At 43.0% G+C, this 72,089-nt stretch overlaps 2 protein-coding genes across 8 annotated transcripts in view; one reads left to right on the top strand and one right to left on the bottom strand.

The window, feature by feature from the left end:
* AVL9 (AVL9 cell migration associated) overlaps positions 1 to 18,224 on the top strand; it is a 139,280-nt gene extending 121,056 nt beyond the window's left edge. The window contains exon 16 of the mRNA XM_081971281.1: positions 15,074 to 18,224. Coding sequence (XP_081827407.1) covers positions 15,074 to 15,168 — 95 coding nt within the window. The 3' untranslated portion in view covers positions 15,169 to 18,224. The remainder of the gene's footprint in view (positions 1 to 15,073) is intronic.
* Positions 18,225 to 31,817: 13,593 nt separating this feature from the next.
* On the bottom strand, positions 31,818 to 53,101 carry KBTBD2 (kelch repeat and BTB domain containing 2). 7 transcript variants are annotated; one of them, XM_081932159.1, is made up of 6 exons: positions 52,993 to 53,101; positions 52,644 to 52,733; positions 43,444 to 43,522; positions 40,737 to 41,261; positions 36,353 to 36,518; positions 31,818 to 34,544 (listed from the first exon to the last, which is right to left on the bottom strand). In XM_081932159.1, the coding sequence occupies exons 4-6, from the start codon at positions 40,904 to 40,906 to the stop codon at positions 33,012 to 33,014; spliced, it is 1,869 nt and encodes a 622-aa protein (XP_081788285.1). In that variant the 5' UTR covers positions 40,907 to 41,261; positions 43,444 to 43,522; positions 52,644 to 52,733; positions 52,993 to 53,101; the 3' UTR covers positions 31,818 to 33,011. The 7 variants fall into 7 exon arrangements, with proteins under 7 accessions (XP_081788285.1, XP_081788283.1, XP_081788284.1 ...); XM_081932157.1 differs by lacking the exon at positions 43,444 to 43,522; XM_081932158.1 differs by lacking the exon at positions 52,993 to 53,101 and having other exon boundaries at positions 43,421 to 43,522; positions 52,644 to 52,959.
* Between the last annotated feature and the right edge of the window lie 18,988 nt (positions 53,102 to 72,089).

Genomic DNA, 72,089 nt, shown 5'->3' with positions numbered 1-72,089 from the left:
TACAATCAAGACAAAAAAAGATATAAAAGAATATGGAATATATACGGAATTGCAACAAATAGACAAAATCTTAACTGGCCCAGAAAACAAATTTATAACGAAAATGTATAAATATTTGTTAGAAATAAACTTAGAAGAAGAAATAGTTAAAGGATGTATGATAGCATGGGCCAAAAATTTTGGTTATAACATAGATCTAGCGGATTGGGAAAAAATTTGGAATATAAATTATAAATTAACGAGATCAGCGACACTGAAAGATAATATATATAAAATGTTTTATCGTTGGCACCTACCACCAACAAGATTAGCAAAAATGTACCCAACACTGAAATCGATATGCTGGAAATGTAAAAAAGAAGAAGGGACCTACTACCACATGTGGTGGACATGCCCGGAATCGCAAAAATACTGGAAAAGAATCTGGAAGTGGGCACAAGAAATTACGGGGGAACAAGTAAAGTATAAACCCGAAACCCTTTTATTAGGAATAATTAAAGGGAACTATACAAAAAAAAGTAAATATTTACTAACACATATATTAACTATAGCTAGAATTGCCTTCGCCCAATGCTGGAAGCAAAACAATACACCACCAGACGAATTAGTGATAAAAAAAACTTTGGAGTGCGCAGAGATGGACAAACTAACTCAAAAATTACAGGACAAAGAAGAATCGGAATACTACGAAATTTGGAATAAGTGGTATGAATGGTTGGATAATAAGAAAAACATTTAAGCCGAAAACAATATACATAAATAAACATAGAACTGTATATAAAAATAGGTAAATATGTTAAATATCATAAAAATGTATAGATAAAATGACATAAGGATTGTAATATATGGTAAAGAGAGGAAAACATACATAGATACGACGATGTAACATTGTACAAACTGTTGATATAAAGAGTGTAATATGTGATAAAAAGACAAAAACAATAAAAAATTATTCATAAAAAAAAAATGAGGGGGGCCTTGTTGGTAACAGACCTTGCATTGCAAAGCATCAGCTGCAGGCCCTGGCTCTGTAGCACCTGTCCACCTAGACTGCAGGGGTTGGTACAAACGACCGGGCGTAACCAGCAGCCACGGTCTCCCAACCGACCTTGGGATCTTATCCTGTCCTCGCATCCCCTCCTCCCCACGACCGTTGTAATAGGACAACCCTCTGCTCGAGTGACCTTTATTTTCCCCCCCTCCACCGCATCCCCGTGATTATAAAATATTTATGACAATTATGGCAGAAAGAATTAAAAATATATTAAACTGAATCATACACCCAGACCAAAACGGATTTTTACCCAACAGGCACATAAAAAACAATATACGAACAATAATGGCCATATTAGAATACTATGAAATACATCCAGGAAAACAAGCAGCATTGATATTTATTGACGCACAAAAAGCATTCGATAATCTGAATTGGATTTTCTAATAAATCAATTAGCAGTAATGAACTTTGGAGAAATTCATCGGGATGATCAGAGCAATATATTCGAGTCAAAGGGCAAAAATAATACTAAACGGGGAAGCAACAGAAGACTTCAGCATAACCAAAGGGGTAAGACAGGGATGCCCGCTATCCCCTTTGTTATTTATCCTCTCACTAGAGGCATTGATATCACAAATCAGGCAAAATAAGGACATAAAGGGACTGAAAATTAGAACACAGGAATATAAAGTGCAGGCCTTTGCAGGCGATCTTGCATTTATCATAGAGGAACCCCTAGAAACTGGACTAAAACTATTACAGGATATAAACCAATTCAGTAAAGTGGCAGGGCTTAAAATAAATAAAGAAAAAACTAAAATATTAACTAAGAATTTAACCAAAAGACAAAATGAAGAACTGGAGGAGAAACTGGGAATTTCGAGGGCCAAGAAAATTAAATATTTGGGAATATGGCTATCGGCAAAATGTATTACAATAAAAGAAGATAATTACAACAAACTGCTACAACAGATACAAAAAGATTTGGACAATTGGACTAAACTACAGATATCACTAATTGGCAGAATTTCAACCATCAAAATGAATATACTACCCAAATTACTCTATGTTTTTCAAAAAAATACCGATTAAATTAGAGATATTTTTTTTCGAACAACTAAATAAAATGGTATCCAAATTTATTTGGTCAGGGAAAAAAACGCATATCAAATACAAACTTCTACAAGATAATAGAAACAGAGGTGGTTTTGGACTTCCAGATTGGGAGCTATATTACCAGGCGGCAGCCCTAACATGGTTAAAAGACTGGATCCAATTAAAAAATAAAAGAATCCTTATCCTAGAAGGACACGATCTCCAACTAGGCTGGTACGGCTTCCTCTGGGAGGGAAGACTAAATCCCACTCCTACTTTCAGAGACATATAATAAGGGATGCTTTGTTTAGAGTCTGGGAAAAAATAAAAAAAGCCACTACCTGAAAATCCCAAGCTGGTTATCAACCATTGAGGCAATGACATATCCATTTACTATAGACCTTAGTAAAATGGTAAGATATGCAGACCTCTTAGATAAAAAAGGAGAACTAAAGTCAGTACAAGATCTGAATGTCAGGGGAAAATATTTCACCCTGAACTAGATGAGGCTTAGACCGTGGCTTTTTCCAAACAGCATATCTTCAAGGAGCGAAAAATAAAATAAAATCCCGGAAACATATTCTAATTAAAAAGCAAACTTTAATACAAAAATAATAAAATAGAAAATAAAACAAATCTATCTAATTGTTACATTTTGGCAAGAAAACAGTTTGTCTCCCAGCTTCCTGGCAGACGGACAAAGATCAAAAAGAAAGAAGTCTCTGGAATGTGTGATGAGTTTGCGGAATAAATCATTGCTGATAAGGGCTTATGACCTGCGCAGTAATTCATCAGTAATTATTCAGTTCAGTTTGACTAGCAAACATTTAACGCAGTGACACTGAAAGCACAGGGAATAAATATGGAATGGTGGCCCTACCTACAAATTAAAACAAGATCTAAAATAGATCGGGAACAATACGGAATATATGAGACACAAGTGGAATTAGATAAAGGGAGGAAAAATGATCACTAGATTATATAATTTTCTTTTAAAATATAAAATGGAGAAAGAGACGGTAAAGGAGACAATGATTAGCTGGGGAAGAAATTTTGGCCACAATATAGTTAGAAAAATGAGATAAACTGTGGGAAAGAAATTATAAATTTACGAAGGCAGCAGCTTACAAAGAAAATCTCTATAAAATGTTTTATAGATGGCATTTGCCTCCAGCAAGATTGGCCAAAATGTACCCAAATTTATCTCCTAATTGTTGGAGATGCAATCACAAGCCTGGAACATTTTATCACATGTGGTGGACGTGCCCCATCACAAGGAAGTACTGGTGCAAAATTCGAAAGTGGTTAGAAGAAATTACTGAGCAAAAGATAGAACTCAAACCAGAAGCATTCTTATTAGGACTACTGGATCAAAAAATGGACAAACAATCTAAATACATAATCATACATATACTCACTGCAGCCAGAATTGCCTTCACACAAAATTGGAAAATTAATACACCCTCAGAAGAAACTACAATCAGGAAAATACTTGAATGTGCAGAAATGGACAAAATGACAATAGAACTAAAAGAAAAAGAAGAATCGGACTTCTATAATGTATGGAATAAAATATACAAGTGGCTAGAAATCAGAAGCCAAAACAGGAAATAGAGAATACAAATAGATGGAGATACAAATAATGAATATTACTATAAGTGTTTATATTATGCTTGTTACATCATAGGACAAGGTCCTAGTAATAGGAAGGCAATGCTTATAAAAGCTAGGCAGGAAAGCCGATATTAAAAGCTGTAAAATTACTCTATATTGTTATGTATGTTCCATGTTTTGTTTTGTTTTATTGTGTTTTTTTCCTTGTGTCTTTTTTACTGTTTTTAAAGATTAAAACATTCACTAAAAATTAATTTTAAAAAAAGATGAAGAATCCTGAAGCACACATGCCTGAGGTATTGCAACACTTCGTTATAAGTTTACAATATGACATCATATTCAATTCTACAGGTAGTCCTCAATTTACTACCATAATTGAGCCCAACATTTATGTTGCTAAGTGAGACATTTGTTGAGTTTTCCCTCATTTTATGACTTTTCTTGCCACATTTGTTAAGTGAATCACTGCAGTTGTTAAATTAGTAGCATGGTTATTAAGTGAATCCAGCTGTCCTATTGACTTTCCTTGTCAGAAGGTTACAAAAGATGATACCGTGTTTCCCCGAAAATAAGACAGGGGCTTATTTTCTTTTGCCCCACGAAATATGGCCTTGGGTTTATTATAGGGGGAGGGCTTATTATTTTCTGGGGCAGGCGAGAAGCGAGGCGCGCCTTTTACCTTTCCAGCTCTGTCGCGTTCCTCGCCATTGTGCTCAGGGAAGCGGCTGGTTAAAAAAAAAAACCTTCTCCCGAGTTCAATCAAACTTCTTGAACTCGTGAGAGGTTTTTTGTTTTTTTTACCAAGGCTTCCCTGGACACAATGGCGAGGACTGCGACAGACCTGGAAAGATAAGAGGCGCACCTCGAGGCCCAACACCACCCACCTTGCCACAATGGTAAAGGTAGCCTGCCTGGTTCCCTTCCCTGCCGCCCCTTTAGGGTGGGGGGGCGGAGAAGCGAGGCGCGCCTCTTACCTCGCTGCATTCCTCGCCCATTCGTCCAGTGAAATCCCTTGTAAAAAAAAAAGAAACAGGAAAGGGAGAGAATGGGGGGGGAGGAAGGAAAAGGAAGGCAAAGGACAGAGAAAGAAACAGGAAAGGAAGAGAAGGGGGAGAGAAAGGAAGGGAAAGGACAGAGAAAGAAACAGGAAAGAAAAGAATGAGGGGAGGGAAAGGAAGGGAAAGGACAGAGAAAGAAACAGGAAAGGAAGTGAATGGGGGGAGGGAAAGGAAGGGAAAGGACAGAGAAAGAAACAGGAAAGGGAGAGAAGGGGGGAAGGAAGGGAAAGGAAGGCAAAGAACAGAGAAAGAAACAGGAAAGGAAGAGAATGAGGGGAGGGAAAGGAAGGGAAAGGACAGAGAAAGAAACAGGAAAGGAAAAGAATGAGGGGAGGGAATGGAAGGCAAAGGACAGAGAAAGAAACAGGAAAGGAAGAGAAGGGGGAGGGAAAGGAAGGGAAATGACAGAGAAAGAAACAGGAAAGGAAAAGAATGAGGGGAGGGAAAGGAAGGCAAAGGATAGAGAAAGAAACAGGAAAGGAAGTGAATGGGGGGAAGGAAAGTAAGGCAAAGGTCAGAGAAAGAAACAGGAAAGGAAGAGAATGAGGGGAGGGAAAGGAAGGGAAAGGACAGAGAAAGAAACAGGAAAGGAAGGGAGGGGAGGGAAAGAGACCCATTTGCCACACAGGGAAACCAGTCGCAAACCTTGATCCCAACCCACACAAAGGGAAACCACAATGTTCATGTATGGTACAACAATTTATTCAAACTCAACAATATTTTCAAACTCAACAGTATTTTCAAACTCAATAATATTTTCAAACTCAACTCAATAATTTATTCCAATATGGTAGTCATGTCATCTTCTTCTACAACATCATCATAACTGTCCAGAGCCTGAATTACATTCTGTGCTTCTTGTGACTCCAATTCTTTCATCACCATTGGTCCCAAGCGTTCATGTTTTACAATAGCAGTGTCCTTAAAGGAGTACCTTTTGTCCATATACCCTGCTCTTATGGTGTTCGCCACACATTCATCAGAAATTTGGTCCCACACATTCTTCACCCAATTTACCAATTCTGGCAGGCCAGGCTTCACAAAATTTCCTCTGTTGTTCCTTACCATTCGGTGTTCAATATAGTCATTTATTTGGACGTGCAGGTTGTCTTTAAATGGCTTATTAATACCTATATCTAATGTCTGTAGGTAGCCAGTCATACCTGCAGGGATCATTATTTGATCTATCCTGCGTTGTGCAAGAAATCTTTTCATTTCCTTGGCCCGGTGTGTGCTGGCTGCATCCCACACTACCATGCCTCTTTGTCCACCTCTTAGAACAAGTGGCAAAACTATCTCCACCCATTTTCTTATTGCAGCCTGGGTGCACCAGGCTTTCTCTGTTTCCAGAACATAAATCCCTCCAATCCTCTCTACTTTGTCCTTCTTTCCCTTGCTTATTAATAGGGGTACCACCTTGGTACCATCCATTCTGATGGCCAGATACATGTTACCCGGGTGCTTTCATACCCTGTGGCAGAAATATAGATGGACGTGGCACCCCTTTGGTCGATGGTGGTTTGAGCCCTTTGTCCCATGAACACTGCTGTTTCGTCCATTGCAATAATGTTCGATAACTGGTACTTGGCAAAGTCAATTCCATCAACAAATGACTTGAAAGCCACAGCCCGTTTCACCAGTTCACCATCTTCCAGCCTGAACAGTGAGGTGGATCTCCTCAGAGAGTTCATGTCGCTGAAAGAAGTTATCCAGCCAATGTTTAGAGGCTTTAAATTGTTCCTGTGGAATTTGTAACTGTGGTGCCATTTCAAGGGCAAATGCTTGAATATCAGCCCTGCGTACAACCAAAGCCTTTGCTCTCCTGTCAGCGATCCATTCAGAGATGATGTCTTCAAGTTCTGGAAATAATGGTTGCCAACCGGATCCACACTTGCGCTTCTTACCATTTTCCTCCTGCACCTGTTAGCTGAGGTTATCATACTTCACTCTCCATCTTCGGACCATAAAAAGATCCAACATTTTCTCCTTGCAGAAAGCTGCCAGATTCTTGCCCTGAGAATCCTCCACGATTCCTTTCTTAAATTCCAAAGAGTAGCTCTTTCGTTTTGAACTCATCTTGTCTGGGGGTCAAAATAAAAGTCATTTTAGATCATTAAAACCCTTAATGCAAAACCCTGGGGGTCTGGTGGTTCGGATTAGGGATTGTGATTTTGCTATGCGTGGGTTTAGGGTTTGCATGGGTTTCAGGGTTTGTGATTGTGGTTTCCCTTTGTGTGGGTTGGGTTCAGGGTTTGTGACTGTAGTTTCCCTGTGTGTGGCAAATTGGTGTCTTTCCCTCCCTCCCTTTCCTGTTGCTCTCTCTTTCCCCTGCCTTCCTTTCCCTTTCTTTCCCTCCCTCCATTCCCTTCCTCTCCTGTTTCTTTCTCTGTCCCTTCCCTTCCTTCTCCTTTCTTCCCCCCCCCATTCTCTCCCTTTCCTGTTGCTCTCTCTTTCCCCTGCCTTCCTTTCCCTTTCTTTCCCTCCCTCCATTCCCTTCCTTTCCTGTTTCTTTCTCTGTCCTCTGCCATCCTTTCCTTTCCCTCCCACCATTCTCTTCCTTTCCTCTTTCTCTGCCTTCCTTCCCCCCATTCTCTCCCTTTCCTGTTTCTTTCTCTGTCCTTTCCCTTCCATTCCCTCCCCTCATTCACTTCCTTTCCTGTTTCTTTCTCTGTCCTTTCCCTTCCTTTCCCTCCCCTCATTCTCTCCCTTTCCTGTTTCTTTCTCTGTCCTTTCCCTTCCTTTCCCTCCCTCCATTCCCTTCCTTTCCTGTTTCTTTCTCTGTCCTCTGCCATCCTTTCCTTTCCCTCCCACCATTCTCTTCCTTTCCTCTTTCTCTGCCTTCCTTCCCCCCATTCTCTCCCTTTCCTGTTTCTTTCTCTGTCCTTTCCCTTCCTTTCCCTCCCCTCATTCACTTCCTTTCCTGTTTCTTTCTCTGTTCTTTGCCTTCCTTTCCCTCCCCTCATTCTTTTCCTTTCATGTTTCTTTCTCTGCCCTTTCCCTTCCTTTCCCTCCCCTCATTCTCTCCCTTTCCTGTTTCTTTCTGTCCTTTCCCTTCCTTTCCCTCCCCCTTCTCTCCCTTTCCTGTTTCTTTCTCTGTCCTTTCCCTTCCTTTCCCTCCCCTCATTCACTTCCTTTCCTGTTTCTTTCTCTGTTCTTTGCCTTCCTTTCCCTCCCCTCATTCTTTTCCTTTCATGTTTCTTTCTCTGCCCTTTCCCTTCCTTTCCCTCCCCTCATTCTCTCCCTTTCCTGTTTCTTTCTGTCCTTTCCCTTCCTTTCCCTCCCCCTTCTCTCCCTTTCCTGTTTCTTTCTCTGTCCTTTCCCTTCCTTTCCCTCCCCTCATTCTCTCCCTTTCCTGTTTCTTTCTGTCCTTTCCCTTCCTTTCCCTCCCCCTTCTCTCCCTTTCCTGTTTCTTTCTCTGTCCTTTCCCTTCCTTTCCCTCCCCCCCATTCACTTCCTTTCCTGTTTCTTTCTCTGTCCTTTCCCTCCCCCTTCTCTCCCTTTCCTGTTTCTTTCTCTGTCCTTTCCCTTCCTTTCCCTCCCCCCCATTCACTTCCTTTCCTGTTTCTTTCTCTGTCCTTTCCCTTCCTTTCCCTCCCCCATTCTCTCCCTTTCCTGTTTCTTTCTCTATCCTTTCCCTTCCTTTCCCTCCCCTCATTCACTTCCTTTCCTGTTTCTTTCTCTGTCCTTTCCCTTCCTTCCCCCCCCCCATTCTCTCCCTTTCCTGTTTCTTTCTCTGTCCTTTCCCTCCCCCTTCTCTTCCTTTCCTTTTTCTTTCTCTGTTCTTTGCCTTCCTTTCCCTTCCTTCCCCTCCTTCTCTCCCTTTCCTGTTTCTTTCTCTGTCCTTTCCCTTCCTTTCCCTCCCCTCATTCTCCTTTCCTGTTTCTTTCTCTGTCCTTTCCCTTCCTTTCCCTCCCCATTCTCTCCCTTTCCTGTTTCTTTCTCTGTCCTTTCTCTTCCTTTCCCTTCCCTCATTCACTTCCTTTCCTGTTTCTTTCTCTGTCCTTTCCCTTCCTCCCCCCCATTCTCCCCCTTTCCTGTTTCTTTCTCTGTCCTTTCCCTTCCTTTCCCCCCCTTCTCTCCCTTTCCTGTTTCTTTCTCTGTCCTTTCCCTTCCTTTCCCTCCCCTCATTCACTTCCTTTCCTGTTTCTTTCTCTGTGCCTTCCTTTCCCTCCCCTCATTCTTTTCCTTTCCTGTTTCTCTGTCTTTTCCCTTCCTTTCCCTCCCCTCATTCTTTTCCTTTCCTGTTTCTTTCTCTGTCCTTTGCCTTCCTTCCCTCCCCCCTTCTCTTCCTTTCCTGTTTCTTTCTCTGTCCTTTGCCTTCCTTCCCTCCCCCCTTCTCTTCCTTTCCTGTTTCTTTCTCTGTCCTTTCCCTCCCCTCATTCTCTCCCTTTCCTGTTGCTCTCTCTTTCCCCTGCCTTCCTTTCCCTTCCTTCCCTCCCTCTTCTCTTCCTTTTCTGTTTCATTCTCTGTCCTCTGCCTTCGTTCCCCCCCCCCATTCTATCATTTGTTTGGAGTCTCATTTGTAGCAACGTTTACCAGTGTAGAGGGGGGGGGAGCCGCCAGGCGCGCGTCCTAGAGCTACCGGAGATTGACAGCTCTGCTGCGTTCTTTCGCCCATTGAAGCCCCTTGTTAAAAAAACCTCGCTAGTTGAACTCATGGGTTTTTTTTTTTTACATGGAGCTTCCCTGGACGAAACGGCAAGGAACGCAGCGGAGCTGTCAATCTCTGGTAGCACTAAGATACGTGTCTCACCCCCCCCCCCCCACTGCTACCCCCTCACTAAAGGGAGGTTGGGGAAGAGAAGCAGCCAGGCAGCCGTTATCATTGGGGCTTGGTGGGAGTTGTTCTTTTTGCTCGGGAGAGAATGGGGTGAGGGAGGGATCAGGTGGGGGAGGGGGTGATCGCATTGCTGGCCTCTTTTTGCGGCGGGCTCTTTTTTCATGGGACGGAATGGGGCGCGAAGCACTTTGCTTCGCCTCCCGCTCCTTTTGCGCTGGGCTCTTTGCAAGGGAGGGAACTGGGCGCGAAGCACTTTGCTTTGTTTGCTGCTCTTTTTGTAGCAGGCTCTTTTTGCATGGGAGGGAATGGGGTGCAAAGCGCGTTGGGCTCTTTTTGCATGGGAGGGAACGGGTTTTTTGAAGCGCATTGCTGCCGCGGGAGGGAACAGGGTGCGAAGCACGTTGGGCTCTTTTTGCATGGGGACAGAACAGGGGTTTTTTGAAGCGTATTGCTAGCCTACCGCTCTTTTTGCCCGGCAAACTGTACCCGTAGGTACAGCAAGGGCTGTGGGGTGCGTGGGGTATGTCCCCCCACTCTTCCCACTCCGGTTTCGCATGCTCACCTTGGTTGCTTGCATGTAAAGCAACCAGTGGTAATGGTGTGGTCCGGTTGCACATGCGCTTAAATAGTTGGGGGGGCTTATTTTGGGGGAGGGGCTTATTTTGGCGCGTGCTCTGAAAAACTCGATTGGGTTTATTAGCAGGGCTTGTCTTATTTTCGGGGAAACACGGTAACATGACCCCGGGACACTGCCACCATCATAAATGTGAGTCTGTTGTCAAGCATCCAATGTAAATCATGTGACTGTGGGGATGCTGCAATGGTCATAGGTACCCCTATACGGAATTCAAATAAAATGTACAAATTATAGAGCATACACAATACCTGAGAAGTATTTTGAATGTGGCTAAAAGGATCTCAGTTGCTGCAGTTAGAGTTACATTGGGAATGTATTTTCTAAAATAAGTGCACACAATTATTAAAACAATATCAATGCTAGCAGCTGGGGTGGCACAATGGTTAGAATGCTGTATTGCAGGCTAATTCTTCCATAGCCTGGAATTCGATCCTGACCGGCTAGAGGTTGATTCAGCTTTCCATCTTTCCTAGGTTAGTAAAACGAGGACGCAGATTGTTGGGGGCAATATCCTGACATTTGTAAACTGCTTAGAGCAGGGGTGTCAAACTCAATTTCATTGAGGCCTCATCAGGGCTGTGGTTGACTTGGGGGAGAGGTGACTGGGTGGGTGTGGCTGACTGGGTGTGCATGGCCAGCTTGATAGCACTCATGGGGTGGGGCCAACTGGGTGGGCGTGGCCAGCTTGATGCCATTCCCCAAACTGCTGGCATGTTTCCTCTTCACATTGGGTAGACCGAGCCAAAGCCACGCTGGCCTGATGTTTCCTCTTCGCATTGAGTAGATAGGGCCAAAGCCACATGGGCCAGCCCCTTACATTTTCCAGGAGAGCCCTATAGGCTGGATCCTACCACATGACAGGCCAGATCCAGCCCATGGGCCTTGTGTTTGACACCCCTGGCTTAGAGAGTACTGTATAGCACTAGGAAATGATATGTACCGTATTTTTCGGAGTATACCTTTTTCCCTCAAAAGAGGCTGAAAATCTGGGTGCATCTTATACACTGAATACAGCATTTTTTTGCCTCCTGACCCGCCCCTTCACCAAAATGGCCATGCATAGCTTATAGGAAGCTTTTAGAGAGCTCCTGGGTGCTGGGGAGGGCAGAAATGAGCAAAACACGGCCCGTTTTTTGCTCAATTTTATCCCCCCAGCCCCCAGGAATACTCTATAAGCTTCCTAAGGGCTATTCGGGCCCATTTTTGTGAAAAATGGGTCACTTTTTGCTCGTTTTTGTCCCTCCAGGAGCACTGTGCAAGCTCCCTAAAGGCTATTCATGCAAAAAACGGACCGTTTCTGGGAGGTTTGCAGAGTGCAAAACCTTTTTTTTACATTTTCCTCTTCAAAACCTTGCTGCGTCTTATACTCCGATGCATCTTATACTCCAAAAATACGGTAAGTTTAGGTGCATTGCTGTGGAAACTGACAGACTTTCAAAATTATGCCTGATCGTACAGATTGAATTTCAGCTAGAGAACTTTTTTTTTTTTAAATTTATTGGTTTTTTAAAAAATAAACAAGGAAAGGGGTGGTGGAATAGGTTACAAATTTTGGCAGTTACAGTATGCAGGAAGTGCCCCCCCCCCCGTTCTCATACTTTTCATTTATTAATACATTAGATTATTACTAGTTAGTGGTATTTTGTCAGCATATAAACTTTTATCTTCAAATAATTTCAATCATTTTACATCAAACAGATTTTCTTGTTCATTTTTGTGATCTGAGTTTTCTCGATGTTGCCCCTTCTCCCCCCTCCAGCAGAGCTCCGGCACCTCCCATGTCCTGTATGTCCTGTGCAGTGTCATCAGATTTATCTAAGAGGACTTTATTTTTTTCCATGAAGGCCTGAGCCTCTGTGGTTGTGTTGATTCTAATTCTCGTGTCCTCCCAGAATATTAGTATTCCTTCTGGCATCAGCCATCGAAACCACACCTCTTTCTGGTATAATTTCTTCGCTAATAGCGAATAATTTTTTCTTTTATCTCTCACTTTCTTAGGGATCTGTTTCAGAATAGCTATTTCTCTATCTTGGTATTTTAATACTTGCCCCCTTTGTGCACTCAGAATCTCATCTCTTGTGGTCTTTCTGGGAAATTTAATATGTACCTCCCTTGGAACATTGTGTGTTCTGGCATATGCTGAGTTTACTCTATAAACCAGGTCCATGTCCCACCCCATCTGTTGTTTGTCTTTTTTAATGTATTCAGCCAATAAGTTTGTCATAATGTCCCTTAGATCTTCATCATCAGCCTCAACCACATTTTGAAATCTAAGGAAAAAGGACATTCTTTCAAATTTCGTTTTTATCTGGTGGTTCTCAAGCTCTGGGTTCCCTTTCTGCACTCCCCTCACCTCCCCCTTCATCTCAGCCGTCCCCTCCTCCAAAAGATCCAGTCTCTGTGAGTTTTTAATCGCCCAGTCTTGGTTCTCTCTAAGCTGCTCATTCATCTCCTTTAGTTGTTTTTTTAAATCCTCCTGCCCCTTTAAGAGTTGTTGGAACATCTGCTGAAAGTCCACCTCAGAAGGCTTGGGCTGGAACAAAGAAGTTAAAGTCTGTTGTCCACTGGGGCTGGACGCTGAAGATGTTGGGGCGGAGACAGCAAATCCCGGCTTCCCCGGGGGTGGTCTTTTGGGTGGCGTTGTAATAAGCAAAGAGATAACAATGTCAGTACAGAGAGGAAACAATTAGGGAGGGAAACCGCCAAGAGAGGTTACAAGGCAGGGAGTCCAAGCAGATAGGAACCTTTTCTGGATTCAGCTCCTGGCAATAAAGCAATAAAGTCCTTTGTTCCAAGCAGAGTAAAATGTAGCAAGAGATTTATCTGAGTATCATGGAGACAAAGACAAGATGCCTTAAGCTTCTATGGGTGGAGTCAAGTTTCAGTGTCTATGAAGACGACGGAAGTGTGCCATCTTGCCCTGCCAGCTCTGGGATCAGAAGGCAAAGACCAAAAGTTTTCAAAGTAGCTAGAGAACTCTTGAATTGTTACCTAGCTTGGATAATGAAACATCTGCAAGAAAACAACCATCAAGGACCTCTCAACTGTTGAACTACATAAGTCTCAAACTATAGCAGACGTTGTGGTCCACCTATCTCTGGAAAACAAGAAGACTGCTGCCCAAATAATCTTGAATATATTGTAGAAGCTCAGAGAGATATAGTTACCTTCAGCTCATTGAAGACCCTCAGTTTCTATAAAGTCATAACAATTGCGGCAGTGGTGGGTTCTGAACCCATTGCAACTGGTATGGTTGCAACGGGGTCCGGCATCCTCCACATGAATGCGCGCAACACACACATGCGTCCTACCCTCCAGTGACACCTCCGCGAGCCTCCGCAACGCTCGTTACTTGGCGGAGCATCACGCAGGTGTATGCGCTGTGCATGTGCGCAGAAGTGCCAAAGAGTTTAAAGACAGGTAAGAATGACGGGCAGGCGGGTGGGCCCTCAAAGAGCACCGTACCAGAACGGTAACCGGTGCTCTCAGCAGGCACCGATACGCCTGTACCGGGGCGTACCGCCTGCAACCCACTACTGAGCTGCAGTGGCCTAAAGGTGGAGCTCTTGCCTCACAATCAGGAGATTGTGAGTTTGATCCTAGGTAGAGGCAGATGTAGGATCTCCTGCATGGGCAGGGAGTTGGACTAGATGACCTGCAAGGTCCCTTCCAACTCTGTTACTATCTTCCAACCTGCAAAATATGTAAATATAGAAATGCCCAAGCATCTTAGAGGGATATTTTTCCAGCAAGATTTCAGCAGCCAATGGGTTATGACTAGAACCTCTCCTTTGTTTCATAATTCCTTTGTCATACAGTACTTGGTAAAAATCCTTTAATATTTAATATTAATATCTCTGTCTTTATTATCCAATAAAATAATAATCCAAATCAATATTTTGGATAATAGATTTTAAAAATGGCTTATTGGTATCCATATATTAAAACAACTTATTTCATGTGTGGTAGGAACCCAAACACTATATATAATATGGTCCCTTATTCAACTACAACAGTAGAATTGAGAACTGCATATAAGATGTGATTGTGGTAAATTGTAAAGATGATGCAAAAATATGATTTATATTTCCTTTTAATTTTGCCTTTTATTTATTCATTCATTCCCGGCCTAAATTGGTACAGCTACTCAACTTAAATATGTAATGCTGAACATGCACACACAGTACATACAAAAACAATAAAACAAAATAAACACACAACAATCATTTAAAAGTACTGAAACAATAAATATGATTATTTAAAAAATTCCTGTAACCTGTGTGGAAGAGTGAACTTAGTTTCCTAACAATACTGCCATCTGGTAGGCTCCACGTCCATAACACTGGCTCTCCAGATCAAATGGCAAAGCCATGTTTTCAACCCTTTTGAAGGCCATCAAAATTAGGGGCAGTATGATCTCCAGGGGATTAATGTTATAGAGCAGGGGTCCCCAAATCCCTGGGCCACATCCAGGCCTTGAGCTATTTGGAACCGGGCTGCAGAAGTAATGGGCTTCCCTGCTGTTCATGCAAATGCAAATACAAAGTTGGAAAAGACTGAAAACTCTTTTATAGAAAAAGTTGTCTTCCTGGCTCCCAATAAATGTTCCTTTATGGACTAGACTGTGACATATCTTTCCTATCAGACTTGATGGGATAGGTTGATATGATTGGGGAGCAGCAGTCTTTCAAATAACCCAGCTCCATGCCATGCTTGCTTTTATTTCTTTACCTGTGGTCTTATTGTTCTATATTTTGTATTCTGATATGGCCTAATGGTTACCGTAATGAATAAAATATTGCTCAAGCAAAAGAGCTTCTGACATAATTCTTAATCTATTCTATTTAACTTTTTTATCCCCCCCACCCCTCTTATTTTGTTTCATAATGCAGGTCAGTCAGTTGGAGGAGCTCTCACCAGTGCGAAATCAGCAGTGTCTTCATGGCTTTCTACTTTCACCCAGTCCTCTCAAAGCCTTGGGGAATAATTATTCTGGGCTAAATTTTTGCATTTCTTTTAAGAAACCAAAAGGCTTCACTATAAAAGCATAGGCACTTGAATTCAACTGCATGAAGATGAGCTGCATCACAGTATATAATTTGGCAACTGCTTTTATACTTTTTTGCTTTATATTTGAACCTTGTTCCAGATTTATTTTTGTATTTTGGAGGATGTTAGTTTAACTGTATTTTAAGTTAAATTGTTTAGCATTGTTTTTAAGAGTTGAATTATATTTCAGTATGAAACATGATAGTGTATATGGAGGTAATATTTCAACATTTAATACATAAAAATATATTCACATTTGTACTTATATTTTCCCTTCTACAAATCCAACGTGCAGAATTGTTTGTTTCAATAGAATATATTTCAACAAATGTGTTACAAATGGAAGTAATTGTAAATGGGGTAATGTGAAATTAATGAGATTTAAATTAGCAGGCTTTAAATAGTCTTTAGAAAGGCTAAGATAGCATTTTCAAATTTTACACCATCTCACTATTTAGGTAAAAACTATTGCAGGATTAGTTAACTTTTCACACCAAATAGTTTTAGTACTGTTTTTTTTTTTGTTGTTAATGAGAATGTAGTGCAATTTCATGTTATATTTAAGTGCCTCAATCTAAATACTAGCAAATTATCTACCTCTCCTCAATTAGGCTCTTTTTTTCCATAACTGCTATAACATTTTTGAGTCAGCATGTGTTAACTAGTAATTTTTGCCCCATCTATATAAACATACATTATGTTTAACCTCATTTAATCATTTTGAAAGAAATAAGTAATCTCATTGATGCTATGACAACATAACATGGCCCAGTTTAAAACAATGACTTAACAAGATATTTATTTTGGACCATTTTCATTTTGAAATAATCCCATGGCCACAATTGCTGATTTTCCTTTTCAGAGTTGATGTACTGGTAGGAAGAATGCATAAGATTGTTAACACAAATTATGACAACTATACCTACATTATTGATTAGGTTTTTAAAATTAGTAGTACATTATTTCTTTCTTGGCTGAATTTGGTTTTGTTTACTATAATCAGAGATTCTTGTATTCTGAATTTAAGGGGAAAATATGATTGTATCAATTTTTGGACAGCATAAGTATCCATGTGCTATCTTTATAAAGATTAAATAGAATATTTTATAGGTACATTGCTGCATTGTGTGTTAAATGTTTAGAAAGGATAGCTAGTTCCATTGGAAAGAAGCTAATTGCTGTTTCCTAACATTTTGATAACTGAAATGTAACAAATATTGTGATTTGTCATACAACAGTGTTCTTTTAATAGTGCATTATGATTCAGTTCTGCACGTATAACTTACAGGGTTAGTTAACAGGGTTTACAAAGAAGCATTTTACCAAAAGAACTTGCTGTAAAGTTATCAACTCTGAATTGGATTTACAGATAGCTGGACATACTGTACTATTGACTAGAGTTTGAGCACAATGAAAGTACTTGTTCTAATAAATAATTAATTTTCTAATAAACAGAAAAGTGGAATAGAAATCAAATACACTGTAAAGTAGTTGTTTTTGAATGTTAAATTCTACCATGACATAGCTTTTGTTTTTATTTCCTTGTTGGGAGCTGTTATACACACTTTTTACATTCCGTAGAAGTAACCTCTGAACAAGTTGGGATAGGAACACCAGATTGCATTACTTTGTGGAAAGGTTTAAGGTAGTCCAAGATCTTTCCAACGTATCTTTTTTATGATGGCACTGATATTTCAAACCATGTTGCTTCAGTGATATATAAAAAATGCAATTCAAATTTAATATGAACAATGTATCTTTGTATTGCAGCCAATAACAACTTCTGTTCTGCAATTTGAGCTTTGGATACAATTCTTTAGTAGGAAGTTAAAATTCAAAACTATGTTTTACTTTAAAAAAAAACACCTGGATTTTATTTTAGTGTTTTTCTCACAGGGTCAACTTATCTATCTAGTATTTCTGTGGCATTGCCATTCATTGATAAGGACTACAGAGGTGGGTTGCTCCTGGTTCAGCCGAACTGGTAGTGGAATTCAGGCCTGCCACACCCCCGAACAAGTTCCCTTGCTGCTGCTGGGCCACAACCATTTTGATTTTTAGTGACTACGCATGCACAATTCACTGTAAATTGTCACAGAACCCAGGCCTGCCACACCCCCGAACAAGTTCCCTTGCTGCTGCTGGGCCACAACCATTTTGATTTTTAGTGACTACGCATGCACAATTCACTGTAAATTGTTCTGCATATGCGCGAAGAACAAATTACATTGAACAGCGCACACCCACACAATGTGCATCTGGCACATGCACAGGTTGCAAACCAGTAGTAAAACCAGCAGCAACCATCCCTGACCACAAAAATAAAGTTTATTATTTCAAGTCCATTTTTAATTCCTTATTTTGATGTTTTTACTATTATGCAGATAGATCTTACAACCAAAGTCTAATTTAGCTTTCATTGTCTTATGAAATCGTTTATACTACCACATAATCTTATTTTGTTGTGACATGGACTCTGTGTCAAACATATAATACTTACCTGTGAGTAAAATTAGACACTCATGCTTTATTCTAGATAGGAAAAATGTGAAAATAAAAGTTGCATGTAAAAGGAGTAACTCTGCAATCTGTATGCCATGAAATCTTCTGTTTCTGAATACATTATATGCATCCAATCTTTCTGTGTAAGCAATTGATCAAGAACAGATAATAGTATTTAATGGATATTTTGAACATCATGTTTTGTTTTGTTTTTTTAAAGAATTTTATTGGTTTTTTAAAATTTTGGGGGGAAAGGGTAGGTGGATATACAAAAAAAAAAAAATTGGTAGCTCCATCGTGCTAGAAGTAGGAATCTCTCCAATTCTCACAAATTTTTACAGAAAAAAAACCAAAAAATAAAAGATAAGCAGAAACAGCATCTTATTATACATTATATCAACCATGTGTTCAATCATCTCTTTTGCCACTTTCTAATATATCAACAATTAGAATGATATTCCAGATATATTTATTTTTGTGACCTGATTCTTTCCATTATTTTTCCCTCCCCCCTGTCCCCAGGCGCAGCCCCTCCCTCCTTCATGTCTTGTGTGTTGTCGCCTTTTTCACTACTTCTTATAGTTCCGTCCTCTAGGAGCACACTATGTTTTTTAATGAAGGCCTCTGCCTCCACAACTGTGTTAATTCTACTTCTGTTTCCCTCCCAGAAGATCAGCATTTCTTCTAGCAATAACCATCTAAACCAAATTCCCTTATTATATAATTTCTTAGATAAGGAGGAGTACTTCCTCCTCTTATCTCTTATTATTTTCGGAATTTGCTTAAGAATGGCAATTTCTTTATCTTTATATTTTAGTGCCCCCCCCCCTCTGAGCCCCTAGAATCTCATCCCTCGTGGTCTTCCTAAGAAATTTAACATGTACTTCCCTTGGAACATTATGTGTTCTGGCATATGCTGAATTAATCCTATAAACCAGATCCATATCCCACCACAACTGTTCTTTATCTCTTTTAATATATTCTGCTAAAATTGTACTCATAATATCCTTAAGATCTTCATCTTCTGTCTCCGGTAGGTTCTGGAATCTGAGAAAGAAGGACATTCTTTCAAGTTCTATCTTTGCCATAAAATTTTCCAATTCTATATTCCCCTTCTGGACTGCCTTAGCCTCCTCCCCCAGCCCAGCCACGCCCTCCTCCAGCACACCAATTCTCTGTTTATTTTCTGTTATTTCTGCTGCACACTTTTAAGCTCATCTCTAAAATCTGCTACCTCCTTTTTCAACTCATTTTGTCCCTGCATAATAGCTTGAAACATTTGAGTAACAGATAAATCTTTTGAACTCTCTCCAGTCTTTTCTTGTGAAAATGATGAATTTTTTTTAATTTTTTAATTTAATTTAATTTAATTAGCACTTCTAGACCGCCCCCTCTCCCAAAAGGGACTCGGGGCGGTGTACAGTCCACATCAAAAACATCACACATAATAACAATTAAAAATTATCAAATGGATAAATACATAAACAAGAGGAGGATAAAATAGACAGAACTGTAATTGCTAAATAAATAATTTAAAATATACAAAGTTTAAAACCCCAGTGTCTTATAAAATTAAGTCCCCTAAAAAACCAGTAGGAAATATATATCCCAGGAGGTAGACGTTAAGAATTATGCCAGACCAGCCAGTCGGAACAGGTGAGTCTTCAGTTTCTGCCAGAAGGAGCGGAAGTCAGTGGTGGTTCTAATGTCGGGGGGGAGGTCATTCCAGAGGGTTGGGCCCATCACAGAGAAGGCCCTACTCCTTGGTGTCGCCCGTTGGCATTGCCTAGTGGACGGCACCAGGAGAAGCCCCTCCCTGTGAGAGCGAATTGGCCGCAGGGATGTATGTGGGAGGATGCGATCCCGCAGGTAACTAGGCCCTATGCCATGGAGCACTTTAAAGATGGTGGTCAAAACCTTGAAACGCACCCGAAAGACCACAGGTAGCCAGTGCAGCTCGCGCAGGAGCAGTGTTACGTGGGAGTACCTAGTACTCCCCATGACTGCCCGCGCGGCTGCGTTGTGGACTAGCTGCAGTCTTCGTGCGCGTCCCAAGGGAAGCCCCATGTAGAGAGCATTACAGTAGTCCAGGCAAGACGTCACCAGTGCATGAGTGACCGTGCGTAGGGCATCCCGGTCCAGAAGGGGGCGCAATTGGCGCACCAGGCGAACCTGGTGGAACGCCCCCCTAGCCACGGCTGCCACATGGTCGTCCATTGACAGCCGGGCATCAAGGAGGACGCCCAAATTGCGCGCCCATTCCACAGGGGGCAGTTGTTCGCCCCCTATGGCCAGCGTTGGAGTCAGCTGACTGAACCGAGGTGCCGATAGCCACAGCCATTCAGTCTTGGAGGGGTTGAGTTTGAGTCTGTTGTCCCCCATCCAGACCCCGACGGCTTCCAAACACCGGGACATCACTTCGACAGCCTCGCTGGGGTGATTTGGGGTTGAAATGTACAGCTGAGTATCATCAGCGTACAGATGGTATTCAACCCCAAAACCACGGATGATCTCTCCCAGCGGCTTCACATATGTGTTGAACAGGAGGGGCGAGAGGACCGACCCCTGTGGCACCCCACAAGTGAGTGACCTCAGGGTCGACCTCTGCCCCCCCGTCAACACACATTGCGACCGGTCGGAGAGGTAGGAGCCGAACCACCGTAAAACGGTGCCTCCGACTCCCATCCCCTCCAGCCGGCGCAATAGGATACCATGGTCGATGGTATCAAAAGCCGCTGAGGTCTAATAGGACCAGGATAGAGGAACAACCTCTATCTCTGGCCCTCCAGAGATCATCAACCAGCGCGACCAAGGCTGTCTCTGTGCTGTGCCCGGGTCGGAAGCCGGACTGGCGTGGGTCTAGATATTCGGATTCGTCAAGGTGTCGTGGAAATTGCTGTGCCACCACATTCTCAACAACCTTCGCTAAAAAGGGAAGGTTGGAGACTGGACGATAATTAGCCAGCTCCATTGGGTCCAGTGAAGGCCTCTTGAGCAAGGGCCTCACCACCGCCTCTTTCAAGGCAGTTGGTAGGAAGCCCTCACCCAATGAGGCGTTCACCAGGCCCAGAAGCCAGCCTCGTGTCACCTCCCAGGATGCCAGTACCAGCCAGGAGGGACACGGGTCCATTGAACATGTGGTGGGTCGCAGCCGTCCACGCAACCTGTCCAAATCCTCGGGGGCAACAGAGTCAAACTCCTCCCAGAATGGTCTCACAAGACTCACTGTTGACGGCTCGTCCGGCCCACTGGAGGGGGCCCATCCGCTCCGGATCTGAGCAACTTTGTCCTGCAGATATTCCCCAAACTCCTCTGCTCTACCCTGCAAGGGTGCCCCCCGCGTCCCCTGTGACAGGAGAGAGCGGGTCACCCTAAACAGGGCAGCAGGGCGGTTATCCGCGGACGCAATAAGAGCGGCACAATGTCTACGTTTGGCCGCTCTCAATGCCACAAGGTAGGTCCGTAAATAGGCTCTTACCTGTGTTCGATCAGACTCGGAGCGTGAGGATCTCCACCTGCTCTCTAGATGTCTCCTATGGCGCTTCATCACCTTTAGCTCCTCGGTATACCAAGGAGCTCGGGTGGATCGCTGCCGCAGGAGAGGTCGCAAAGGCGCAACCCGGTCCAAGGCCCCAGCCACCGCTGTATTCCAGGCGGCCACTAGGTCCTCCGACCGAGCGCGGGTCAGGGCTACAGGTAGTGGCCCAAGTTCCGTCTGGAACCTATCCGGTTCCATCAGGTGCTTGGGGCGGTACCAGCTTGGAGAGGCTGGCTCCGCCTCCTCGCGGTGGGGGGTAGCGGAAGGGAAGTCGAGCCGGAGACATGAGTGATCTGACCATGACAGGGGAGTAATGACTAAGTCCCCTATTCCCAGATCACTCGCCCACTGTTCAGATACAAAAATAAGGTCCAGTGTGTGACCGCCCTCGTGTGTGGGGCCCTGAATTAATTGGGTCAGGCCCATGGCTGTCATGGAAGCCATGAACTCCCGAGCCACCTCAGATGCTGCTCCCGTCGACGGCAGGTTGAAGTCCCCCATGACCAAAAGCCTGGGGATCTCAACCGCCGTCTCTGAGATCAGCTCGAGGAGCTCGGGCAGGGCCGCTGATGTATAGCGAGGAGCCAAGTATACAATCAGCAGGCCCAACTGCCTCCCTGGGCCCCATTTCACACCTAGGGATTCACAACCGGGTATCTGAGGAACAGTGAACTCTCTCGGTTCCAGACCATCCCGTATAACTACCGCCACCCCACCACCCTTACCCAGGGCCCGAGGCTGATGGAATGCACGGAAACCCGGTGGGCACATTTCCACGAGGGGTAAACCACCCTCGTGGCCCAACCAGGTCTCCGTTATCCCTGCAAGGTCCAGCTCCCCCTCCGAGATCAACTCGCTAATGAGGGGGGCCTTGTTGGTTACGGACCTTGCATTGCAAAGCATCAGCCGCAGGCCCTGGCTCTGTAGTTCCTGACCACCTAGGCTGCGGGGGTTTGTACAAACGACCGGGCGTAGCCAACAGCCACGGTCTCCCAACCGACCTTGTGATCTTCTCTTGTCCTCGCATCCCCCCCTCCCCGCGACCAATGTAATAAAACAGCCCTCTGCCGGAATAATTTGTTCCCTCTCCCCCCCCACCCCGCTCACTTCCCTCCTGGACTCACCTGTTCAACTGGCGCTGGCTTCCCTCCCGGCCTGGTTAACCCACCCCCCCTCCCTGGAACCCCCTAAAAACAATGTAAAACATTTGACTAAAAATCCCCTCAGCTTCCGTTTCTTCCACCTCTCGGGGTTCACAAACCCGTCATCAAGGCAGGCCCTTGTAAGAGCCAAGGGCCATACCTGCGAGAGAGGGGCCTCCCGCAGGCGGAGCAGGTCTAACCTTGAATAAATTGATAGAATATTAAAGCCCAATTGGGTAAGGGTGCAGGTAGTAAAAGTCAATAGCCGGAGGGCTAAGATCTTAATGGGATACTAAAGCTGGAGGCTTTAGTATCCAGATAGTACTTGGAAAGAGGGCGGGGGGGAAATGTTCAAATATTCCCAAAGTGGAGCAAGGCAGAGATGTCATAAAAATGGGAAACAGTCTAAGGTGGTTGAGGATAGATATAATTACAGATGTGGGATCCTTAGTGGGTGGGGGGGCATTCTGAGCCCAGCTGTTTTTAATCTAGGCAATCAGTCAGGTCCATCCATAGCCCTGAAACGGGCCTCCAGTGGCCTCTGAAGTTCTAGGCCATCCCTAGCCGTTATTTTAGTTCCTCTCCTCACTTCTGGTTCCCCAACACATTCATCTTGGTCCCCATCCGGCGCCTCAGTGATCATTGCAATTTGGGTAAAGCTCTCAAAAATTATAGGAACATTCTCCAGGTTCTCCAGGTTCCCGGGAGCATGGGAGCAGCCAGGCTACAGCCAAATGTCATAGAGGAGTCCCTGGCTGCAGCTCTTTCCACACCTCCAACGCTGCAGCCATCTTTGTCTGTTGAATCGTTGGACTGGATGCAGTAGAAGTCTGTGCCGAGGCTATTTTGCCTGTAGGTGGTTTTCTGGGCCCCATTGTCTAAGTTCAGAAAGAGTATAAATCTTTTGCAAAAGAAATGGCGTCTGTGAAGCGTGCAGCCAAGCGAGTCCGAGAAGACAGACAAATCCAAAAGTGAAAATTAACCCTCTGTCACAGTTCCAAGCCAAGAAGTCACTAAAAAAAAAAAAAATCAAATAGTCCAAATCCAGAAAGACCATGTAACAGGGGAGGCTCCAAGAGTCCTTCAGGGGAGATAATATAAAGCCAGACTTTCTTCAAAGTTAGTTTCAAAAGGCAGACTTCATTTATAAGTGCGAAGAAGAAGAAGGAAGCAGGCCATCTTAGCTCCTCCTCGGGATCAGGAGCAGAACATTAAAAACTTCCATAAAGCTTTCAAAACAACTCAGCAATCAGCTCTTGTATTTATGATATAAATCTTTTCACATAGTTAGTTCAAGTGGCTAATACAATTTTTTGCTCTCTATCTCCATTCCGAGATTGAGAGACAGTCCAAATGCCGCTTTGCCTGAGAGGGGTAGAAGAAAAAAAGCAACCCCCCTCCAATCTTCCTACTTCAAACAGATTGAATCCACAACTTGTAAAAAAGCCGCTACTCGTCAGTTAAAAGCAATTAAGGAGATTGGAGCGAATTTCTCACCTCCAGCACTTCAGCCGCTGCATGTAGTTAACTCCTTCCCGAATCCATCCAGCGAAGGTGCTGTTATGCACCCCCCACGCTCCCCGGCTCCTAAGACGAAACTGGAGATCCCCCCCCATGGCTGCTGCCTATCCGGGGGGGTTCCAGCAAGCCACCCTACGGCAGGTGATCCCTCCAAGACTGCTTGTGCTCCTAAAAGGAGCCCACCAGAGAACAGCGGACCAACGTCCGTCGCCTTCGGAAACCGGAAGTGATCTCCATTTTGATGCTACATCTGTATGAACTGGTTATTTTTGTTTTAGACACTGGGACTTTACTGTAAAATTATATATTTGCATCATACACAATAGATAACTGACTTTAGTTTTTAAAACTTTTTTCAAGCATTTAGAAATATGTATCACATTACAAAATGAAATAAATTCTTAAACCTCTCATCTAATTTATAAGTTATTAAAATCACAAAATTAACTTCTGGACATACAAACATAATTGTGCAATCATGAGTTAACTGAAGTGAAACATAATAGTAAAAATTAGTTGAAAACAACATGTTTTCCTGTTATCGTAGAGACAGCAGCCAAACTGAATATGCTCCGTCCATTAACCAATCGGACTGAGTCTACACTTATGATGTCATTGGGCCCTTGTGGCTCCTCCCCAGTTTCAGACTCAGTCCAACCTGGACTGGCTGTGAGAATTGATCTCTCCTCCAAATTATTTAATTATATCTTTAATTGGTGAATTTTTCCAAAAAATTGCTGTTCCTTTAATTTGGGTCCTTAAATAATCCTTTATTCTACAAATTGGAGGGAAATTCGACACTGATTTCTAGCTGCTTTTCCTCAGTTGTCTGATTGCCTGTGGCCATGAGTTCACTCAGGAAGCCTGCCTTGCAATCAGATTGGCCAGCTCACGAGCTACGGCTCCACAGCTGTTTCCCCACGGCGCTCCTTGATTCTGAGCATTCGGAGGGATGCGTGACCGGATGTTTCATGCGCAGTGGTTCCAGGCGAGTCCGGTGGCCATTCTGCAGATCGCCTGGCCACACTTAGTATCGGCAGCCATTTTGCAGGTCAGAAAAGCCCACAAAGATGGCGGTGGCCATTTTGAGGCTCGGAAAAGCCTCAAAAAAAAGTCAGCTATTTTGGATGCTTTAAAAAAGGTGCGAACTCTACAGCAGCCATTTGGATTACCCAGCAATGCGGGATCACCCCAGGTGGACCAGATCAGGAGCGCCTGGCCAGCAAACTGGTGAGACCATTGCCTATCTCATTGGGGTGTTGATTTATGTTTGGGGAAATGGCTGATCCAGCTATGGATACAAATGCAGGACTAGAAGAGGCAGGGCCATCAGGGTCAAAGAGCAGCAGGAAGAGGCAAGCCAAAGAGGCCCCTTCCTCAGGAGTAAACCCCAAGGTCTGTAAAGCAACTACCAGGGTAGAAGAGTGCAGGCAGAAGGCCCTTGAGAAATAACTTCAGAGGGCCCCAAAACAACAACATATTCTAGCTGCCCAGCCCTCTCTCCCTCCCTCCGAGGATCACCAAGTGGCATCCCCAGCTCCACCTGTCTTGCCTCCCATGGGCCCTGACCCTCCCCCAGCCTATTCAGAAGAGGAATTGTCTTCTTCGGAGTCCTCGTCTTCGATGGAACCTGACAACAGGGGCAATTTCTTTGACATCCCTCTCAATAGGGAGCTTTGAACAGGCTTCCCTCCCGGTTACACATGGCTCTGGGTCCACCATGTACACCTCTCTTGCTGATATGGCAACCATCATTGCTGAAACCATTAAACAGGTCGTGGCTGCTGGCCTACAACAGCGACCCCAACCTGCTCCATCACATGGCCATAGGCATAAATCTTCTGCTGCGGCTCAGCAACCTGATCCCTCTGCCTCTACTTCTTAGGCCTCAATTGGCGGGGAGAGATCGTTGGCTTACCTGAACGGTCAATCTGTGGGCGCTGCGGGAGAGTCCAAGCATGGATTAAATACAGTCTAACTGCCCTAGGACTGAGTGAGTTTTTCTTGACCACGCCTCCCTTTGCCTCATCCAGATCAGTTTAAAAACGAAGACTTAGCCGTACAGGATGGCCATTCCTTAGATACTCAAGTCAATAGTCTCAAACACTTCTGAAGACCCTGGGCGGGTTTGGACTCTCCTGCAGCGCCCAGAGAATGACCGTTCAGGTAAGCCAATGGTCTTTCTCCTGTGCACTGCTTGGAGAGTCCAAGCAATGGGACATATCCAAGCTATTGTGTCCCAGGGCGGGGAGTGTTTAGGTTGTCCGGAGCCTCGATAACTTTTTGCAAAACTCTTCTTCCAAAGAAGGCTTCGGCTGAGGCAAAGGAGTCAATTTTATAATTTTTAATAAAGGCCATGGGTGACGCCCACGTGGCCGCTCTTCAAATGTCTATGATGGACACCTGGGTCGCCCATACTGCTGATGTAGCGGGACTCCTTGTTGAGTGCGCTGTCACGTGTCGCGGTGCAACCTTGCCCTGATGTTCGTAGGCTAGCTTAATACAGGCCCACAACCAACGTCCAATCGTGTGGGAAGACGCCTTGCGACCCAGCGACCCAGGATGGAATGAGATGAAAAATGATTCGGAGTGCCGAAAGTCCTTGGTTCTCTTGACATAAATGCAGACTGCCCGCTTTACATCCAACTTATGCCAGTCCCTTTCTTTAGGATGCACAGGATTGGGGCAAAGGTTGGAGAGGATCACCTCCTGGGATCTGTGAAATTGAGTGTTGATTTTAGGAGTGAATGTGGGGTCAAGCCTTAATACGACCCTGTCAAGATGTATAATGTATAGGTCTTCCCTGACGGAAAGAGCAGCCAGCTCTGATATTCTGCGAGTAGAAGTAATGGCTACTAGAAAGGCAGTCTTAATTGTCAAGTGATGGAGGTTCGCCTTTCGAATAGGTTCGAAGGGTGCTCCTCTAAGAGCTCCCGTTAAGGCTCTTAGAACAAACGGCAGGTTCCAAGATGGGTAACGATGAACCACCTGAGGGCAGATATTCACCGCGCCCCTCAGGAAGCTTTTAACTTGTGGGTGTTGACTCAAGGAATGAGAAGAGTTACAAGTAAGGACAGTGGACAGGACCACTACCTGCTGACGGAGCATGTTGGGTGCCAGGCCTCTGTCCAGTCCCTCCTGTAGAAAGTCAAGTAATTGTGGGATTGAAGCAGAAATGTCTCTTATACCACTCCTCTGGCACCATGTCGAAAAGGCGACCCATGTCATATATTCTAGTAGTAGAAGGCCTTCTGGACGCTTGTATGGTTTGGATGACCTTGTCAGAAAGCTTGTTTCCTCAGGAGCTCCTCCTCAAGTGCCAGATAGCTAGTTGTAGCCACTGGGGATGCGGATGACAGACCGCCCCCTGGCTGAGGGAGATTTGTTCCTGAGGAATTCTCCATGGTTTCTGAATGGAGAGGCTGACAAGGTCCACATACCAGGACCTCCTGGGCCAGTGAGGTGCTCAGGGTCAGAGGTCCCTCGAAGAGAGCCAAAACAACATAAATTGGCTAGAATTGCGGGCAGTTCGCCTCGCCCTCAGACACTTCCATCACAGAGTTCAAGCCCAACACATATCAGTCCTCACACAATAACAATAGCATGACCAAGGCACACTTAAACAGACAGGGGGAACTCGTTCCTGGTCCCTGACGCAGGAGTCCAACCTGTTGTGCCAATGGGCAGAATCTCACCTGTCATCTCTCAGGGCAGAACACATCTCAGGGTCTCCAATGTCCAAGCAGACTGGCTGAGCCGGACAACGATAGATCAGGCGGAGTGGAGCATCCATCTGAACGTCTTCCATCAACTGACACTATGGTTTGGCATCCAAGTCCTTGACCTGTTCGCGACGGCAGACAACAACCAGGTACCCAGGTATTACTTGAGGTTCATGGACCCCATGGCAGAAGGAGTAGACGCTCTCAGATGCCAGTGGCCCAGGGGTCTCCTGTACAGAGTCTACTGTACGCATTTCCTCCCCTTCCCCTCATTCAGAGGGTAATTCAAAAAATGCTGGAGCAGGAGGCAGAACTGCTGCTAGCGCCGAATTGGCCACATCGGCCTTGGTATGTTGACCTGGTGACTCTGTCAACCTCCACCCGATGGCACATCCCACGGTCTCTCCTGTCTCTACACCAAGGGTCAGTTTGTCATCCCAACCCCCAGTGGCTGCAATTAACCACATGGCGACTGAGCGGCAAGCCGTAACAGCTGATAACATCTCCCTCAACCTCATTGCTACCATTCAGGCATCACGCAGAAGCTCTACTAACCGCATTTATGATGCCACATGGCGTACTTTTGCTCTGTGGTGTTCCAACCAGACATAGGGCATCCATTCCGCAGATATTGGACTTTTTGCAGAGGGGGCTTGATCCCTAACATGCAATGCCGACAGGTGGCCGCTCTGGCCTCTATTCTGGACGGCCTGGCATCCAAACATCTACCTTCTCACCCCTTGATCCGGAGATTTCTCCATGGAGCATCCAACCTGAGTCCCCCTTCCATACATAGATATCCGACTTGGGACTTACCTCGTGTCCTAGAGGCTTTGACGTCTGCGCCCTTTGGACCTATGAGATCCACTTCTTCGAAACTGTTGTCCTTCAAAACACTGCTTTTGGTGGCTGTAACCTTAGCCAGACGTATTTCTGATTTGGGTGCTTTTTCAGTCAGGCATGACTTGTGCGTGTTCCATCCAGACCGAGTTGTCTTAAGACTGGACCCAACATTCATACCGAAGGTCAATAACTGTTTCCAGGTCAGGAGTTGACCTTACCTGATTTCTGTCCGTCTCCCCATCACGAGAGGGAGTGCAAGTTGGCACACTCTTCACGTACGTCATGCCCTCAAGATCTACATCAACCGCACTGCCTCATTCCACCACTCGGAAGCTCTCTTCATCTCCTTTCGCCAGGCCTCCTTGGGTACCAAGCCTTCGTCGTCTAGTCTGGGGCGCTGGATAAGAGCCTGTATTAAACTGTCTTATGAACATCAATCCATACAGGTCCGTGCAAACATTACAGCTCACTCTACACACAATGCTGCAACATCTGCAGCTTGGTCCACTCAAGCTACCTTGGAAGAAGTTTGCCAGGCAGCCACCTGGGCACCTCCCAGTCTTCATGCCTCATTACAAGTTGGACAAGTATGCGTCGGCTGACACAGCCTTTGGGCACAGGGTGCTGCAACAAGTGCTTGTGCCCTAACGGACCTTTTTTACAATTTCCCAACCTAGTGGACAGCCCAGTCTTTGGTACATCCCAGTCTGGCTGCTGTCTGTACGATAACAGGAAAATGGGTGTTAGTCCTTACCTGATATGCTCATTTTCTGGTAGAGACAGCAGCCATCTCCGCCCTGGTATGGGTCACGCGGGGGGATTCCTTGTGTGGAGGAGAGAGAGATAGTGACTATGGACTTTCACTTTTTGCTCACAATTCTCACTTAAGTCTACAGTTTTCCTTCATCTGAAACTGGGGCGGAGCCACAAGGGCCCGATGACATCATAAGTGTAGACTCCGTCCAATTGGTTGATGGAGCATACCCAGTCTGGCTGCTGTCTCTACCAGAAAATGAGGGTATCAGGTAAGGACCAACGCCCATTATCAGATCTAAAAGAACTGATGTATATTGAATGAACAAAGAATTTACTTGTGATCAAGAAAGTCTATTAATGTATATACTTATATTAGCCTAACAAAATAAAGTATTATTTTTATGGTATCTGAAAACATGTCATTTGGATAATATACTGTAACAAAATATGGTACATAGATTTCAGTAAAAACCTAGTTATTTTTGATATGTAGAAACATTAGGAGCAGATTTCATGAGAGGAATTATTAATAGCACTAAAAGCTTGTGACCTGATAAAGTTTGAAATTTGTGTTATGAAGATAACAAAAAATAGAAAAAAGTGAACAGCTGAAAATGCTTTAGGTAAAGGTTCCCCTCACACATATGTGCTAGTCATTCTTGTCTCCAAGGTTTCGTGGCTGGCATAACTAAACACCAAAGGCGCACGGAACGCTGTTACCTTCCTACCAAAGATGGTTCCTATTTTTTAATCTGAGGAACCTGGTGGGTTTAAAAAAAAAACTATAATCCCTGATCAAGAGCCAAAGTTCTAATGAAAGAAAATCAGCAGCATCCTTGTCATAGTAGTCTCTTACAAAATCCTATGAAGTTGTCATAGAGCTCTGTGGTTCTTTGTAAAACTTTCTGAAAGCCTTGCCCAAATATATTTTCTGACCTACCTTATTCAAGAATCTATTCTGATTTTGGTGGAAAAAAGTGATAATTTTAACAGCAAAAATGAAGTGTGGCTTAACAAACTCTTTTAAAAAGATTTTTTTACAAATTTTCTTTATGAAAATTGACAAACTATTACACAAACTGCAGTTTTTCTCAGAATATTAGATGTTATGTGTCTTCTTTTAAATTTAAGATTTTATATATATATAATGTGTGTGTGTGTGTGTGTGTGTGTGTGTGTATTTGTGTTACAACCCCTGGTATGACTAAATATGGGAGGAAGGTCACTACTCCCTCTTTCTGTCCTTCGGCTTATCACAAAGACCATGCAGGCAGAAAACCATATTTTTATTTTTACTGTTGCCTTTTTATATTTGTGTTGTAATTGTACTGATAAATAAATAAAGGGAGACTAGGATAGATCTATTTCGAGCTAATTAGCTCTCATCAGCTAGCCATACCCTTACTGGGATTTTCAAATCCCAGTAAGGGTATGGCTAGCTGAGACACACACACACACACACACACACACACAATGCCTTCTTGTGAATTTGAGTTCAGATTAGCCTCCCTTTCCACAAACAATGTTATATTTACATTTTTACAGGGACAAAAGGAGCCCAAATTAAAAAACAAAAAAAATCAGCAGCATTTTATATGTTAAATCAAATGTTTCTTAAAGGGAACTATTCTAATCCAACACCAACATGCTCAAGTATAAGATACCTACTTTATACACAAATTTCTGTGGCCATATATTGTAACTTCTGCCATTCCTCTTTTTAATCTAAATCTCTTTAGTTGGGTTTGTTTGGTTTTTATTTTTCAAGCAGATTGGCTTATCACAAACTGACATCTATTCAATGGTCATGAAAAAGTTTGCTAGTTAATTAGTGGTATATTTAATCATAAAACTCTGAAGGTTTTGCTACAACATTCTATCCTAACCAAAATGGATAATTTCAAAACTAGAAAGTTTTTAATAAACTCTTGAAGAGTAACTGACTCAGAAAAATAAGAAAGATAGGTTCTGAATGCTGCTTATTCCATTGTCAAAATTGGCTGGTAACAATCATATAATTTCTATGAGTTGGGCTGAATGTCAGTTTTCTAGTTTGTAGAGATTATTTTACCACAAAGTAAAAAAGATATATTCTGAAGATTAAGGAAAATATAGTTTTTGGTTAGAAAAAGCAAAAACCAGGTGTAAGAAATCCCAGAGGATAAAAATAAATGGCTGGAGGCAAACAGAAAGATTCAGTTTACTGCTTGAGTATATTTACATTAGTGTGACTTTGTGTAATAAGAAGACTGTGAATACTGTCTATGAAGAAGGCCTATGTGTTAAAAGACTGCATGGTCTTTAACATATACGACTTTTATCACATTTTATTTTTCTTCTGTTTTCAAACATTTGTTTACCTCCAAACAGAAAGAAATAATAGAAGTCACATGCTCATATCTTTTTCAGATTTTTCTGAACTCCTGAATCTACTACTGTAAGTATTTATATTTTAAACAGCAATTTTAAAAACTGTTGTTTTAATCATACTTCAATAACACCAGACAAATACAGACATGTGAGTGGGGGAAAGAACAAACTGATTCTTTTTAATAAATTAATATCATTCAAAATACAGTGCCAGAACATAATGCAGCTGAACATGCTGGTATGATCCATCATGAAGTATCTGGTCTCATGTGAGATTGGTGGTGCCTTACTTCTGCTAGTGGTTCCTGGGATTAATGCCAGAGCAGCATCAGACAATCACTCCTCTGCACAAAATATTCCTGAACAAAAGTTCTCTCCCCAACCCCACAGGAAAAAATAAGAGACAAACAATATAAGCTTATTTTACAAAGACATACTACAGTAATATAAATTAACAAAAATAAAGACGTGGTTAATTCACACTATACTTTTGTTTATACTGGGGTAGGGGAAAATAAGTAGCAGGAACTAATATTAATGAGCCAATGTTTCCAAAATACAGAACATAAGAGTTATTTACTGATCAAAAGCTCCAGAGACCCGCACTACGAAGGGCTAGCAATTCTTACTGCAAGCCCAGCAATGTCAGTTCACACCTGGTAAACTACCAGCTGCTCGGAAGACCTGTATTCTAAATAAACAGGTATGTTAGTGAAAATACATGCACCTAGTCATCAGCATCATCTAACTCGACTGAACCTGCAGTCATTTTGCCCTGCATATTACCATAAAATGGAAGATCTACCCTTCCTACCACAGGTAGATCCATGGGATTTTATTCTTTTACATGGTATTATTACACCAATACAGCTGTGTGTATTGAGTGCAGCACATTTCATTCAGCTACACAATTTATATAACTAGCCATACAGATATTTCCAGAACTCATTTAAATATAACAAAGGTATTTTGAGCAATTAATATAACATTCTAGAAATAGAAGCTGCTTTGTGAAAAGTTCCAGAACTCACTATTTCACAGGACTAAAAATTCAGACAATAAGCAGAGGATTTAAGCTTGAAATATATAGATAATACATCTAATCATGATACATATATGATCATACACACACACGTGTGTGTGTGTGAGAGAGAGAGAGAGAGAGGGAAGGAGGGAGGGAGAAGGAGAGAGAGAGATTTTCCATCAACTATCAGAGGGACTGAGATTATGAAAGCATATCTAGTAATAATTTTTGTTGATTTAAACTCAATGGCCACAAAAAAATTAGGGCATACATACAAGACAACTTTAATATTTCATTTTGCAGCTCTAGTCTCTCAAATACAATGTTCATTAGTTATAGGCATGCAGAATCTGAATAAGGGAGCTATACAGGTGGCAATGGAACATCCTCCTCTATTTCAAACTCATCATCTGTATAAGGAAAAACTAGGTATGATGGAGGTTTCCATGTGGACTCTTCAAGACAAGATGGATATAGTTTTCCCACAGTGCATCTGAAATCTTTTCCCAAATCCCAGAGTACCCGCTCAGATATATCCTGTTGCAAGAACCAACGATCAAGTTCTATGTCATATTGGTATGTAGCATATTTGGCTCTTTCATGCATATGCGTTTCTCGTACAAAGATACACAATGTGTTAGAAATCACAACAGCTCTGACACAGGGATCAGAATACCGCTTGGCAGGAATTTTGGCTGTCATTTGCCATTCATTTTTATTCACATCATAAACTTCCACTGCTAGGGAAGGTCCAGTTACACTCCGAGGACGTAATCCTATACCAAGATTGCCACCAACATGCAAGCCTCCAATATAAAATATTTTATCCCCAAAAGCAGCAGCTGAAGCAAAGCATCTATTAGTTTGTCTTGTAGCCATTTCAACCCAAGCATCTGATCTGGGGAAGTAACAATACATCAAGTTGTGTGCCATTACATAAATGCAATTATGAACAGCAACGGCTGTACTCCACTGCCAAGCACAGGGCAGAGGGCTTACCATGGTCCATTCATCTTTCTCAGTATCATATCTTTCTACAGTTCTTCTGTCAAGTTCTCCACCAACACTGTCTCCACCAATTGCATAGATAAGGCCTTCACAGAAAACAAGAGATGGCTTTATACGAACAAATAGCATTGGACTCTTTGGAAACCATGTATTTTGCTGGGCATCAAACCAGTAGAAACAATTCACAGTACGGAAGGCAAATTGAAATTTGCTAGTTTTACCGTAGTTGATTTTTGTACTTTTCAGTGGGATTTGCCCACCTGCTATATAAATATCATTATCAGGAGTTACAAGTGTCCCAACTTTATGGAGATCAGCAGGAGGACTGCAGAGTTTGTAAACTTTCTCGGCCTGTGGGCTGTAACATACTGAAGAGTAAAGATTACCAGGACTTTCAGCAGCAGCTTCAATGAAGATCATCATCTCCTCTTTAGTCATTCCAAGTCTTGGTTTAAAAAACTTCGGCATAGATTTATACAACCCTTGAACCACTACTGATTTATCATTTGGTGGTAAGCCTTGAAACCAAGCTCGTTGTGTAACTTCAGAAAGTGCATCAATTCTTATTTGGCTAAGAACTGATGACAAATACTGTGATCGGGATTCTGTATTATACTCCAGCCACAACATAGCAGCTTCACGAACTGTCTCTTCTTTTTCCACATTTAAATTATCACTGCTCAAAATATCTATCAACAGATCATGTGAGAGCTGCATAAAAGCCTCTTGATGGTATACAACTGTAAACTTGTGTTCTACCATTCTTTTAGCACTCTGTTTTAACTCCTCACAGCTAAAAAGATCAGCAAAACTCAAAAGCCGCACACAGTTTTCAGCATTAATTTTTTTAATTAAATATTCCCTACACTGATGTAACACGTCATCGACCTGCAATTAAAAAAATATATACATGAGAAGTGATCAAAACATTTTCATTATCTTCATACTTGTGGTTAATGATGAAAAAAATGGAAAGAAATCTTCCCTAATTTCTATTCTGATATATGCCAAAATATTGGATGTTACATATTAATCTAGGACTGTTGACTGCTAGCAGATTACGGAAAGAAGAGAAACTATCAAAATTTTCTTCTGAGACCAAATTGATTACTAAAAGTAATAATACTATTCAAAGTATGTAAAAGAAACTTCACAAAGTATATTGTGAAATACAAGCAAAACATCTTTTCTTGAACTGTTACAGGAGATCTGTGCTCATGTCTATATAATGATTTACCATATTTTTCAGACTATAAGACGCTCTGGACTATTAGATGCACCTAGCTTTTGGGGAGGAAAACAGGGTGCCTCCCAACAATTTGCCTCCTTGCAGCAAACAGCAAACAACCTGGTCAGCTTCAGCACAGTCTGATTTAGCACGAGTAGCTGATTGGCAGTTGGATTTGCCTCTCGGAATATCACTGATGAGCTTTTCCAGGCTGTGGGGATCGCTGCTGCCCATCGGCGCTGCTGCCACCTATTGCCACCTTCAAACCCTCCATTTTCAGCCTCTGTGCCTCCCATTTTCAGCCTCCCCCATCTCATGTTCAGCCTCCACGTGTCCTGTTTTCAGCCCGTTCCAGGTGGCGAGGATTGCCGCCATCGCCACCTATCCCCATCGCTTGGAACGGGCCAAATATGGGGAGCGTGGAGGCAGCAATAGGTAGCAGAGGTGATAGGTGCCAGTGGCGATGTGCGCCAGTGATCCCCACAGCCTGGAACAGATGATCGATGGTATTCCGGAGGCAAATCCAACTGCCAATCAGCTGCTTGTGCTAAATCAGGCTACGCTGAAACTGACCAGGCTGTTTGTTGCAAGGAGGCAAATTATTGGGAGGCAGAAGCCAGCGAGTGGGTGCCGGCAGGGGGTGGGGCTTCAGCAACATTTGCTCTATAAGATGCACACACATTTCCACCCACTTTTGGGGGGTGGTTCTTATAGTCCAAAAAATATGGTACTTCCAGTCCCACTGAACAACCAGAGGAAACCTTCAAAGAAACTATATTGAGATTACTGAAGAACATAGTTGTTTTTACACTTTGAGATGTGCTTCAATATATCCCAGTTGTGCTTTTTAAAGTCTGACTTCACTTCAGTGAATGCCTTCCACTGTTCTAGTGAATATGACTGTGCAGATGCTGCTCCTGATCTGCATACAGATATGTGCATGTTCACTTTGCTTTGATGGGAAAACAATGAAGCCTGGAAAACCACACAGCTGCTTTAAAAGAAAAAAATTTCATACAAATTTCTGCACATTCTAAAAATCTCTTTCGAAGAAAGTGAACTTTAGAGTTCTTATCTTTACTCAAACTATTGAAATTAATACAAAAATGTCTACTCTTTTATGAAATTTTAGCTGATCACAATGAATTTCTGTACCAACCAAGGTATTTTTCACTATGCATTTTTATTATTGAAAAGACTATTAACATCTCAGTAAGTAATATTTTTCTATTATCTCCATATGAACAGGAGAAAAGATGTCATGACATTTTACTGTGAGTCATGGGCATCTAAAACTGCACAATAATTATTTGTTTAAACAAAAGGTTAGTAGTTGGAATTTCAAGATGTTTCCATTTTTTCCTACTGATCTTTCAGGTTACTTTATTGTTAAGTACAGTATACAAAGTTATTAAAGATATAACTTAGGAAAACATGTCTTAGAAAAGTTAGTATAAAACAATCTTACCTGTAGGAAACATGCTGTTTCATAAAGCTGTTCAACTGTTGTGTCATTTATTGCTAAATTACCCGTATAAGCATATGTTATTATAATCTGAAAAGTGACTGCATCCACATTCCTCAGATGAATATGTGTCTGTTTGCTTTCACTCAACCCGCTCATAAACATTGCCCTGGATGATAAAAAAAAAAAATATTGTAACCATCACTAATTCCTATCTAATTGCTCCAAACAATTGCCTGATGGGGCTAGCATTCAACATAATGAATATCTTGCAGAATTCAAAATGTATATTCCAAGTTGTACTGTCTCATTAAAAGTAATCATACTTTAGAAAGTCACTATAATATCCATATACCACCCGTTTTCACTCTGGTTTAGAAATGTTAGCATTCAACACTACACACTATTTTCAGTGCTAAAATAGAAAAATGTTTCTATTGTTTTCCCTGGAATATCAAAAATTAATTACAGGTAGTCCTCAATTTATAACAGTTCATTTAGTGACTGTTCAAAGTTACAACAGCATTGAAAAAAAGTAACTCATGATCATTTTTCACACTTACGATCATTGCATCACAAAGTCATGTGATCAAAATTCAGAAGCTTGGAAACTGACTCATACTTATGATGGTTGCAGTTTCAAGATCACGTGATCACCTTTTTCGACCTTCTGAGGTCAATGAAAGTCAATGAGAAAGCCAGATTCACTTAATAACCATGCTATTAACTTAACTGCAGTGATTCACTTAACAATTTTGCCAAGAAAGGTAGTAAAATTAGGCAAAATTCACTTACCAAATTGCCTTACTTAGTAACAGAAATTTTGGGCTTCTTTGTATTCATACGTCAAAGACTACCTATATAAAGAGCTGTTCAATTCTGTTCATATTAGTTCATATATTTCTAGCTTTTGTTTAGAAAGCTGGTGTCTGCTGACTCCTTCCCAAGATGGCTGCTGAACAGTAACAGCTTTCTTTCTATTACTTATGATCTTCTGTGTTTGCTGCCAGAGCTGATTTTTTGGCAGTCTTGCCTCCTGGATTGGAATGTGGCCACTTAGGAATGATCGAAGATGATTTTTGAATGGATGTGGACCCATCCAGAAGGGATAATCTTGATGACTGCAGCTCCTTGAGGAAGAGCCGGAAAATCAATGGTCTTTTTTACATCTCATTATACCAGCATAATGTTTTCTTAAGCATGTCTGGGATTTTTAACTTCACATTTGTGAAAATCTTTGTTATCTTTAAAGGTTAATTGGTTGGCTGAATGCTGATTTATTTCAACCCCTGCTGGATTCCATCTGGGTTTGGTTTTTTTGGCTTTCTTTTTTTATTTGATCGCTGTTATCAATTTTTGCTTTTCCATAAAAAACATGGCACAGGTCTCTGGATTTGTATTTTATTAACCTGAAAAAGTTTTGGGACCAAAATAGGCAGAAAATATCTTTGCAATTTTCTTTGCTTGTTACCTGTTCTATATATCCACTCTATTGAGCAACAATTACAAAGAGAAGGAAGAGGCTGACACAGGGAAAGGGAGACAGAGACTGTAGTACATATAATCTTTAGCTGATCTTTTTTCTGAATGTTTTGATGAACTCATAAAGATTGTGGAAAGCATTCTGAAGAAACCGACCCTACTTTAAACCCACAAAAAGAACTTGTTTTAAAAGTAGCAGCCTTGGGGCAAGAAATAATAGACTCAGCAGCAACACAGACTATGGAAAACCTTTTCCAGCAGTAAACCGGTCAGGAAGAAATATAGACTTAGAAATAACAGTCGACTTCATACACCTTCCTGAACCTCAACACTGTTCTTTTATATAATAGCCCAGAACTCTCTGGGTGGCACGAGAGTGGCAAAAGGGTTTTTTAAAAGGAGTTTGAAGAAGAATGGGAAATTGATGTATTATATTTAATTGAGGAATAATCTTATCTGGGTTTCTTGGGGGGGGGGGGAGATACATTGGCTTTGGAGATTGGACTTACTGTATTCAATCAGAAAAAAGAGGGTATAAAGAAACACATGTGGATATTTGATCCGGGACCGATTAAAGTTATTATTTGAGACAATTTGAGATTAAAGGCATGGTAAATTTTCTACAAGTTGATTACAATAATAGTTTTTTAACAGAGGTTTTTGGAATTTCAATCCTGTTTTTCTTTTATTGTTAATAATTTTTATTAGGTTATAATTTTATAAAATAGATTGTTTTCCCTGTTAACCATTTTGTTATTAGTATAGTATACAGATGACTGGCTAACAATCTGACAATAGATTAGTAGTTTAACAGTTGAAAATTCTTTTGAATAGGGTGGGAAACTAACATTGATGTATTATATTAATCAGCACTCAACTAGGAAAAATACGTGTTAGTCTTTTCTTATTTTTAACATACTTTTGCTTTTCAGTGTTTTATTTATTGTGGTTTTTATTCTTTTAAATATTTCGGCAGTTTATATTTTAACGTTCTTTGAATAAACTAAAAATCTGTCTGGAAAAAAAAGGTACCAGAAATACTTTGCCTAGTTTCCACTACAAGGAAGCAAGCCATAGAAGAAAAACATTCTATCCCATATCTTGCAAATCAATGCAGAATATATGGACCAAACTTTAGCCTTTAGCCACTGCAGCTATTTCATAACAAAGTTTATCAAGTAACTTTACAGTTATCTTTTACAGTTCCCTATGAGTGGAAGGAGGGCCTATGTTGGTACAAAATATTATACAAAATTACTAAGCATGCAGCGGAGGAGGAGCTGAAGTCGCGACGAAACGACGTGCGATCTCAATAGAAATAGTAAATGAAATGCCAGTATGTGGTTATGTATTAAATCTTGGTATATTTTATGATGGACGTTTAAATTATAGTCAAATGAAAATGGAGGTATGATGATGGTAACATGTATAAATATCTGAGTTAAAATACTTGAGTTAATATGAATTATGTTTGTTGACTGTGGAAGAGATTCACGTAAGCCTTTTTGTAACCAACTGATAACACTTTCTACAGTATGTAAAGAAGGATGTATTGTGTTTGTTTTGGAATTTTTTTTTATAAAAAAACATTATTAGGCATGCAGGTGGATAAGCTTTAAGCACCATCTCCTAACTATATATTATATAATCTCAGGGTATGCAGAATGTCCTTTTAAATGGTGATGGGGTTAGAATGCAGTATTGCAGGCAAACTCTGCCCACAGCCTGGAGTTTGATCATGGTGGGAGACTCAAGGCTGGATCAATCTTCCATCCTTCTGAGGTCGGTAAAATCAGGACACAGATTGTTGGGGCAAAATGCAAATAATGTTTACATTGTAAACTGCCCAAAGAAAGCTATAAAGCACTATGGAGCAGTAGGCAAGACTAAATGATATTGCTATTGCTATTAATATACTTTGGAGAATACTAATCTTCACAATTCATGGATATAAATGTTTTACATTGTATTAATGGTATCCCATTCTAGTTCAAATAAGGGAATCTGTAGTCAAGTCTGTTTGTTTTCAACCTTAGAATTGGCTTGATAATTGTTTCTACTGATCAACTGTACTTCTAAAACATTTTATCCCTAGTCAATATAGATTTTCCACTTCAATTTGTCTATAGATTTAAGGTTTACCATTTTGAGATTTCTTTTAGTTAAACACTACTGCCTTCTTCATTTATAACACAAACAATGCCCTATAATTGTATGCCATCTCAAGAGATTCTAGAGAACTCCAAAACCTACTACTAAATTATAATTTTACATGACAAAGAAAAAGCATTATTAAATATGTTACTAGAGAATAGCAATAGCACTTAGACATATATCACTTCATAAAGCTTTACAGCTCTAAGCAGTTTACAGAGTCAGCATATTGGATCCTAGGTCCTTATTTTACCGACTTCGGAAGGATGGAAGGCTGAATCAAACTTGAGTCGGTGAGGATTGCTGTATTTATACACATTTCATTTGCCCAATAAAAAGAGTAAACTTGAGCTGGAAAGATAGGTAACATAATGGACAAATTTGAGAAATTGTTGGCTGCAATGTCACCAATTTTTTTCTGAGAGGATGTATAAGATGCTTTGAAATTCCAAGGATGCACAGGTATTCCAAAAATTTGCCTACTCCTCCCTCAGTATATGACTATGTTCAAATAAACCTCGTGTATTTGATGTCCATTTTTATCTTCCACGTTGTGAATAACCCTGAAACACTTTAACATGCATTATTAGTTCAATTCTCCATATTTATTAACTTGAATTTAAACTGTTTAATAATTTAATTCTTCATCTATTTCAAGTTAGTGGTAGAATGCACTTAATAAATTATATTATTCAGATATATATTGGATATATATTTCTTGGAAAAAAATAGCATTACTATCAATACGTACCTGAAGTAAGAGCTGCACGTAGCAAGAACCATCTTATGACATGGGAATTCAGTGCCCTCGACAATTAAAACAATGTCAGTTAGCAATTGCTGTTCATAGAATGATTTTAACTGTTCTAACAAAGCGACAGCATAGTCAGTGTTGATCTGTATTCCTTCATGGGTAGACATGACTGCATTCCATTTAATATCTCCAAGACAAGATTAGAGAAAGTCAGTTGATTTCAGAAGAGATCAAGCTACCTTTCCTGAATAATTAAGAATTCTAGAGAGTACTGTTTGAAGTGTTGTTAAGCTTTCTTAACACCCTTATGGGTAATAGACTGGCCTGCTGAATTGAGAATGCTTCATATTTTGGCCCATTCCTAGAGTGTAATACATCGACCTGACGTCCATATGTTCTCCTGAGACTTTCAAAAATAACTGACAAGTTCCTGTTGAGATCTCCAATGATGCAGCACATGGGCAAACAAACGGAATTTGTGAGGTAGATTTTCTTGAACCATCTCTTAACAATGACTTGCAACTAGAAAGGGGAAAAAAATCATGTCAGATATTTTTTTTCTAAGCCAATCAATTATGACTTTGCCTGAAATAGTGTCTGGTATACTACTTTCTACAATTATCTGTTTGTTTTATGACGAACAGGAGCAGAGGGAGGTCAATACTTTCTCAAGATCAATTCATTAGGAACATGGACAACTACAATTGAGATACTAAATAAGCAGTACATAGTATATAAAAGCAATCAGTATTTCCTTTAATTTCACTGGAAAAATATTTTTAAACACTGATTTAAGGTTATTTTTTAAAAAATGTAAATTGATCACAAACTTCAAAAGAGAGATCATTTAATTTAGAATCAAATATTAATCTAAAATCATAAAATGGAAAGCTGTCTAGTCTCACATTTAATATTCAAAAATTTTAACTGAGGAAGGACTACATTTCAGTGATTCAGAATCACATTAAAATATCATCATCAATATTCCTTGCAAAATATAATCTATCTATTGTAAAAAAAAGTGTATCATGCCTGCCTTCTCTAGAACCTGCTAGGATATATCTATGGTTTACAACATATAGGTACCATATTTTTTGGAGTATAAGACGCACCGGACTGTAAGACATAACAAAATTTTGAAGAGGCAAATTAAAAAAAAAGTTTTTGCACTCTGCAGACCTCCCCAAAATGGCCAGTTTTTCGCAAAAATATGCCTTTTTTTAAAAGGACATGAATAGCCTTTAGGAGGCTTGTAGAGTGCTCCTGGGAGGGGCAAAAACGAACAAAAAATGGGCCCATTTTTGGTTTAAAAAAAGGGTATGCATAGCCTTTAGGAGGCTTAGAGTGCTCCTGGGGGCTGGGAGGGGGGCGAAATTGAGCAAAAAAATGTCTGTTCTTTGCTCATTTTGCCCAGCCCTTAGGAACACTCTATAAGCCTCCTAAAGGCTCTGCAGGGCCATTTTGATGAAGGAGGCGGGGTTTCGAGTGGCAAAAAATGCTGTATTCAGTGTATAAAACGCACCCAGATTTTCAGCCTTTTTTGAGGGTAAAAGGTGGGTCTTATACTCCGAAAAATATGGTGTATCAAATACCAAATAAAATTTAGCCTGAATCGCTATTCTTTATTCTCAGTAAATAAAAGTAGATATTGAAAGGCATGTAGAACAAATAGGGCTGCTTTTGGCATCCCTTAAGTGTTTGCAAAGCAGAAATTTTCCAACAGTTTGAAGATATTTCAACATGATAATCCCATTTTTCTCTCTTCACCACAAATGATGCCATAAATTTTAGTGCCAAAATCAATTGAAATATTCATGAAAATTGACAACTACTCACAAGGACAGCCAAGCCAATTCAATTCAAAAACAAAATTTGAAGTTAGATTGAAATGGATCTAATTAGTGCATTTGAGTCAGTGTAAATAATTCATTTTTATTTCTCATTCATTTTCTCCAAGATACAAAATCTAATATTATATAATTAGCAAAATACACAGATATTGAAAATATTTTTCAAATTTGAATATGAAATTATTTCCTTGAGGGGCTCTCTTGCCAGTCATCCTTCATTTGAGTATCAAGTAAAAAAACAATCACAACCTGTCATGAAGATAGGCAATTATTTATGTAAAAATTACTTGCAAATCAATTATTTATGTAAAAATTACTTCCAAATCATAAGAGGTAAAATAAACCCATAGCATTTTGTTGAAAATGAATGAGAAAACTTTTGCAACATAATAGCACTTAGCAATAACATTTAGACATACACTTTACAGTGCTTTATAGCCCTCTCTAAGTGGCTTACAGAATCAGCATATTGCCCCAACAATTTGGATCCTCGTTTCACCCATCTTGGAAGGCTGGAAGGCTGAGTCAACCTTGAGCCTGGTGAGATTTGAACTGCCAAATTGCAGTCAGACGGCAGTCAGCAGAAGCACCTTGCAATACTGCACTCTAATCAATGGGTCACCATGGCTCATAATTGAAATTTTAAATCAAATATGAATATAAATTATTTTGTCAATCCTCAGTTATAAAAACCTATTGAATTACTTGGAAGTAATTTGGCCACCCTTATAAGTTACATGTTATGAGAAAAAAATGGAAGAGGAAGTGCTTATGTATAATTCTTTCAGCTAACAAAAATATTTTAAAAAATCAATAAATAAATGTACAGACTTCACCAACTGATTTTAGCAGACCTCCAAAATCTTTAACTTTGTTAGAGGACAGTGTAAAGAGAGCTTTCAGGTCACAGCAGGCAAATTGGGTTCAGCAACACTAAGAATAAAGTGATAGAAGAAAATTCAGAGCAAGAGAATCATGTGCTGGCAACTTGTTTTATTCATCACATTCTCTGATAGGCACTTGAACTTTCTCAAGATAGCATAGATTCTTTAAATGGCCTTATTTTTTAATACTTCAGTTAATCCCAATTTATTTAAATCCAATGTAGATTTGACAATCAAGCCCGAGTTTATTTTAATTCTACCCATTCTCCTTGCATATACAATAGGCTCAATGCATATACAATAGGCTCACTCAGAGGCAACCGTGGAAAATATTGTAATGAGGAGTCCTTGGTGCTCTGTAAGCTTGATTGTTTTCTTGTAGATGTTTCATTACCCAAACTAGCACTGATGTTACCTAGCTTAGGTAATGAAATGTTTGCAAGAAAACAACCAAGATCAGAGACCACCAAGGACTCCTCATGCCAACCATCAGGTACAAATATTTCCCTTTGTTGATAACACTATAAATTTGCAACAGCCTATGTCAGTGATTACAAACTTTTTTTAGCACCAAGGGCCCAAACTGGAACGCATACATGTACCATAGCACCGAAGCGCTGGAAACCCGAAGACCAGCTGGCTGGTGTGCATGTACATGCCAGCCAGGTGGTCTTCAGATTTCTGGCATGCACATGTGCACCGGCCAGCTGGTCTTCACGTGCGCCGGAGCCCTGGAAACCTGAAGACCAGCTGGTGCCATAGGTTCACCATCATGGCACTATGTAATCACGATTAACATTTATGACGCTCTGGGAAGGTGAAGCATTATTAAAATAATCAGCCCTACTACGTGGAGTCACTTTGAATAATAACTCCCCCCTCAATAATTACTTGTTGAAAAATTATATTGCCAAAATGATCAGTCCTTATTTTTCCATCTAGAGCCTGGGGTTATTTTGGCTGAGACACGCATTTATTTTTAATAAATGCATTTTACCATACATCCCCAAAATAGCCATTTTCAATCATCCTATTTGGCACAAGAAGGCAGGTTAAAACTTGTTTTGACACTGGGCAGCAAAGGCACTATGAGTATCAAGGTTGACTCAGCATGCTACACAAATGATTCAGAAAAATGATTCAGACTTTCTTTGCTCCTGAATAAAACAGCCACTTTGTTCAAGCCTGAAAAAAAGTTATGGTTTTAAGGATTACTTTCATGAAATGTAGCACTTTTTTCAGGACTGATGGAAGACTGAAAATTGCTGAGCTGCTTTTATAAAAGCAACAAAACTGAAGCTATGAGATTCTGAAAGGAAAAAGATCCTTTGGAGCACACTCAATTACAGAGCAACCCCTTAAACCAGTTACATCTTTTCCTAAGATCGTACAGCTGTAGTACACTGTGGAAAATTATCATTTGGTTTAAGGCACTGCTAATCATTGCTCTTTAAAAATTTTAAATGCTGCACAGTGAGGGTGGATTTGATTTAAATCCAGCCAATTTAAATCACTAGTAAAAAGGCTTGATTTAAATCAACTTGATTTAAATCATCATTTTTAAAGAGCAAATGTCATCTCTGTCCCGCAGCAACTCCTCCTCTGACCCTTTGTTGACACACTGACAGTCCCATTCACTTTAATGGGATGGGTGGTGATGCGGCAGCAACACAAGGTGAGGGACGTGGCGGGCAGCAGGTGAGTGGATGCTCACTAACAGGCGCTGCCATGATGGATCTGAAATGACAGGTGCTCTTTAAATGTAAGGACTCATTCTTGCTGGTAATTAGAATCCTTAATATTATTATTTGCAAACAAAACGAAGGTTTCCTATTTAGCTTGCAGAGCTTGGATTCATTTAATGAGTTTACCAAAAATGTAAATATTGCAGAATATACAGCTACATAACTTCCATTTCACGCTGAATAAACAAAATTATTGATGTTTAAGTAATGTAAGCCGGTAAGCCACATCCACGAAGCACTACAGTGGAGAGAAGCAGCCGGAGCCAACCCTAGCTTTGCCGTATATTGCAGCTAGGAATCTCAAATAGGGCGGAGAATGAATGTTTGTGTCAGGCCTCCAGCCATGTTCCTTTTGGATCTTTGGCCTGCCACACTTCTATGCTACTATGCTGTTTCTATAGTGAGGAAATGGGAGGGGGGATAGTACGGAGTAGAATGTTATGTTACCACAATAAAATTCCTTTCTAGATTGCCAAAGTCATCCTTTGTCTTGGTACCTCGGCACTTGACTGGAACTGGATGAGTGGAACTGCCAGCATGGCAGTGGAAGATTGGACCATGTGATGGACTTGTGGGTGTGGGGGCAAGATCATGAACTTTAACTTGGGGGGAAAACGGAAGAAGCTTCAGATTCAGGTTTTCCCACAGATGTGCCAGCATGGCTCTCTTAATAAATTGAAACTTTGAGCAGCACGTTGCCTTGGACTCTAATTTAATTTTGGATGCTATTTGGAACGCTGACATTAACCTGAATCTCCCTTAAAATACTTCACCAGCTACCACCGCTGTTGGGGTGCTGGGCGGGGTGCTGACTCCCATCACTGACCTAACCTGGGACAGTGCAAAATCTCAGCGAAGATGGAGAAAGAGAAGAAAGCCAGGGGGAAAGAAGCAGATGACAGATCGCATCTCTATGCTGAGACCATCTGCAGATATTCCAAAGCCGGGGGAGGGGGGGCTGCAGAGGGGAATCGCCAGCTAGGAGCAAGGCCTAAACCTCCCCCACAATTGGAACTGCCAGAGAAAGCCTATAGATTTATGGCATCTGGGAAATTGCTGTTGGAGCCGCAGGGGGTCAAGAGGGCAGCTTCGACACATGGCTGGAAGAGACTAAAGCAGGCACTGACTAGCCAACCCAATGATTGGAGCCTCCCAGACCAACCTGTGCAGCTGAACATGAGTGAATTCAACCCTCGCTTTAGCTCAAGACACCTAGTTGGACCCTGGCTCAGCCCACGTTCTCCTTCCCTAGCAGAGGCTCTACAACACACTGGAGTGGAAATCTTTACTCCTTCCACACAGCGACAAGTGAATTGGCCCATTATCCTGCAGCTGCAGCGAAGCCAACACCAGCGCAGATGAGTCCCCCACCAACATGGGGAAAACAATCCAGCCAGCAGAAAGGGATTTGAGCCACATCTCCCCCTCTCCAGCCACCGATGGTTAGGCTGCAGCCTGTGAATCAAGCACCACTGGGGTGGGCTTTCTTCCCAGGTCATGGATGGGAGAGATACCAATGGATGCCTGCCCTCCCTCAGCAGATGACACCATTTCAGATAACTAGGCAGGGCAACCCCAGGAATTGGACCTCCCACCGATTCCAGTCCCACCTGCAATGCCCCAACAGGATCTTGCCCCACCTTCTGATAGAGAATTAATCTCAACAATAGCAGAAGGGATGAGTGAGGGGGAAGCGGCAAGGTAGATAGCGGAGCTCCATGACGAGGTGGCTCCTGAGTTAAAAGATGCAACTGGGTTCCTTCCCTCGGGGGAGGGGGCAATAAACTGCTACCGTTGCAGTCAACTGGGCCACAGAGCATCAAAGTACCTGGCTCCAGCCCCAATCTCACATATGCATGCACCAACCACCAGCACGATAATGAGAATGCCCCGGAAGCCACCGGAAAAGAGTTATCTGGGCCAATAACCTAAGAAAGCTGATCCCCAACCTAAGGGGACAAAAAGTCCAACCAATGGGGAAACCCCTTTCACCTTGGAGAATAGCATAGACAACCCGATGGTGAGTGCACCTGTCCATCTCTTCTCCATCAAAGCCAAGCTCCAAGTACCTGAAACAGGGATGGAGAGGGACGTTGAAGCAGTCGTGGATACCGGTTGCATCCGATGCTTAATCAGCATGTTGATTGTAGAGCAACTAGGCATACACACAAGGCCTTTAGTCCATCCCATTCGGTTTGAGCAGGTAGATGCTCAAATTGGGGGACCCCCAGCCATGCTAATGACCGAATTGGTAAAGTTACAGATAGGCCGCCACTATGAGTTCCTCAGATTCATTGTGGCTCCAAAGATGCAGGAATTATCTTGGGACTTGCATGGCTGGACAAGTGGACACCTACAATAAAGTGGGAGAACAGTGTTCGGAAATTGACTATTGGCATGGGGCCGTTACCACCGGTGCAGGCAGAGGGCCACCCTGGGACAATGAAACCCACAGGGGTCGGTCCTCTCGCCACTCCTGTTCAACACATATATGAAGCCGCTGGGTGAGATCATCCGTGGTTTCGGGGTGGGATACCATCTGTACGCTGATGATACTCAGCTGTACTTTTCCACCCCGAACCACCCCAACGAGGCCATCGAAGTGATGTCCCGGTGTGTGGAAGCCGTACGGATCTGGATGGATGACAACCGACTCAAGCTCAACCCTTCCAAGACGGAGTGGCTGTGGGTACCAGCCCCCCGGTTCAGCCAATTAATTCCATCATTGGCCATTGGGGGCATCCATCTTGCCCCCGTGGAGCGGGCGCGCAATTTGGGCGTCCTCCTAGATGCCCGGCTGTCCATGGATGACCATGTGACAGCCGTGGCAAGGGGGGCGTTCCACCAGGTTCGCCTGGTGCGCCAATTGCGCCCCCTACTGGACCGGGATGCCTTGCGCACAGTCACTCATGCGCTGGTGACGTCTCGCTTGGACTACTGTAACGCTCTCTACATGGGGCTTCCCTTGAAATGCACCCGGAGGCTGCAGTTGGTCCAGAACGCAGCCGCGCGGGTAATTATGGGGAGTACTAGGTACTCCCACGTGACACCGCTCCTGCGCGAGCTGCACTGGCTTCCTGTGACCTATCGGGTGCGTTTCAAGGTTTTGATAACTATCTTTAAAGCGCTCCATGGCTTAGGACCTAGTTACTTGCGGGATCGTATTCTGCCCCATACATCCCTGCGACCAATTCGCTCGCACAGAGAGGGGCTCCTCCAGGTGCCGTCCGCTAGACAATGTCGTGGGGCGGCGCCTAGGAGTAGAGCCTTCTCTGTGGCGGGCCCAGCCCTGTGGAACGACCTCCCTCCGGATATTAGGAATACCTCTGACCTCCGCTCCTTCCGTATTAAGCTTAAGACCCACCTATTCCAAGCAGCTGGCCTGGCTCAACTTTGATTTAACCATATCGCTCCTGACGGGTTTTTAACTGGGTTTTTTAATTACATTTAATTTCTAGGGGTTTTAAATACAGTATTTTAATTGTTTTTATTAATCGATCTCCTCCTTATATATATGTATGTATGTTTTAGTGTACCTTGTTATATGTTTGTTTTGTTTGCATATTTATTTCGAATGTTTTGTTGTACGCCGCCCCGAGTCCTTCGGGAGAGGGCGCGGCTAAGAAATAAATATATTATTATTATTATTATTATTATTATTATTATTAATAAAGCAGACCACCCAGAGCCTGCAGCCCCTGCAGCGGAGGCAAAACCTCCTGGGATTCAGCAAGTACCAAAAGAATATTGGGACTTGGCAGGGGTGTTCAGTGAGGAAGACTGCAACTATCTTCCCCCTCATCGGCCCATAGATTGCGCAATAAAATTCATAACTGGGGCTACACTACCAAAACCAAAAAGTACTCCACGACTCCCAAAGAGATAGTAGAATTGAGATAAGAAAAGCCGTATGCGTGAAGAATATCTACCCCCTCCCCCTCATGAAAGATATGTTGAACCACTTGCTAAAGGCAAGGTGTTCACCAAACTGGACTTGAGAGAGGCATATTACCACATACGAATCAGAGAGGGAGATGAATGGAGAACTGTTTTTAACTGCTCCCTTGGCAGTTTTCAATTCAAAGTTATGCCATTTGGGCTACAAGGGGCCCCTGAAGTCTTCATGCGGTACATAAATGAGGTGCTACATAAGTACTCGTCTATCTCGATGACATCTTGATCTTTTCTGAAACCCTAGAACATGTGAAGCTGGTACGACAAGTCCTAGAAAAACTTTTAGCCGCCAAACTATACGCAAAGTTGTCGAAGTGTGAGTTCCACAAAACCTCACTAGATTTCCTTGACTATCGCATCTCCAGCGAGAGAATAGAGATGGATCCAGGAAAAGTGAAAGCTGTGTTAGACTGGAAACCTCCAAGTACTCGCCCGCAGCTATAAAGCTTTCTTAGATTTGCCAATTTCTACAGGCAATTCATTCCAGCTTTTGCGAAGATTGCCCTCCCATTGCCTGAACCATTAAAAATGGGGCCTTCCCCGACAAAGCCAAAAGCAAACCAACCCCTAAAGTAGACAATGGACTGTCAAAAAGCATTCGAGAAATTAAAACGTCTCTTTGCCCAAAAGCCCATACTGCAACACCCCGACCCAGAACAGCAATTCATATTCTAGACAGATGCCAGTGATGTAGCGGTAGTGGAAGTGCTACTGCAAAAGAATAAAGAAGGGCACTTCCTGCCATGCGCTTACGTCTCCAAAAAACTCATCGCTACTGAAAGGAGGTGGGCCATTTGGGAGAAAGAAGCATATGCGGTCAGGTGGGCCCTACTCACTTGGAGACATTTCCTGGAAGGGCAGGAATGTGCCGTTCGAGGTCTGGACCGACCATAAAAACTTTGAAGCTCTCAAAAGCCCTTGAAGACTGCCTCCAAAGCAAGTTCACCAGGCACAATGCTTCCGAAGGTTCAAATTCGAACTGAAGCACATCTCTGCAGGAAAGAACTTGTTGGCGGACGCCTTGTCAAGAAAACTGCAGTACAACAGTAAGAAGGAAGAAGTGGTCCACCCCATCCTTTCTTCTTCCCACCAAAAGGCGGCCCAAGTCACCACCTGAAGCCAGGATAAGCTGACGGCAGCGATGAAATCGGCGCTGTCAGCAGACCCGTGGCTCAACAATAGCAAGGACATCCTGACAATGAAAGACAGCTTAGCCTGGAAGGGATCCAAACTGTATGTTCCCGCAAGTTTGAGGTTGTAAGTTCTACAGCAAAGCCATGATGCGAAACTAGGCCACTTTGGATTCCTAAAAATGTTCCACCTCGCCAGGCGTCAATTTTGGTGGCCAAAAATGAAATTGGAAGTGGAAGATTACGTAAAAAGCTGTGTCACTTGCACGACCATGAAAATATGACCAGGGAAGCCCCCTGGACTACTACAACAGGTGGCCAGTCCTAGCCAACCATGGGAAGAGATCGTAATGGACTTCATCGTCGAGCTCCCAGACAGCAGGGGGAATAAAGTAATCTGGACAGTTATTGATTTGTTTTCCAAGGAATCCCATTTCATTGCTTGCTCAGGATTACCATCCACAAAGTAGTTAGTGAAAATGTTTGTAATTTACTGCCTGCAAAGAGTGCCCAGGAGGATCATTTCAGACCGCGGAGTTCAGTTCACCACCAAGTTCTGGAGAGAATTCCTGAGGTCCAAAGGGCCAATGCGATGGTGGAACAATACATCCTGTATTATGTGGACTATTAACAAGACAACTGGTCGAACTTGCTACTGTTCACCAAAGTGGCGTACAACAACGTGGTCCACAGCAGCACTGGATTAACTCCTTCCCAAATTACCAGTGGCATGGAATTTGTTCCCACGCCTGAGCTGCCTAGGGAACCTCCCTCTTCCATGTCTCTGGCTGAATGGATGGACACTCTAAAGAAAGGGTGGGAAAATACAAAAAAAAAAAAACTATAGCGAAAGTGGAAGTAGAAGAATGGACCATGTGATGGACTTGTGGGTGTGGGAGTAAGATCATGAACTTTAACTTGGGGGGGAAACTGAAGAAGCTTCAGATTCTTCCAGTATGGCTCTCTTAATAAATTGGAACTTTGAGCAGCAAATTGCCTTGGACTCTAATTTAATTTTGGATGCTATCTGGAACACTGACAGTTTGTCTTGTAGCCAGCCGCTAGATTGGCTCCCTGCAAACTCTGTCTCTTGAGGAGCCCGGCTGAAGTATTGTGTGCCACTTGCTGAAGCATCTGGATTCCAGGGAGAGAGGGAGAGGCTAGAGTACTAAACAGGCAACCAAGCTAAGTGCCTGAAGGACCCCATCCCATCACTGGTGTCCAGGCGTTTCAGTGAGTGGTGTGCTGGATTCATATTAGTGGTCCGCAGGATTTAAAATTATGAATTTAGTGATCCCTGAGGTCTGAAAGGTTGATGACCCCTGGCTTAGAAAGTAATTAATCATCAAAAACTCTTTAACTGTATTTTTGAAATACATTTGCTATGTTGTTTTTATTCAGTTGTGTGCTTTGTTAGCATTGTTTTTAATTTTATTATCTGCTAATACACTTGTTTTAATAAAACACAAGCAAGGGCAACAGTAATGCTAAATACTTAGGATTACACAACCTTTACCCTAGAAAAGTACTGCAAATTTAGAACTTTTTATTCCCAGCATAACATTATATAATCTGTCCAATAGTCTCATATCTAATAAACCAATACCACACTGCATATTAAGTTCTCACTAGTTTGATTACTTTTGGCCCAAAATTTAAAAAGTAGCTATGCCAAGGTTTAGTGGTTTTATTAATTATACTTTGTTTTTTTAATTAACAAATCTTCACCTTCCCCTAGAGTGGGAAATACCTTTATTTAATCCTATTTGGCATGCAAAATCATTACATAGCCACTGACAAATAAACCTATCCTACCTGCTTTTCTTTTAAAAGGAAATAGGAATAGGAATTATTCTAACTGCAGCTGGGCAAGGTTTTCAGGTGAGCACTGCCAATTTAGCATTTTGCAGAGCAGAATCAAGATACCACTTTCAAAGCAATAAGGTACCCTGACCTATCCCCCATCAGAATGTCATCCTATGGCCAGGCAAACCAAGTTATTCAGCTTCTCTCCTTTCTCACCCCATACCATACATCTCGAAAATCACCTCTGTCACTCTCTCTGGAGCAAATACTTTGTGTCAGGGTTTAGCCGCAGTATGACATCAGAAGATACCAGGAAATAGGGGTGCTGCTGCCCACAGCGGGATCTCATGTATATTAACACCCAAGCTTTTGCTGTACCGCCTGCATGAGCCGGAGGGCCGGATATATTCACCTGGTCCTCTAAGCGCGAACACTCTCACTTCCCTTGCCTTGTCCATTGAGCCGCTTCTGCCGCCCCGGCAACCGCCGGATTCCATGCACACCACAGAAAAGGCATTTCTCCCAACTTCCTTACCCCACTCAGCGAAAACCAGTGCTGATCCCCGCACCCATTTCCTCCTTCCTTCAGGCGGTTGCTCTCAGGTCACAGACCGCCTCCGAGAACCTGGAGTGGAAATCAAAGAAAGAGAATGAAGAGGCCCCACACCGTCTTCTCCACAACTCTCGCCGAGCAAGTCCTGCAGAAGGGAAAGGTGAAATGACGGAGAGGGAGGAAAGGGGGGGGAAGCGAGGTCCCCGCTCCCTCCCCCCTGGTTCCGGCCTGCGTTGTCGTTGCTTCAACCCCACAGCTTCCTCCCGGCCATGGAGGAGGAGGAGGCGGGACTGTTGGGGAAGAGACGCACGGCGATTGCGTGCACCCTCACCTCGTTCTTCCCCCGCCCTAACGTCCGCTCAATACTACCGAACGCGCAAGAGCACCCTTCAGAGCTCTCCGATCCCAAGCTAGCGCACACTCAGAACAAGGGAATCGGACGTAGGCGGGAGTCGAAGAAACCACCTCCTTGTTAAGGGGTAGCTCCGCCTCCCTGCCGCGCTTGCGCATTTTGTCTTCCCTTTCTCCACTGGAAAAGCACTCCTTCCAATAGTGCGCATTTGTGCGACTATTTGTTTGTACTTTAGGGCGCTCTCTCAGAAACGGACTTTATTAAAAATACTTGCGTTATTGCTGCTAGTTCGTCCCTTCCCAAAACTTTTACATCAAACGCGAGACTTAATCGAAGTTTAGCGTACGCAGCCTGTATTTTCAAATATTGGAAGCCTTATTTTTTTCATGAGGTGTCTCCCTATACTGGAAGCCCAAGATGTGTCTTTAGCGCTGGTAGTTAGGGGTGCTGTCAAATGGGTTGCTGGGGTTGTTAGATTGGGTAATGAGAGGGCTTATAGTAACAACAGCTCTTTATTAACAGTAGAACAGTATGTACAATCCAGCAACTGCTTGGTCTGACAGCAGCCCTTTTATAGGGAGCTGTCAGACCTCTCAACCAATAGGATTCAATCTCTGTTCCCGCTGGAACAGAGGACCTTGGTGGAAACCATGGTAGTTAGAGTGAATATCTAACACCCCTCCCCTCTTAGTTGGGATGTTTCTATTGGTCACGTAATCATGCAGGTAGACGGGTTTTTGTTTAGTCCTACCAGATCCGCGCAGTTTATTTGGAACCGGTTCTTTGGGCAAGTTGGACAGACCTGTCTGCTCTCCAGCTCTGCTCAGTGGAACCTCCTGGAACTTTTCCCCAGCCGCGGCTGGAGCTTCTGGGATTTGTTCGTTTGGAGCTCGCTGTGGGCCTGCAACAAATTCAGATAAGTCCCCCAGTACCCTTGGGCTTGAGCTGGCTGTAGAAGGAGTGAGTATTTGCTCCTTTTGGGTAGGGCTTTGGCTGGTTTGTTCAGGAGTTTCATCTGGTGTTCTAAGTGTGGACTTGGAGAGGCGGAGTTGGTCAATATGCCTCCTCCAGTTTCTACCATCCTCAAGCTCTAAGAGCTAAGAGCGAGGCCCGGTGATGTCTATCACCGTGACAGGGATCCACAGAGTTCCCCCGGCGTAGTTGTGGGCGTATACCGAGTCCCCTATACTAAAGTTTCGAATTTTGCTTGTGGAGTCAGGGGGCGATGTGGCAGAATAGTTTGAGTGTAGCCGGTCTAGGTGGGACCTTAGCCAGTGACCCATGAGAAGCTCGGAGGGGCTTCTCCCAGTAGTGGCTCGTGGCGTGATGTGTTGGATTAACAAATAGTGATCAACCTGTGTTTGCCAATGCCCTGGGCCCATCCTAGCGAGGGCCTCTTTTGCAGATCGCACCATTCTCTCCGCCTGACGATTGGAAGCCGGATGGAATGGAGTGACCAGGGCATGCCTGATTCCCTGACTTGCTAAGTAGGTCTTGAATTGAATGGTCGTGAATTGGGGCCCATTGTCGAAGACCAAGACATTGGGCAGGCCGTGCGTGGAGAAAAGTCTCCTTAGCACCTTGATGACCAGTTCTGCTGTGGTGGAGGTCATCAGGACTACCTCTAACCACTTTGAGTAAGCGTCCACAACTACGAGGAAAGTTTGGCCATGAACTGGGCCAGCAAAGTCAATGTGCACCCTAGACCAGGGTGCTTGAGGACACTCCCACTCCTTAGCAGGAGCCTCTGGGGGAGCTGGTCTGGACTCCTGACACGGTGTGCAGGTAGCCACCCATTCTTCTACCTCCCTGTCCATGTTAGGCCACCACACGTAACTCCTAGCCAAAGACTTTATCCTGACAATGCCAGGATGCCCCACGTGTAAAGCCTCCAATACTGCCCTGCGCAGTTTGTTTGGAATAACCACTCAGTCCCCCCACAGTAGACAGCCATTAATTACCGACAACTCATCGCGTTTTGCAACATACAATTTACAATCAGCCCTAACAGGCCCTTTGGGCCACCCCCTCCACACCCAGTTCAAAATTTGTTTGATGGTGGAGTCCTTTGCAGAATGACGGGCAACGTCATTGGACGAGACAGGTCCAGTGCCCAAGCAGTCAATGAGCAGGACCAGTGTCTCGGGAATGGGGTCAGCCAGGAGTTCCGGTAGGGGACAGTGGCTCAATGCATCTGCGTGCCCCAAAGTGGAGCCAGGGCGGTGAATTAGTTTGTAGGAGTAGGCAGCCAGGAAAACAGTCCACCTGGTCATGCAAGGAGATAACGACACTGGGGTAGTCGGTCCCCAGCCAATAGTCCCAACAACAGCTTGTGCTCAGTCACAAGTTTGAAATCCCGGCCGTAAAGGTACTCGTGGAACCTTTTGACTCCCGCCACTGCAGCCAGAGCCTCGCGGTCTATCTGGCTGTAGTTTCTTTCTGCTGAAGACAAAGTTCGTGAGTAAAAAGCAATAGGGGCTTCTGTGCCGTTGGGCATGCAATGGCTGAGGACAGCACCAACGCCGAATGGAGATGTGTCGCAGGTTAACACCAATGGCAGGGTCTGGCTGTACTGGACTAGAAGGGAATCAGCTGTCAGTAGTCGCTTGACCGCGGCAAATGCGGCAGCCTTGGCTCTGCCCCAGGACCACTTGGTGTTCTTGGCCAGGAGACGGTGAAGCAGTTCAGCAACGATGGCTTTCTGTTTGAGAAAGATGCTGTAGAAATTAAGGAGCCCCAGGAACGCCCGCAGCTCAGCTTGAGTGTGGAGTGTGGGGGCTTCCTGGATTTCTTTTATTTTTTGTGATGTCAGGTGAATCCCAGAGCCATCGATCATGTATCCCAGGAACTCAACCCTTGGTACATTAATTTTGCATTTTTCTTTTTTAAGCCAGAGGCCCTTTTCTCTAATTCTGGCCAAAACCATTCAAACTCATTTTAAAAGTTGCGCCTCATTTGCAGCCGATACCAAGATGTCGTTGAAATAGGCGACGACTCCTGGTATCCCCTGCAAAAGCCATTCCATGGCGCTTTGGAACAGTCCAGGGGCGATGCTAACTTCAAATTGCAGGTGGTGGCATTTGAATGCACCCCTGTGCGTCACAATGGTTTGAGTCTCCACTGTAGCGCCATCTACAGGCAACTGTTGGTATCCGTGCGCCATGTCTAATTTAGCAAAGATTTTGCCTGGGTCTAGCGAATTTAGTAGGTGCTGTACAATGGGTACAGGGTATGCGCTTTGTTGTAGCGCATTGTTAATTGTACATTTATAGTCCGCGCAGATGCGGACTGACCCATCAGGCTTGACTGGGGTTACAATAGGGGTCTCCCAGTGAGCATGGTCGACTGGTTCTAAGATTCCCTGCCTCACGTGCTTGTTAATTTCCCTGTCAATTTTAGGGCAGAGAGCGAAAGGTACTCTCCTGGGTTTTAGCCTAATAGGCACTATGTTGGGGTCCAAGCTAAAGGAGATTGGCGTCCCCATATACTTACTGAGACTGGGACCGAAAACATCCTCAAACTCCTTAAAAATGCCTCGGCACCGTCTTCCTTCACGGAGTTGATTCCGGTCACTTTCAACCCCAGGGCTTGGAACCAATCAAGCCCCAGGAGGCTCTGCAGGTTGTCACGGGCCACGGTCACGGGAAGCTTTACACAGAATTCTTTGAACCTCACACGGAAAGTTCCCTGGCCTACGATGGGGACTTGGTTCCCCTGGTAGTCTCGCAAGCTGATGTCAGGGGTGCGAAAGTGCTACTTTCTCAAGCTCAGGATGACTTGCTTCAGGGTCGACCATGACATAACTGTTAATGACAATCCAGTGTTTATCTCTAGCTCACAGGGAGTGTCCTCTATGAAGACAGTGATCTTCAGTTTTTTTGGCTGCCTAGTGCGGACTTGTCCTATCGCAGTGTGATAGGTAACCTTTGTTTCTCTCTCTGGGCACCCTTGCGATTTATGCCAGGCCCCTGCAGTGGGCCTCTGTTGCGGTTAAGAGTATCTTTGGGCTGCCGTGTGGTGGCAGAGAATTCGCTCCGGCACACTTTGGCAATGTGCCCCTTTCATTCACAATGCTGACAGGTTGCATCTTGGAATCGAAAAGTAGACTGGGCACGGTCTCCTCCGCTGCTTGCGCAAGGTGGCAAACGAGTTGAATTTTCGTGCCAGCTTCGTGCGGCTACTGCGCATGTGGTAGCTGTCATCTTCTTCACTGTCAGATTGCTCGGGCTCTGTGGCCTCGTGGTGAACGCACGTTTGTTTCTGCGCTGTTTGTGGCACATTTTGTTGGCGCTGCAGGGTTTCCGTTGACTTATCTGCTGACTCGGACACTCTTGCTTCGTCGAGTGCGATCTGCAGAGACAGATTTGATCTGGCAAGCAATCTTCTCTGCAGATTAATGTCCCACACCCCACAGATAATGCGGTCCAATATTTAATTGTTCAGGTCACGGAACTTGCAATATGTGGCTGCCTTACGAAGCGCTGCCACATACTCATTGATCGATTCCCCCTCTCTCTGGTTCCTAATATTTAATTCATGGCGGCTAACGTGCCTCGATGGTTTGGGCGCATAGTGGGTTTTCAAAGTCTGTTGTAATGCCGCCCAGGGAACTGCTTGGAGTGGGGTTGGCTCCGACAGGTTCTTCACAGTTTCAAAAACCTCTGAGCCGCAGTACCCCAGGAACAGTTTCTTCTTTCGGGTTTCAGGGATGCCCATTAGGTCGTTTGCCTCGAGGAAGCATTCGAATCGTAACATGTACGATTCCCAGTGCTCAGCACCGGGTCATACGGAGTTGGCGGGGCATGCATGGCCATTTTCGTACAGAGGGCAATTTAAGTTTGCCGCTTATGGGAGAAGAGCCAGACGTCGCGACGACACAACGTGCGGTCTCGACAGTCCAAGACCGCCGTTTATTCTTTTACCACTGCGTGGTCCATATGGACCTAAACCATCCTGAAGAGACGGTGACAGAGAGACAAATCCTTGCTGGTCTCAGGGACACCGCAAAGTCCCTGATTGACTCAAGGGAAGTTCTCCAAGCTGGCAGTAAACAGACAGCCCCCAGGCTGACAAAGTCGGAGATGGCTCTGGAAAGAAGGCAGTTAAAGTGAGTCCAGCTGGTGAGATTTTTTTATATATAAAAAAAAGTTTTATTGGTTTTTTCAAGTATTTTGGGGAAAGGGGTACATAAATGAGGAGAAAATTTTTGACAGCTACATCATACGGAAGCTGGTACCTCCCCGGAGTCTTCCATCTCTCTCTTATTTTATATATATCAATATATCATTATTACATACATATTAGCAGTTTAACTTCAAATTCTTTGACATCTTCAACCATACTTTATATCACTTCTAACCATTTCATTATATTAACAATTGTGATGTGTTTTTAAATCATTTCTGTGACTTAAGTCTCATTGCTGTCTCTTCTCCCCTGTCTGTTGGCTGAGCCATGGCTCCTTCCCCCTTCCTGTCTTGTGCAGTGTCTCTTGTTTCATCTAGGAGGTTCTTATGTTTTTCCATGAAGGCTTCTGCCTCCATTACTGTATTAATTCTCACTCTACCCCCCTCCCAGAAAATCAACAAGCCTTCTGGAATTAGCCACCTAAACCAGATATTTTTTTCATATAATTTTTTAGTTAAAAAGAAGAATTTCTTCCTCTTATCTCTTATTCTTTTTGGTATCTGTTTCAGAATGGTTATTTTGTTGTCCTTATATCTTAAAGGTTCCCCCCTTTGAACTCCTAGAATCTTATCTCTTGTAGTCTTTCTAAAAAAATTAACATGAACTTCCCTTGGAACATTGTGTGTTCTAGCATATGCTGAATTGATTCTGTATATCAAATCCATACCCCACCCTAGCTGTTGCTTATCTCTTTTAATATAATCGGCTAGCATTGGTATCATAATCTCCCTTAAGTCTTCACCCTCCATTTCAGGTATGTTTTGAAATCTAAGAAAAAGAGACATTCTTTCAAATTCCATTTTTTCCATATAATTCTCAATTCCAACATGTTTTTTTTGTAAAGCCTTCATTTCTCCTCCCACCCCCATAGCCCCCTCCTCCAGAGCCTCTATTTTCTGGCTATTTTGTAAAGTCTGTTGTTTATTCTCTCTGAGTTCTTCCCTTAAGTCAGCCAGCTGTTTTTTTTATTTCGTCCTGTCCCTTTAACACTGGAACATTTGTTGGAACATTTCTTGAGATTGCTGTTCCCCCTCAGGGGCCCTTGGTTGTAAAAAGGAAGATAGCTGTGTTTGTTGTGGAACAGGACTTGAAACAGAAGAAGATGGAGCCGATGCTGGTTTAGGAATAGGAGCCTTTTTCGCAGGCATTGTGAAGTTCAGAGAAAGTTTATAAGTCTGGACAGAAAAGATGGCATCTACAGGAGCGCGCTGTCGGGCAGGGTCTAAAGGCACACAAAATCCAGCTTGGGATATCAGTCTTCAATACAGCTCCCCTCTAGTTGTAGTCAATTTTCCCCAATCCAAGGAAGATTGTATAAAGAGATTCCTCTAGGGTTCACCAGGGTTTTATAATTCCAACCCAGGAGATTTTTCAAAGACAACAGTTCATTTGTAACGGCAGCAAAAACGGGGGGAGAAACGCCATTTTGGCTCAGCTCTCTCAGGAGATCGGAGGACAATCATTCAAAAAGTTCCCATTCATAGTTTATTAGGTCAGATCACTTTCTTTCTTTCGCAATTGTTCAGGAAAGCCATTAGCCCATTGCTTGAAAGAAGTGAATATCAAAGAGTTTTTTCCCAGTTTTCTCTCTCTCCTCCGAGAGAGTGAGAAATCATTTAAAGCCGCTTTTCCGAGAGGGGGGGAAAAAACCCTCTCCAATCTCAACACTTTACCAAGATCAAAGAGTCTTAAGAGAGCTGCTAATCCTTGTTTACTCAGTTGTTCAAAGGGGTAGGAAAAAGACCCCGGGGGAATCCCCAGCTCACCGCATTTCTGCTGTTGCCTTCACATGGAGCATTTTCTTCTGATCTCCTCAGGACGAAGGTGCACATGGCACCCCCCAAAAGCCTCCCGATGCCTAGGGCAAATCTGGCAGCCCCCCTGCGGCTGCGGCTGCTCCAGGGGGCTCCAGCAAGCCGCCCCCTCAGCAGGAAGCCCCTACAAGGCTTTCTGTGCCCCCCGTGAGTCAGGGGGGAGCCACCAGGACAGCGAGCGGCAGACAACATGTCCGTCGTCCACAGAAACCGGAAGTAGAATCTAGCTGGTGAGATTTTTTCTTTGAGGATGATTTCCCAAAGAAATTTTTTAAAAAAGATGAATTAGTCCTTTAAGCAAAAGAATAACGTGGCGAAATTTATCTGCATTGGACTGCCTTAGAAAGTTTTTTTCCCCCTTTTCTATGTAACAATACTTTATGGATTGAAGTGATTGTAACACTTCCCGTTTCTCCTCTTAAGTGAATGAATTGATTTTTTCTCCTATTCTTTGCTACTTTATTTTTTGGTTGATCTAAAACTTTTTTTTATTTTAATAACCCTTCCTTCTACTGTTTATGAAATTTTATTAAGGACACTTAGAGATTTTTGTTTTCTTTAAGTCTGAAATGAATAAGAGAAAATTGAATCTGCCATTTGGAAGCCAGAACTTGGTTTTTTTTTCTTGAAACAATGTATCCTTTGTTCTATTTTCCTTGATTCTACTGATGTTGCAACTAGAGGGTTTGCAGCTTATCTGTGGAGACTGATAATGACTCAAGGACACGGACTGTTCCTTTGCAGGTGTCTTTGTGAAATATTTTGGGCAAGGGAAGGAAAAGAAAAGAAAAGATAGAACCCTCCCTTTTTGAAAAAATTAAAAGAATCTTGTGCTTAAGCAAATTCAAAACAAAAGTATTTTTATACATAAAAGAGACATTGAAGGTGAGAGTGGCAGTGGATTTTAGACTTTTTCTTCTCTTTTTGGAAAAATGTATTTATATACAGATGAAGAAACCTTAAGTTTCCAAAAATTTTTGGATGGAATTCTAAATATATTGGAAGGATTTGAGAGATTTGATAAGAAGTTGGATAGACTATTGTCTGGCACAACAAAAGATGAAGGGGCTGGAGCCCCCAAAATTAAAGAGAATGAAGATATAGAAGATGAAGACAAGATAACAGATGAATCTAATAATGGAGCACTCATGAGTAAAAGTGGAAAGAAGGGAACATGGAAAAATGAATCAGATTATTCTACCTCCCCCCTGTCATGATATGGATTTGATGATGGAATTAAGAAGAGAAACAGCTTTAGAAAGACATCTGATAATCAAAGACATGTTACTCTAACAAGTAATTTGTCTTGTGGGACAAGAACATCAGAGGGGATAATCTTGGTGTTGCATACCATGGGAAGGCCATGTCTTCTCAAGAAAATAAAATCAATCTGAGACTTCCGGTTCCGGCGGGTGACGGCGACAGGCGAGCTTTGCTCGCCCCGCGCTTTCCCGATGGGCTCCCCACTCCTTGGGGGGCACAGGACGCCCTGTAGAGGCTCCTGCCGGAGAAGCGGCACGGCGGGGGATCCCCTGGATTGGCGGCGGCCGGGGGAGCCCACTTCGCTCTAGGCACCGGGGAGCATGATGGGGGACGCTCCGGCGTCTTCGCTGCGAGGCTGACGGAAGAAAAAAACAAGCAGAAGGACGCGGCTGCGGTGCAGTGAGGCGACAACTCCCTTTCATATCCTTCACTGACTTGGAAAAATTGCCAGCAGTTTAAACTTTATTTTCGGCTTGGCTGGAGAGGCGCGGCTGGAGGGAGGGGGATTTTTTCCCCCCCTCGGACAGGCGGCTTGAAACAATTTTGCTCTCAGCCCCAAGGGAAGGAGGAGGGGGGAGAGCCAACTAAGGATGTCACGCTCCTATTAATGGCGAATTTTGAACTTAAACCTACAATGGAATGATGATCTGGAAAGTTTGGAAAGTTTGAAAACTTTGTTATGCCTCTAAGCCCGAAGCTGGCAGGGCAAGATGGCACACTTCCGTTGTCTTTATGAACTGTGAAACCTGACTCCATCTTTAAAACTTCAGGCTTCCGGTCTTTGTCTCCGTGCTACTCAGACAAATCTCTTGTTGACTGTTATCTTTTGGACTCCCTGGAGTGAAAAATTTAGCTCTATTGCCAGGGTGATTAAAAAAACCCTCCTCTGCCTGAACCTTCTGTCTCCTGGACTCTCCTGGCTGTTCTACCTTTCTGATTGACCACTCTCTACACTGACTGAACTCTTTATTCTACAAACAATGCCTCCTAAAAAACCACCTCCTGGAAAGCCTGGATTTGCTGCTTCTGCCCCAACATCTGCAACGTCCAGTCCTAGTACACAATCAACAATAACAGCTTTGATGCAACCTAAAACTACAGAGACTGAGTTTCAACAAATGTTTCAGCAACTCCTACAGGGACAAGAGGAAATAAAAAAACAACTAAAGGAGATGAAAGAAGAAATTAAAGAGAATCAGGCCCAAATCAACAAAAACTCACAGAGACTGGATCTTTTGGAGGGTGGGACGGCTGAGATGAGGGAGGGGATGGAAGGGGTGCAGAAGGGGAACAAAGAACTTGACAGATGAAAAATAGAATTTGAGAGAATGTCCTTTTACCTTAGATTTCAAAATGTGGTGGAGGCAGATGATGAAAACATAAGGGACATTATGACAAGTATTTTGGTTGAATACATCCAGAGAGAGAAACAACAGATGGGGTGGGAAATAGATTTGGTTTATAGAGTGAACACAGCTTACGCTAGAACACATAACATACCCAGGGAGGTACACATTAAAATTCTTTTAAAAAGTACAAGAGATGAAATTCTGAGTGCACAAAGGGGGCAAGAATTGAAATACCAGGACAGGCAAATAACCATTCTGAAACAGATCCCCAAGAAAGTAAGGGAAAAAAGAAAAAGCTATTCGCAGCTAGCGAAGAGATTATACCAGAAGGGGGTGTGGTTCAGATGGCTGATGCCTGAAGATATGCTAGTATTCTGGGAGGACACAAGAGTTAGAATCAACACACCCATAGAGGCACAGGCCTTTATGGAAAAAAACAAAGCTCTCCTAGAAAAACCAGATGATTCTACACCAGATACACAGGACACGGGAGGGGCTGGAGCTCTGCCAGTGGGGGGAGATGGGGCGACACTGAGAAAACTCAGATCACAAAAATGAATAAGGTATCTGCTTGACATAAGTTGACCGAAATTATTAATTGAATCCATATGCTGACTATATGTTACTATTTTATAATGACTTCTTTGTAAATGTAAACTTTGAGTATGGAGGGAGGGGGCACCTGCCGCACACTGCAACCGCCAAAATTTGTACCTTTCCATTATCTTTTTCCCTGTAAAACTTTAAAAAAAACAATAAAACTTTGTTTAAAAAAATAAAATAAAATAAAATCAATCTGACTGCTATTTCCAAGGCTCAAAGTAATTAGATGGTCTGGATGTTTCTTGAAAAATGTGTTGCAGATCACGAGATAATTTGCTTCTGCAAAGTCTAGGATTTGAAATCCATTTTCATTGCGGTTTCTCTAACCTTTGTTCCCATGGCATTGGTAGCCATGCTTCTCACATGACCACTCAAGTCACTGCAGAGGAGCAGTACATCTTCTTCAGGGTAGGCCAGTGGTGGGTTCCTGCCGGTTCGCACCGGATCGGGCGATCCGGTTTGTGACCGAACCCAGAAGTAACCGGACCCGGAAGTAACTTCTGGGAATCGGCACTGGCCCTGTCGCTTGATCGCCCTTGCCGTCCCAACGCAGCTCACTCGCTCCCTCGCCTGTCCGCACTAAACTAGCTAGCCCAGTCCGCCGCTCACTGATTGGCTGGAGTCCAGCCAATTAGTGAGCGGGCTGGAGGCAACCCATTTAAAAGCGGGTCCTCCATTTCAAAACTCCTTTCCTTTCGCCTTCCAGGACCTTGCTGCTTCCCTCAGGTAAGCAACTAAGGGCGAGGGGGGCGGCGGGAGGTTAGCTTCGCCAAGGGGAGGCCTCCGGGAGTGGCTGTGGCTACCGGCACCCCAGTTCAACCAGTTGCCGAAAGCCCCCCGCCCTCCCTCTCCAGCCTCGCCTGGCTGGCTAAGCCTGCCAGGCGACCTAACAGTCTTACCTGTCCTGCTGCCTCTCTGCCTGTCTGCTGCCTGTTGCATCCATCCAATGCATCGGAGAGCTGCTGATTCTGCCTGCTGGTAAGTAACCCGGTTTTTTTTTTCTTTTATTTTTTTAATGTATTTTAAAATAATATTTTATTTATTGTGCATAGAATTTTTTAAAATAATTTTACTTAAAAGTATTGAGTATAGAATATTTTTAAATGGTCTACTTCAATTTATTGTGTGTGGATTCTTTTTTTAAATTGTCTTAGACTATTTTTTAAAAGATTCTATCCAAAATAAATTAAAATAAACCATTTTAAAATATTCTATACTCAATACTTTAAAATGTATTGTGCATAGAATTGTTTTAAATTGTTTTATTGTAATTTATTGTGTATGGAATATTTTTAATTGTTTCATTTTAAATTATTGTGTGTGGAATAGTTTGAAATGGTTACAGTAAAGTAGAATAAAATATGGATTAAAATATAAGAATGAAGACGTGGCATAAAAGGGACAGTTAGAAGCTTGCTTAAAGGGAGAGGGAAATATCAGCCTTTAACCACAACATGTTCCAGCAAATGTCCCTATGTCAAAATTCCAAAACCACAAGGTTCAATTAAAGTTTGTTAATGGCACTTAGTCCATACCTGTAACAAAAGGAGAAGTAAGACCCCCATCTCCTTATAAGGCTTTTTCCTCAAGGTAACCAATAAGAAATGAGTTAAGTGTTTCCGTGTTACACTGTCTTTAAGAATGCGTGCTTCGATAATGAACGTCGTTCAGAATTTGCAATGTTAGCCATGGGCTAACGTTTCTGAACCTGGCTGCCGAATAAACTTTTCCTGTATCCTGAGAAGTCTAAAGCCTGTCATTTTCTGCAACAATTCTGGCGACCGTGGCGGCAGGACTTAGAGCGATATTTCGCTGAGGACGGAACGGACCGACTGGTGCCCCATCGAGGCCATCTCACCCTTCTTCAGGCGCCACAGAGATCTTTCTCTAGAAGGGGGCCAATGACCCCTCTTGGGCATCCGGAGGACACCACCAATCCAAGAATCTGACCAGGATCAGGACAAGTTAATAAAAATTACGCCGGCTGAGAAAGAAGACGCCTGCATGCAAGTATCAAAAGAATTGTAGACCTAGGATAGCTGGGGTCCTCATGGGTGAATCAAATGGTGGGATAATTGAATAAATAAATACAAGAAATCCAACAGTATTGTGTCTCCCTTACCCCCACCATTGTTAACAACTTCCAGTCATAATATTCAGATGGGGGACAGAGTGTGGTAAAACACTGGAAAGGGAAGAATTTGAAACCTAGATGGAAAGGCCCATATACTGTGGTCATGTGTTCTCCACTTGCAGTAAAAGTGTTGGAATCCAAGTTCTCAACTCCAAGACTCGAGTTGAGCCAGCTGCTGATGAGTATTGGGAGGCAGACCAGGAAGAAGCCCGTCCTCTAGTGATATGTTTAAAGAAACGCCCCCTAAAAACTGCCCTACCGGCAATGGGCAGAATTACGGGGCAGAAGAGGCCCTACTGAAGTCACACTTGGAAGCTGACTTCTCGACGTACAGCTGAAGATTTGAAGGAGGAAGACAACGTTCCATTTATTAGATATACCGTGTTTCCCCAAAAATACGACATGTCCTGCTAATAAGCCCAGGCCTGGTTTTTGCCTGGTTTTTGAGGTGGGTGTAAATATACGCCCTCCCCCGAAAATAAGCCCTAGTGAAAGGGTGCCATGGCAAGTAGAGGAGGAAGCCCTTCCCTTCCCTAGTCACCTCAGCGCTTCTCGGCTCCTTAATCGGATCAGTTGAGCCGATCCGGCTGCCATTCAAAAAACAGCTGACTTGCCGGTGCTGCTCAGGCTGTGGCCTCCGGCAAGTGCGCCTACCTTTGCTATTGATTACGGCCACAAAAGCAGCAGTAGGCCAATAATGCACCCCACGTTCCTCGCCCCGGCCTTCCGAAAGGTACTGTAGCAGCAGCTATCCACATTTTTTAAATCATTATTTTGTCCCGACTCACGTGGCCCAGTGAGCCACGTGGATCGGAACAAAATAAGGGTAAAAAAATTGTGGATAGCTGCTGCTACAGTTCCTTTCGGAAGGCCGGCTTGAGTCTCCTGCTGCAAAAGTGGCTGCGCCCGAGACTGCTTTTGGGAGAGGAGGCAAAGGGGAAGCAATCAGCTTCATCTCGCCCTTGCCCTCAGCCCCCCCTTGGCTGAGCTCAAGCAGAGAAGTGGCCCGCAGGGTTTCAGGAGCAAAGTTGAGGCTGACAGGAGTCAGGGCAGGGGGGAAAGTCCAGTGCGGCCCCAGCGCTCTTCTTTCCTTGGAAATGGAATCTTGGGAGTGGGAAACGGCATTCCCAGGAAGGGTGGGTATGTCGGTATGTGTAGAAAAAACACAAAGCGAGGGAGCCAACAGCCGCGGATTAAGGAGCTTTGTGAAACATTACGTCTACACTCAAAGTTTGGCAAGGAAGGGAGAAGAGATACTTCTCTCCCTTGGCAGTGTTTTGCTTGAAAATATATGAGAATCAGCCAAAGAGAAGGAAGAATGAGACCTGCGAGGAGATGCTGCCGACACTGCTGCCTTCAGTGGCACAGACAGAGCGAAGTTCATTGAAGACTTCTCTGGCCAGCCCACAAGACTATCTGAAGGGGGAGGGGGAGGAGATTTCCTGCACATTGGCAGCAGCGTCTTCTCATAACGCTTCTTCTGACATCCCCAATTGTATGGATTTCCATGCCTTCCTTTACGGGATGTTGCTTCGCACCTGGGACATTGGGAGAAGCCCTGTGAGGAGACGCCACTGCCAATGTGCAGGAAATCTCCCCCCCCGCAGATCATCCTTTCAAAACGTAGTTTCACCAGGATGAAGAGGTGGCTGGAGGCGGCATTTGCATCGGGTTGGGCTTTCTTTGCAAGGCGGACAATCTGGGGAGCAAGAGATTTAGAAAGCCTGGGCTGGCATGTGTCCTTTTCTCCAGTGAAGCATCTGATTCATCCCCAGGGGTGAACGTTTCACCCTTCGTCTTCTCTCTGCCCTGGCTTGGAAGCTGCAGAGGAAGCCTGCTATGCCCGGGGAGGGGTGGGAGAAGTGACAGCAAGAGGAGCACATCTCGCTCCACCCCTCTTGCTTCTCCCCCACTCCACCTGCCACCCGTCTCGCTAAAAAGATGGTGGGGAAAGGAAGCAGCCTAGACTCTGTTAGCATTGGGGCGGGGTGGGAGGAGTTGGGCTGCGAGACATGCATCCTACCCGAGACTTGCAGCTCCGTCATGTTCCTTGCTGTTTTGTCCAGGGAAGTTGAACTCGCGAGATTTTTTTTTTACAGGGTGCTTCCTGGGAAACACGGTAAGATGTATTAGAAAGGTTGAGCACTTGTCAGGAAATGGCAAGCCAAGTATTCATAGTCATAACTGTACTATCTCTTGCTTTAGTGAATGTACTTATTTGTTGTATTGCATATTCATCCCTCAGGAATTGTCCCCTCCAGAGGAAGATAGGTGCTGAGGCTAAGATCATTAATTGTAATCAAGAGGAAAACGAATCATCTGATGACACTTATGTTTGAGGAACCGTGGAAATAGGAGTTTTCGGATTGTGGGTGATATGTTTAGCAAATAAGATTTGGTTTTGTGGATTGCCCACAGCTCATATTGCCCTTCCTCAAACTATATATAACCCCTGCCTTCTCCCTGACATGGTGATTCAGTGGGCTAAAAGAATTGTGTTAGGAGAAGTTTTGCGTGAGGGACAATTATGAGCCTTTTGTGGCTCTGGCTGTTATTGGCAATGAGCTTGTTAAGTGATAACGTCTTGAATGTTGCGAAAATAGCCAAGCAACCCCCCTTGCTCTTGAAGAAAGATCCGTGGATGCTAAAAATCCCGAAGAACAGGGTGGAATCAAGTTACAGGATGTGGTACAGGTCTGCTTCCGCCAACGATGCATCATTTATGCTTGGGGACAGAACCGTAAGCCAATCCCAACAACCAAAGTCAATTATTTGACAAACCCTGTAAGAAAAAGGGCAAAGCATAGGGAAAACAGACCCCTGCAACAATTGAGAAAAGGGGACTATAAAGAGTGCTGGAGTTAGGTCAAAGCTTAATCAATTAGTCTGATCCTGCCCTGGGTCAAAAATACTAGTTGTGTCTGTCTGCTGGATCTTTACCTTATCATGCTGTTTCAGTTGAGCAAGATCTTTGAAAACAACAACAACAAAGCTAAGATAGTCCTTGTGCATCAAACGATATCAGGAACCTGGCATTCCTGTGGGATCACTATCAGAGGAACAATGCCCATCTGAAATGTACCTTGCCCCCAGGAAAACCCTTGTAGATGTGAAATTAACTCGCAGCATGTCTCCCTCTGCTCACAAGCTCTTCCAACAGAGGGTCACTTTCTCGCTCCCACCCCCACTCGTTTTTTACCGATGGGAGGGGAATCTGACTACTGGAAGGTGCCCAAGGCCATTCCAGTCACCCCGACTTCCCATTTGGCTTTCAATACAATCCACCATGGGATTTTGTGCTCATTTTCCCCTGGAAACACCAGTTCCCACTATCTCTTTGAAGGACCAGTCCTCGGGGATAGGCAAATGGACCCTAACCAAGAAGTTCCATTACAGCCCCTGACTGGTATGTACTTGGCAGGAACCTTACAGGTCTGGACTAATGAAAAGAACCTCCGAGCCCATGCCTTTTCTATGAACATAGGAGTGTGTGTAGGGGAAAATGGAGTCTTCTTCTTATGTGGGAAAAGCTTGCTGTTTCCATATGAATAGATCAGGGAAAGTCTGGGGGGTGGTCCAAGAACTACGAGTTTGAACTTCCTCTATTGGTCAAAAAGTACAAGGAACAGAAGTGTGGTTCTCTTGGCTACCGGGAACAGGTTGGATCAAGCAAATGCTATTTCTTTTATTATGTGGAATCGCAAGTTTAGCCTTCCTCCCTTGCATAATACCCTTGCTTAAACAACTCGTTATGAGGTCTGTAAAGGAAACACAGGGTGAAAAGGAGTCAGTGTTAAATAGAAAGCCTAATCCCACATACCCTTAAAGAAGATGATATTCAAATTGCACTCTTAGAAGTAGAGAAAGTGATTTTGGAAGATAAGCCCTAAGATGTGTATTGCTTGTATCCTTGCTTTTTTGCTATTCTGTATCCTGCATGCTTATATTGTTAATCTAACAATCTAATCTAGGCTCAATTGTGGACCTTAATAGAGTCTAGAAGGGGGGGAAATAAAGTAGAATAAAATATGGATTAAAATATAAGAATGAAGACGTGGCATAAAAGGGACAGTTAGAAGCTTGCTTAAAGGGACAGGGAAATGTCATCAGCCTTTAACCACAACATGTTCCAGCAAATGTCCCAATGTCAAAAGTCCAAAACCACAAGGTTCAATTAAAGTTCGTTAATGGCACTTAGTCCATACCTGTAACAAAAGGAGAAGTAAGACCCCCATCTCCTTATAAGGCTTTTTCCTCAAGGTAACCAATAAGAAATGAGTTAAGCGTTTCCGTGTTACACTGTCTTTGAGAATGTATAAGAAAGCGTGCTTCGATAATGAACGTCGTTCAGAATTTGAAATGTTAGCCATGGGCTAACGTTTCTGAACCTGGCTGCCAAATAAACTTTTCCTGTATCCTGAGAAGTCTAAAGCCTGTCATTTTCTGCAACAACAGTATAAATTATTGCTGGTGGAATAAGGTTACAGTATACTATGGCTGATACAATATCTTAAAATAGTTATAGTATAAATTATTGCTGGTGGAATACTTAACAATGGTTTTTAAGGATTTTTTTAATTTATAGAATATTTTTTTTAAATTATTGTTTGGGAATTTTTATTTTTTAATTGTTTATAAAATATATTTACTACAAGAAATGTTATTCCTTTTTGCAAATGTTTTCTTTGTGATGCAATATGTTGCTTAAAAGTGTTCAGACCAGGTTTATGTATCTCAAAGTGGCTGCTTTTCTATGGGCAGGCCAGGTTGGTGCAAGGAAGCTTTGCCAGATTTTGTGTGTTTCACCCTCGTTTATGTAATTCTGAGGTGGTTGATGGTTCTGTGAGCTTCCTGGCACTGTCCTTCATAATTTCCCACAATGCCTTGATGGTTTTTATTCCAGTGGCTTTGTCTTTCCTGTCCTTAGGGTTAGGAAAAAAAACTGGTTTCATTTGCAGTCTTTTTTGGGGGGGATTCTTATTTTTGGTGTTTTCCTGGCACTGTCATAGTTTGTGAGGATGTGGGTGTGTAATGTCCCGCAGTTATCTACGCATTAATAATGATCTAGTAATATTTCCTTATACATTTTAGGGAGCTTTCCTTACATAATTGGTGTTTTCTTTCAGACTTTTGGATTTCTAATTTCTGTTTCCGTTAATTAGCAATTGCTAAAACAAATCCCACATGAAAAAGTATTCAAAGCCTTCTTGATTTTAATTGTCAATTTATTTATTCCTGCACATTGTAATATTTATTCATTTTCATATCTCTGTTTTTCCACTGTTGTGCAAACACAATTCCAACAGTTGCTAACATGTGTAAAATTAAATATATATTGTACTCCTTTTCAAATAGCCAACAAAATATTTCTGGTTTTAATTCCATATCTTGCTTTACCATTGCTTCTAACCACTAACTTCTGAATAACTACTTGGACTGACCTAAGTACTGAACCTAATTCATATATTTCTGTTTTTTGGAACTGAGAACTAAATTTCAGAAAAAGGAAATCTGTATTGCTCTGGGAATATGAAATTCATTCTTGAACTATCTTCTTGGATGAAAGACTATATCTTTCCTGTTTGTTGGGGGACATCCTTCCTGAAAAGACTGTACATTGTTGGGTGAAAACAGAGGTCCCTTCTGTTACCTGTAGTGTAGTCCTCAGCTTACAACCACAATTGAGTCCAATTGTTTTAGTTCTTCTGCAGTTAGTATTATTTAACAGGATGAAGAGGCAACAGAGTATGACCGCTAGGACAGTCATATTTCCTATGTAAGTAGCTCTTTTATTGCTTTGTGTGTTTGTTTCATCCTTAATATAGTGGTGCAAGCAATTAAAGTCTTGCTTTCTGTGTCTGTCCTTTGTGCAGGTTTTTTGAGCAAAGTAAATCAATAAGGTGATGTACAGAAGACCGGCAAGCCAGGGATCCTTCCTCTGTAAGTAACTGTCTTTATTGCTGGGTGTGGTGTGGTCTGTGCTGTGTTCATCCTTGAGATAGTGAAGTGCAAGCAATTAAAGTCTTGCTTTCTGTGTCTCTCCTTTGTGCAGCTTGTTAGAGCAAGATGGTGAGGTGGTGGTGCAGAAGACGCAAAAAAAGAGAGTAATTTTCTTTTTCTATTATTTTGTGTGCTGGTTTCATCCCAATGCAGTGCATGCAATGAAAGAGTTCATTTCTGTGTCACTTCTTTGTGCAGCCCATTCATTGGAGTCCATGATACTGAAGACTGGCAAGAACAGTCATCTTCCTTCTGTAAGTTTATTTATTTTATTTTATTTTCAAAATTTATAGACCGCCCCCTCTCCCCGAAGTGACTTGGGGCGGTGTACAGGCATCTCATTAAAAACAGGTACAAAAGATAGATACCCTTAAAGACATTCCCTTAAAAGCGAATTAAACCTAAATTCAACTGTACGGAATAATAAAAGTTAAAATCAACTAAAAGGCATACCCCTAAAAATTTAAAAATACAGACTTGAGGGACTAAAATTGGTATTAGGCCAGGCCAGCTAAATTGAACAGGTGGGTTTTAAGCTTCTTACGGAAGGAGCGGAGATCCGTAGTCATTCTAATGTCGGGGGGAAGGTCATTCCAGAGGGTCGGGCCCATCACAGAGAAGGCCCTACTCCTGGGCGTCGCCCGCTGGCATTGCCTAGTGGATGGCACCCGGAGGAGTCCCTCCCTGTGAGAGCGAATCGGCCGAAGGGATGTGTGGGGCAGGATA

The sequence above is a fragment of the Natrix helvetica genome, assembly GCF_964273705.1.
Source record: "Natrix helvetica genome assembly, chromosome: Z".
NCBI classification, from domain to species: domain Eukaryota; kingdom Metazoa; phylum Chordata; class Lepidosauria; order Squamata; family Natricidae; genus Natrix; species Natrix helvetica.
The sequence above is the reverse complement of the archived record's forward strand: the minus strand, read 5'-3'. Positions and strand labels throughout refer to the sequence as shown.

What these genes read in the sequence shown, in the direction of transcription:
- KBTBD2 (XM_081932159.1), bottom strand. Translation starts at nt 40,906, where the DNA reads ATGTCTACCCATGAAGGAATACAGATCAACACTGACTATGCTGTCGCT. An exon ending in ACGTGCAGCTCTTACTTCAG is followed by an intron (nt 36,519 to 40,736) that starts GTACGTATTGAT and finishes TTTATCATCCAG; the next exon opens with GGCAATGTTTATGAGCGGGT. An exon ending in AAACAGCATGTTTCCTACAG is followed by an intron (nt 34,545 to 36,352) that starts GTAAGATTGTTT and finishes TTTTAATTGCAG; the next exon opens with GTCGATGACGTGTTACATCA.